The 72089-nt window shown below is 38.9% G+C and overlaps 1 protein-coding gene across 1 annotated transcript; it reads left to right on the plus strand.

The window, feature by feature from the left end:
- Positions 1-40553: 40553 nt before the first annotated feature.
- LOC142544214 (guanosine deaminase-like) lies at positions 40554-43904 on the plus strand. The gene is made up of 5 exons (XM_075651274.1): positions 40554-40694; positions 41596-41655; positions 42508-42698; positions 43376-43480; positions 43565-43904. Exons 1-5 carry the CDS (start codon positions 40679-40681, stop codon positions 43751-43753), a joined length of 561 nt encoding a protein of 186 aa, XP_075507389.1. The 5' UTR covers positions 40554-40678; the 3' UTR covers positions 43754-43904.
- The last annotated feature ends 28185 nt before the right edge of the window (positions 43905-72089 follow it).

The following is a 72089-nucleotide window of genomic DNA, read 5'->3' on the forward strand; positions in this document are numbered from 1 at the left end:
AGACCAGGTATGGTCATTACGAATTTCTTGTTATGTCGTTTGGTCTGACCAATGCTTCTTCAGTCTTTATGGATCTTATGAACCGAGTGTTCAAGCCGTATTTGGATAGCTTTGTCATTGTTTTCATTGATGATATATTGATTTATTCCAAAACCAGAGAGTTTCACACAGAGCACCTCAGAGTTGTTCTTCAATTGTTGAGAGAGAAGAGGTTGTATGCTAAGTTGAAGAAATGTGAGTTCTGGTTGGAGCAGATTTCTTTCTTAGGCCATGTTGTTTCGAAGGATGGTATAGCTGTTGATCCAATAAAAATAGAGGCGATACAGAAGTGGCCTATCCCTACCACTGTATCAGAGGTATGCAGTTTTCTTGGTTTGGCGGGTTATTATCGTCATTTTATTTCAGATTTTTCCAAGATTGCCCTGCCGTTAACCAATCTGACGAGGAAGACTGTGAAGTTTGAGTGGTCCAATGAATGCCAAATTGGATTCCAAGAGTTGAAAGATAGATTGACGACAGCTTCGGTACTTGCTCAGTGGTTCAGAGGACTTTGTTGTTTTTACCGATGCATCGAAGAAGGGCCTCGGTGAAGTGCTGATGCAACGTGGAAAGGTTATAGTCTACGCTTCTCGTCAGTTGAAGGACTACGAGAAAAATTATCCTACGCAAGATCTGGAGCTGGCAGCTGTGGTTTTTGCCCTGAAAATCTGGAGACACTATTTATATGGCGAGAAGTGTGAAATTTTCACGGACCACAAGAGTTTAAAGTATTTGTTTTCTCAGAAAGAACTCAATATGCGACAGAGACAGTGGTTAGAGCTTGTCAAAGATTATGATGTGACGATTAGTTACCACCCTGGAAAGGCGAATGTTGTAGCGGATGCATTGAGCCATAACTCGAGTTCATCTTTGAGTTAAATGATCCAGAAACCGTTGTTGTTAGATTTGCAACGAGAAGAGATAGCTTTGGTGGTTCCGGGAACCATTGCTGGTATTTCAGCGTTGATCATTCGGGCTACATTGACGGATAGAATCCGTAGAGAGCAGGCCAATGATACTCAGTTGACAGAGATGAGAGCCATAGCAGAGGAAAGAGGTAATTCAGAGTTTGGGATGAATAAAGATGGTTTGATGATATTCAGAGGCCGTATTTGTATTCCTACTGGTGATGATATTCGGCGAGACGTCTTGACAGAGGCACATACCGCGCCATATTCGATACATCCAGGTAGTACCAAGATGTATCAGGATCTTCGTAGACTCTATTGGTGGCCGGGTATGAAGAAGGATATTGCCATGTTTATTTCTCAGTGCCTAACTTGTCAGCAGGTGAAAATCGAACACCACAAATCTGCTGGGACATTGCAGTCATTGCCGATTCCTCAATGGAAATGGGAGCACATTACGATGGACTTCGTGGTTGGTCTTCCCAAAACGCAGAAAGGCTATAACTCTATTTGGGTTATTATTGATCGATTGACCAAGTCAGCGCATTTTCTTCCAGTCAAGACAATGTATTCCATGAACCAGTATGCTGAAGAGTACATAGTAGAGACTGTTAGACTTCATGGTGTTCCTGTGTCGATCGTGTCTGATCGTGACCCTAGATTTACTTCAGAGTTTTGGAAGAGTTTGCATAAAGCCTTGGGTACACGGTTAGCCTTCTGTACAACTTATCACCCTCAGAGCGACGGTCAATCAGAGAGAGTTATTCAGATTTTAGAGGATATGCTCTGAGCTTGTACTATCGACTATCCTGGTAGCTGGGATTTCAAATTGCCTCTTGTTGAGTTCACGTACAATAATAGCTACCAAGCGACGATTGGCATGGCACCGTATGAAGCACTTTATCGTAGAAAATGTAGATCCCCCTTATATTGGGACGAGATTGGTGAGAGAAAAATGTTGGGTCTAGAGTTGGTCCAACAGACAGCTGATGTTGTTGCTGTTATTTGAGAGAGGATGAAGACAGCACAGTCGAGACAGAAGAGTTATGCTGATGTGAGACGTAGGCCGTTGCAGTTTGAGGTTGGTGATCACGTGTTCTTGAAGATTGCACCTCTTAAGGGTGTGATGCGGTTTGGCAAAAAGGGAAGGTTGAGTCCGAGATTTATAGGCCCATTTAAGATATTGGATAGAGTTGGTGATCGAGCTTACAGATTAGCCTTACCACCAGATCTTGATATAGTTCACAATGTTTTTCATGTCTCCATGCTCAGGAAGTATATTGCGAATCTTTCCCATGTTCTTCGTCACGAGCCATTGGATTTAACGCCGAATTTAACGTACCTAGAGATTCCAGTCCAGATTCTGGATCGCTAAGTTAAAGTATTGAGAAACAAAGAAATCGGCATTGTTAAAGTCCTTTGGACGAATCAATTGATTGAAAAAGCCACGTGGGAACCAGAGGATGAGATGAGAGAAAAGTATCCTGAGTTGTTTGCGTAGTGACATCAATTTCGGGGACGAAATTCCTTTAAGGAGGGGAGATTTTAATATCCAATCTTGGTGAACGGTACGGTTTAAGATTTCGTATGTTTATGGACTACTTGGTTAAGTTTAAGTATAGTTTTGATGTTAAGAGTTGTGATCTATGATTTATAGTATTGTTGATATAGATGATGTGTGGTTATAGTGTAGCGTCGTTGCGATTAAATTCATGGTAATTTGTATGTTGTGCCAATTGGTATGAGACCAATCGGAGTTGTTAGATTAGACTTAGAGGTGCAACTTTCTTGTTGAGAGTGTTGCCGAATTATGAGGAGAAGCGACGTTGCGATTCGATTTAGTTGCAAAGAGTATATTGTTGGCTACAGAGGAGAGTGCACCCGCGGTGTTTGGACAGAGGCGACACCGCACCCGCGGTCCAAGAGGCAGCGCACCCACGGTTGCTTGTTTCAGATTTTTGCCTGTACTCCAGTAGGCTTAGCGCACCCGCGGTGTATATTAGAGCGCACCAACGGTGCGTGAACAGTATAAGCGTGTTTTGAGATTTTAAGTTATATAATAGAAGTGTTGGCTCTTATTTCTCTCATTTCTCTCCTCACTTCTCGATTCTTCAGCTCAAAGGAGGCTAGGGTTCTCAATTTCTTCCATTTGTGCCTTTGATTCAAGCTTATTGTTGGATTATTGAAGTGAGAACAAGGTTCTTTTGGGGTTCAAGGAGCTAAGGTAAGCTTTTGGTTTAGTTATTCTTTGTATTTTGGTGTTGGGCAGAAATCTTGGATTTGTTGATTGTGTTGGTTTTATGGGTTTTATGGTATGAGTTTGTGATTATCAAGTTATTGATGGTTCAATACATGGTTTGTTGTTGTAGGTTTTGTACCAAGAGATTAGATTCAAGCTTTCTATTGGTTGTAAGTGGAATTCATTCCTTGTGCTCACATGAAGTATATATATTGTATTTCAATGGTTTTAACATGCTATTCCCTTCCACTTGATTCATGTTATGTATTGATACACTTTGTTGTATATTAGAGACATTTGTATGTCTCAATTATGTCAAAGGTAATGCAAAAGAGAAGAGTCTTCAAAGTGTTTGTTTTAATGCCAAAGAGAGAGTTCAAATGATTTATTGGATTGATAAAGAGATAGTCAGAGATTGCATGCAATTAGTTGATCAACGACCAAAGGCTTATATCCCAACAGAGTATCGATTTATATCGATGGGATATAGGTACAGAGACAGAGATATTATTTAAATATCAATCAATCAGAGAAAAGAGTAATACCATCGTTATGTTCATGGTCTACTATATTATTCATGTTTCAAGAGTTGGATGGTATTTAATGATTTCAAAGTCATGTTTTACAGAGTATGATTTGTATCCATTGTTATGTAAGAGTTCCACTTGCTGAGTTTTATACTCATTTCAGTTATTCATGTGATGCAGAGAAGAGAGACGAGCCAGGACGTTGATTGGAGCCGGGGTCATATGCATACAAAAGATGGAAGGAAGAAGATATTTTGCAAGCATTTTGACATGATAAAAAATGATATTTTTTATTTTGATGCAACACTTGATTGATCATGTATCTACTTTTGATTGTAAATGTGTTTATATCAAGAAAATTTTAAATCCTTCTTCCCTCTAAGTAAATTTTTAATTTTTCGCTGTATTATTTTATAAAATCGGTCAGAGGTGTTACATCTTCAGTCAAAGCAAATACTCTAGCCTGCTGTCTAGGAGGCTGGCTAACAGTCTGGCTTCCTCCTGGCATCTGTTGCGACTGAGTAGTAGTCGGTGGTGGCTGGAAGGAATGAACAGCAGATGATCGTCTATCAGTCTGTGCCACTGATCCAGATGATTCTGCTTCCTGGGACTTTGGGAACCTCTCTGTGGACATACTCTCCCAAAATGTCCCTGCTATCTACAGATGTTGCAACTACCAGATACTCCTTGGCATTGCTCTGTGTGATGTCTTCCACCACATGTTCTGCAATAAGTCCCTGTATAACTCTAGCTCTGTCGTGAACTACTGGAGCAATATGAACTACTACATGGCCTCTTGAACTGTCTTCCTCTGGCTTTCAAATGATCTTTCTTTCCACTGCTGCTACTGCTGCTATCAAATCTGGGAGGGGGTTGCTGAAATTGAGTAGAAGGTGGTTGCTGTCTCGGTGCTGGAGGAACATATGAAGCTCCTTTCTGCCTAATCAGGCCAGTTTCAGCTCCTTTTGCTCTGTTTAGGGCGTCAGCAAAATTATTCGATCTCCCGGTATTCACCAGTGTAAAAATCTCAGGATTCAGCCCATTGAAGAACTGATCAGTAACAGCTTCATCATTCTCAGTAACATGTGGAGCAAATCGCAGCAAGGTAGAGAACTTGGTCACATACTCTTCAATGCTCAACTGACCCTGTCTCAGATTAGCAAACTCTGCACCCTTGTCTTTCCTGTACGATACTGGGAAAAATCTTTGATAAAACTCACTCTTAAAGATTTTCCAAATAATAACTGTACCTCGATGCTCCAAAGCCCTCTTCGTCGTGAGCCACCAATTCTTTGCAACATCATGCAACTGGTGCCCAATCAATCTAACTCTGCGCTCATCTGTTGTGAAGGGCCTAAAACTCCTTTCTTGAAAATTTGCGGAAAATTAAAAATTTTCTTTTTAAAAGAACTTAAATGGCCTCATTCATAAAATCACTGGTGAATCAAGTTCAATATTTCAAAATATTGCAGCGGAAGAAAATTAAAGTTTTGCCAACAACAACGATTTAAAAATATCCAACGACTGATAAAATTGTTTGCGGAATAAAATAACAACTGCTGCACTGAGGTCCTCGGGTGCCACTACTGCCGACCCTAAGCTGGCTCACTGGTCCCCGCCCTCGGCCCTGGCCTCATCAGTACCTACAACAATCAAGTCTAGTGAGCCTAAAGACTCAGCATGCATATATCACAGGTAACGAGTAAAAATCTGAATTAAAATATGCATGAGTTAACATATCCTGTCCTGAGGCATACTGAAAATAATCTGTACTGAGCAATTATAATACGTGCATAACTGAACTGGAAATCACTGTAAAAATATTTGCTCCTTGGAGCCTGTACTGAAATATCTGGTAAAATTTTCTGTTGAGATTATGTTTTACGCCTGTGGCCACTGCACTAAGCTGAACTGATCGGTAACTGGCTACCGGGGAGGCTGAAACTGAACTGAGCTGGCCGGTCACTGGCGACCGGGTGGTACCATACTGAACTGATCGGTCACTGGCGACCGTATAAAATAACACTCCCACATAGTGAATGAACCACAAGCCATATCGCATAAATCTCAAAAATAATCATTTTCTATTTAATGCACGTAAAATAATTAACTGGCATAATGAAAATGTCCCGTAATTTTACCAACTGGATTGGATTGGATCGTTCCCAGGCTCGCTGCGACCTAACTGGGCTATGAAAAATATGCAATAGCTTAAACTTGACCAACTATGCAATTTACGTTCAAAAGATGCGACTATGATGCCTAATGACTTCGCATTTAATCATGACTCCGAGCCAACCTGAACCGACACTGAACCGACGTATAGTCATGATTAAAATACGCTGAAAAATCATAAAATAATGTTCCTAAAATGATAGGGTCGAAATCTAGGTGGAATGGAGGCCAAAACACGAAACGCTCTTTCGAGAGTCAACTTGGCACATTGCACCGTAAATTCTCGTACGACCTCAAAAATGATCCAAATGACGAACGGTCAAAAACATGACCTTCCTAACTCAATGAGGCACTGTCCAGTCCAAGGCCATGGGCTAAAAGCCAACCAAGAACTCAAACGAGCCTTCTAAACGACACAGCAACATGCTGTAATTTCCAGCAGCTGCGCAACTACAAGACTTGCGTTGGTTTCAAGACTATCGGCCATTAGGGGCGTGAACCACCGACCAGAGACTCTTACCAACATCCCAAGGAATGATTTGAACCATGGCTAAGGGCCCTAGGCCAGCCACAATCCGCATCATACCAAAACTCAACCGAAGGGTCCAACCGAGAGCAACGTGCATGCGTGTGTAGTGTTTATGCTATGATCGATGTCTCGTGTCATTCCAATGGCCATTTGATTGACCATGGCACGATCTAGACATCTAGGAGCATGATATGAACCGTGGCTAAGGGCCATAGGCCAACCAAGATCCATACCAAGCAACAAAAGAAACGAAACCATATGCTGAAAAATGGAAGGGGCCGAATGGGGAAAGGGGCTGTTCTTGTTGATTATTTAAAAACCGATGAGCCATGGACCAAGCCACCAAAAGGGCAACTTAGTCACGTCTTAGACATGCTAGGGAAGTGATCCAACCATGGCTATAGGCCCTTGGGGCAGCCAAGATCAGATCCTTCCTCCATGACAAGAAACTGAATTTTTCGAACAACATTTCTGCACCTATGGGGACTTGCTGTCATTCTGAATTTCCAGCAAGCATGGGGCTGGTTTGAATGGACCAACATGGTCCTAATGCATCCTACTACATGTATATAAGCCGCCTTGGGAGCCTGGAGTCGATCCAATACCTGAAACTCACAAAACAAAAGAAACCGTGAAGCTTGCCAAGGAAATCGAAAATTCTGCATGTGTGGTTTCAAAATGTTTTGACATGGATCTCGATTTTTACTTGAATAAACATGATCATGTACTGAAAAATAAATGATAATATGACTTGATTGAGGTTTGAAAGAAATCTAGACATGCCTGGTTTCGTTTCGAAAGAAAACGAACGAAACAACGACGACGCGGCACGGAGGAGGTGGAGCGCTTCTCTTTTCTACCTTACCTTGCTCTCGATTTTTCTCTCTTCTTTTTGGCTAGGTACCTCACGATTTTTCTACTGAAAATGAGTGTGAATTCACTCTGAATTTTCGAAAAGGAGAGGGGGGGGGGGGGGGAAATGGTTATGAGGGGTGAGGAGAAGGGTGCACAATATAAGGAAGAATCAAGACCAAGTCCACTCCCCTTTGAATTTTAAATTTTGAATTGATATCAAATGAGTTGGTGGATGCTTCTAGGAGGTAGTGGCCGAAATTTCTCTTGTTCTAGACTAGGATATGTCCATTTATTTAATTAAATTGTGCTCCCAAAAATCCTAGAATTATCCTACTAATTACATGCAAAGAATTGGTCAAAGTTGATGAGTTGGAAAATGAATCTTCTAGCACTAAGGGTGGCCAAAAAATGCATAATAAAATAAAAGGGAATGTTGATTATCTAGTCAACTAATAATCCTTGAAAGCCTTACTAATCCTTTAAATAATTTAGTGAGCTAACCCCTTAATTAAATAACTTAAATGAGTTCATTTCTTAATCACCTCAAATAATTAAATTAAATCCTCAAACCTCCCTTACTAACTTAAATGAACTTACTTGCTAGCTAAATTAACTTCTGGAAATATTTCTCGAATCTTAAATTCTATCTCAAAACTCCAACTCCGGTCCGGCCTCACTGAAAATACTGAAATGCTAAAAATCAATCTACTGAACTGAAATAATAAATAATTAACTTCAAATAAATGCATCATGCAATGAAGTCAATTAAATTTAAGAAAACCTAGAATTATGCATGGCTTATACGTCTACTGATTTACGGGTTCTACAATCCTCCCCCCCTTAAATAAATTTCGTCCTCGAAATTAGAACTCACCGAATAACTCAGGGTATCGACTTCTCATCTCCGGCTCAGACTCCCACGTAGCTTCCTCCTCTGAATGGTTGAGCCATTTGACTTTGACTCGCTTAACCAACTTGTTCCGAAGTTTCTTCTCCTGTCTGTCTAGGATCTGCACGGGTCTCTCCTCATAAGATAAGTTCGGAGTAAGCTGCAACGGCTCGAAATTCAGCACATGCGAAGGATTTGCCATATACTTCCTCAGCATGGAGACGTGAAAGACATTGTGTACTCCGGCCAGATTTGGCGGAAGAGCCACACGATAAGCAAGCGTCCCAACTCTGTCAAGGATCTCAAACGGTCCAATGAATCTCGGACTGAGCTTCCCTTTCTTGCCAAATCTCATGACACCCTTCATAGGTGCCACTTTCACGAAGACATGATCGCCCACTGCAAACTCTAACTCTCTCCTCCGCTGATCGGCATAACTCTTCTGTCGACTCTGAGCAGTCCTCATCCTATCACGGATCTTGACTACTACATCTGCTGCCTGCTGAAAAATCTCTGGACCCAACTCTGCTCTCTCTCCTACTTCATCCCAATGAACAGGAGATCTACACTTGCGGCCATACAGCGCCTCATACGGAGCCATACCTATAGACGACTGGAAACTGTTGTTATAGGTGAACTCTACCAATGGTAAGTTCGACTCCCAACTCCCAGAGAAATCAATGACGCAAGCACGGAGAAGATCCTCTAAGATCTGAATAACTCGCTCCGACTGTCCATCTGTCTGCGGATGGAAAGCTGTGCTAAACAGCAACTTCGTACCCATAGTCGAATGCAAACTCTTCCAAAACGAGGAAGTGAATCTGGGATCTCTGTCGGATACGATAGAAACTGGAATACCATGGAGTCGGACTATCTCTCGGATATACAGCTCTGCATACTGAACCATGGTGAAAGTCGTCTTAATAGGCAAGAAGTGCGCTGATTTGGTAAGACGATCTACAATCACCCAGATAGCATTCGATCCTCTGGCTGACCTCGGCAATCCGGTCACAAAGTCCATGGTAATGTTCTCCCACTTCCACTCGGGAATAGGAAGAGGCTTGAGCAAACCTGCTGGTCTCTGATGCTCGGCCTTCACTAACTGGCAAGTCAGGCACTCGGATACAAAACGCCTGATGTCCTTCTTCATTCCTGGCCACCAATACAATAGCCGCAGATCTTTGTACATCTTCGTACTCCCAGGGTGAATGGAGTACGGGGACGTATGGGCCTCTGATAAGATGTCTGCTTGGTTAGAATCACTGCTGGGAACCCATATCCTATCTCGGTATCTCACAATACCGTCGCTGACTGAATACAAAACACTGCCCTTGGCTTCATCTCTCTTCTTCCACTGTGCCAACTGCTCATCTGCGGTCTGACCACTGCGAATACGGTCAAAAAGAGAGGACTGGATGGTCAAGGTAGATAGACGAGGAACTCTACCTCGAGGGTAAGTCTCAAGATCGAACTTCTGCATCTCAATCTGAAGAGGTTTCTGAATCGTCAAGTGAGCCATCACTGCGACTTTCCTGCTCAAAGCATCCGCAACTACGTTAGCTTTACCCGGGTGGTAGCTAATGTCACAATCCTAGTCTTTCACAAGCTCCAACCAACGCCTCTGACGCATGTTCAGCTCCTTCTGCGTAAAGAAATACTTGAGGCTCTTATGGTCGGTAAAGATCTGGCACTTCTCTCCATACAGATAGTGCCTCCAAATCTTCAAAGCAAAAACTACGGCCGCTAACTCCAGATCATGGGTAGGGTAATTCTTCTCGTGGATTTTCAGCTGTCGAGAAGCATACGCTATCACTCTCCCATGCTGCATCAAAACTGCACCTAAACCAAGCTTTGAAGCATCGGTATAAAGGACAAACTCGCCGGGCCCTGATGGCATGGCCAAAACTGGTGCTGAAATAAGAGCTTGCTTCAAAGTATCGAAGCTCTTCTGACACTCCTCGCTCCACACAAACTTCACATTTTTCTTTGTCAGTGCTGTGAGTGGAACGGCGATAGAGGAAAATCCTTGGATGAATTTTCTGTAATATCCTGCTAGCCCAAGGAAACTGCGGATCTCGGATGCATTCTGAGGCACAACCCAATCTCTGACTGCTGCAACTTTCGCCGGGTCTACCTCAATGCCACTGCTAGAAACAATGTGTCCCAAGAACGCCACCTTCTCTAACCAGAATTCGCACTTACTGAACTTTGCGAATAGTTTATGTTTCTGCAATGTCTGCAACACTGTGGTCAGATGTCGGCTGTGCTCCTCCCGATTCTTGGAGTAGACGAGAATGTCATCTATGAACACTATCACAAACTGGTCGAGGTACGGCTGAAATACGCGATTCATGAGATCCATGAAGATCGCTGGCGCATTCGTCAGACCGAACGGCATCACAAGGAACTCGTAGTGACCATAACGAGTCCTGAAAGCTGTCTTCGAAACATCAGCACCTCTCACCCTCAACTGGTGATAACCAGAACGCAGATCTATCTTGGAGAAAATCGAAGCTCCCTGCAACTGGTCAAACAGATCCTCAATCCTCGGCAGTGGGTATTTATTCTTCACTGTAACCCTGTTCAACTCCCGGTAGTCAATGCAAAGCCTCATCGAGCCATCCTTCTTTTTCACGAATAAGACTGGCGCGCCCCATGGAGAAAAGCTCGGGCGAATGAACTCCTTGTCGAGAAGTTCCTGGATCTGCTTCTTAAGCTCTGCCATCTCTGTCGGTGCTAGTCGGTACGGCGCTTTGGATATCGGAGCCGTACCTGGCATAAGCTCAATGGAAAACTCCACCTCTCTCTCTGGTGGCATACCAGAGACGTCTTCGGGAAAAACGTCTAAGAAATCTCTGACAACCGGAACATCTGAAGCTGACTGGCTGGGTTCCTCGGGGACAGATAAAAAGGTTGCTAGAAATGCCCGACACCCTCTATGCATGAGCTTCCTAGCCTGAACATAAGGAATAATGCGCGGTAAAGGAAAGTACCTGTCCGGCTCAAATAAGAACTGCTCCATTCCAGGCGGTCGGACAAGAACAGATCTCCGCTGGAAGTCTATCAACACTCTGTTCCTCAATAGCCAGTCCATCCCTAGGATGATGTCAAATTCCGGCATCGGTAGCACAATCAGATCCGCATAAACAAGATTACCGTGCAACTCAAGGTCTATATCTCGGATAACATTGGTGGCTGCCATCTCCTCGCCTGACGGCAACACTACTGAAAAGGCTGTATCTAGCCCAATGGTCTGGATCTTGAGAAAGTTTGCAAAGACCTCCGAAATAAATGAGTGAGTGGCCCCTGAATCTATCAAGGCCTTGGTAGCGGAACCAGATATAAAAATTCTCCCTGAAAGAGCGGAGCTCTAAGTTGAATCCCACTACAAGATCTAAACTTATAGACATGCAAAGGTCAAGGTTCCTCTAGCTTAATTCCTCTGAAATAAATCTGAGTAGAGCATGCAATCCTATAACAGTTCTAAGTTCAAAATCTAAATCCCGATTCCCAAAATGCTGAAATTCAAATAATAGCTTAAAGTTTAAAGGTACCTGTCAACAACATAGTCTCCGGGTTGGTTTCCGCGGCATGGAGAGCAAAAACTCTGCCTTGGGTAGGCAGATTCCTCTGAGGGCACTGCAGCAATATGTGGTCTGGACTGCCACACTTAAAACACTTTCCTGAGCCAGCCATACATGCTCCAGGATGGCGACGTGAGCACCTGGGACAAACTGGGTGCTCCTGAGTCCTCGGGGCTGTGCGTCCCCGCTGCTGCTGCTGCTGCTGCTGGCCTCGGTTCCTGGGCGGTCCATGAAAAGGCCTCTTATTCTGCTGCTGATGCTGATGAGGAGGAGGGCGGTGCGGTGCCTGGACTGGGCGCTTGCCCTGGCGATCCCTCTCGATATCCCGCAGATCCTGCTCTGCGGCTAAGGCCTTGGAGACGGCAATCTCATAAGTAGCAGGGTCAGATACCCTAACATCCCGGCGCAAGATCGGCCATAAGCCCACCAGGAAGTGCATCAGCTTGGCTCTGGCATCATTCGCGATCAGGGGCACAAAGTGACAGCCCCTCTCGAACTTACGGATAAACTCCGTAACCGTCATATCCCCCTGCCTCAGGCTCATGAACTCGGTGGTCAGCCTGGTGCGAACCTCCTCAGCAAAATACTTGGAGTAGAAAACCTCCGTAAAGCGGGTCCAAGAAAGTGTAGCCAATGTCAGGGCTACCGAAGCTCCTTCCCACCATAAGCGGGCGTCTCCAGTGAACAGGTAGGTGGCACATCGGACTCGGTCTGCGTCCCCCAGCTCCATAAAATCGAAGATAACCTCGAGGGATTTGATCCATCCCTCGGCAACCATGGGGTCAGATGCCCCAGAGAATTCCTTCGGGCGCATCTTCATGAATCGCTCATACACAGCCTCGGGCCCTGTCGGCCTGGTTGCGGCTGTGGCTACGGCTGCGGCATTGCCCCCCGCAAACTGTGCGAAGAACTGTGCCAACCCAGCTAACATCTGGGCACTCATGTCCGGTGGGGGCGGTGGAGGAGGTGGTAGGTCTCCCTCCTGGTCTACGTTCCTCCCTGTCCTCTCGGCGAGGCTCCTCCTCTCTGTTGCGCTCTAAAATGCGTCTAGGGGGCATACTGTTCCAACATAACCCATACGTAACTAACATGCATAATTCCATAATTTATTTTAAATGAACACTGAAGTACTGAAAAATCTGGAAGCATGCTGACAAACTAATTCATGCTTTAACTAAAATGCTGAACAAAATGCTGAACTGAAAAACTTACAGACCGAAGACGTGGCTTCGTGAGCTTCTCGCGGTCAGTAGTAGTGAAACCCTATACAGAACCACCGCTCTGATACCAACTGTGAAGGGGCCTAAAACTCCTTTCTTGAAAATTTGCGGAAAATTAAAAATTTTCTTTTTAAAAGAACTTAAATGGCCTCATTCATAAAATCACTGGTGAATCAAGTTCAATATTTCAAAATATTGCAGCGGAAGAAAATTAAAGTTTTGCCAACAACAACGATTTAAAAATATCCAACAACTGATAAAAATTGTTTGCGGAATAACATAACAACTGCTGCACTGAGGTCCTCGGGTGCCACTACTGCCGACCTAAGCTGGCTCACTGGTCCCCGCCCTCGGCCCTGGCCTCATCAGTACCTACAACAATCAAGTCTAGTGAGCCTAAAGACTCAGCATGCATATATCACAGGTAACGAGTAAAAATCTGAATTAAAATATGCATGAGTTAACATATCCTGTCCTGAGGCATACTGAAAATAATCTGTACTGAGCAATTATAATACGTGCATAACTGAACTGGAAATCACTGTAAAAATATTTGCTCCTTGGAGCCTGTACTGAAATATCTGGTAAAATTTTCTGTTGAGATTATGTTTTACGCCTGTGGCCACTGCACTAAGCTGAACTGATCGGTAACTGGCTACCGGGGAGGCTGAAACTGAACTGAGCTGGCCGGTCACTGGCGACCGGGTGGTACCATACTGAACTGATCGGTCACTGGCGACCGTATAAAATAACACTCCCACATAGTGAATGAACCACAAGCCATATCGCATAAATCTCAAAAATAATCATTTTCTATTTAATGCACGTAAAATAATTAACTGGCATAATGAAAATGTCCCGTAATTTTACCAACTGGATTGGATTGGATCGTTCCCAGGCTCGGTGCGACCTAACTGGGCTATGAAAAATATGCAATAGCTTAAACTTGACCAACTATGCAATTTACGTTCAAAAGATGCGACTATGATGCCTAATGACTTCGCATTTAATCATGACTCCGAGCCAACCTGAACCGACACTGAACCGACGTATAGTCATGATTAAAATACGCTGAAAAATCATAAAATAATGTTCCTAAAATGATAGGGTCGAAATCTAGGTGGAATGGAGGCCAAAACACGAAACGCTCTTTCGAGAGTCAACTTGGCACATTGCACCGTAAATTCTCGTACGACCTCAAAAATGATCCAAATGACGAACGGTCAAAAACATGACCTTCCCAACTCAATGAGGCACTGTCCAGTCCAAGGCCATGGGCTAAAAGCCAACCAAGAACTCAAACGAGCCTTCTAAACGACACAGCAACATGCTGTAATTTCCAGCAGCTGCGCAACTACAAGACTTGCGTTGGTTTCAAGACTATCGGCCATTAGGGGCGTGAACCACCGACCAGAGACTCTTACCAACATCCCAAGGAATGATTTGAACCATGGCTAAGGGCCCTAGGCCAGCCACAATCCGCATCATACCAAAACTCAACCGAAGGGTCCAACCGAGAGCAACGTGCATGCGTGTGTAGTGTTTATGCTATGATCGATGTCTCGTGTCATTCCAATGGCCATTTGATTGACCATGGCACGATCTAGACATCTAGGAGCATGATATGAACCGTGGCTAAGGGCCATAGGCCAACCAAGATCCATACCAAGCAACAAAAGAAACGAAACCATATGCTGAAAAATGGAAGGGGCCGAATGGGGAAAGGGGCTGTTCTTGTTGATTATTTAAAAACCGATGAGCCATGGACCAAGCCACCAAAAGGGCAACTTAGTCACGTCTTAGACATGCTAGGGAAGTGATCCAACCATGGCTATAGGCCCTTGGGGCAGCCAAGATCAGATCCTTCCTCCATGACAAGAAACTGAATTTTTCGAACAACATTTCTGCACCTATGGGGACTTGCTGTCATTCTGAATTTCCAGCAAGCATGGGGCTGGTTTGAATGGACCAACATGGTCCTAATGCATCCTACTACATGTATATAAGCCGCCTTGGGAGCCTGGAGTCGATCCAATACCTGAAACTCACAAAACAAAAGAAACCGTGAAGCTTGCCAAGGAAATCGAAAATTCTGCATGTGTGGTTTCAAAATGTTTTGACATGGATCTCGATTTTTACTTGAATAAACATGATCATGTACTGAAAAATAAATGATAATATGACTTGATTGAGGTTTGAAAGAAATCTAGACATGCCTGGTTTCGTTTCGAAAGAAAACGAACGAAACAACGACGACGCGGCACGGAGGAGGTGGAGCGCTTCTCTTTTCTACCTTACCTTGCTCTCGATTTTTCTCTCTTCTTTTTGGCTAGGTACCTCACGATTTTTCTACTGAAAATGAGTGTGAATTCACTCTGAATTTTCGAAAAGGAGAGGGGGGGGGGGGGGGGAAATGGTTATGAGGGGTGAGGAGAAGGGTGCACAATATAAGGAAGAATCAAGACCAAGTCCACTCCCCTTTGAATTTTAAATTTTGAATTGATATCAAATGAGTTGGTGGATGCTTCTAGGAGGTAGTGGCCGAAATTTCTCTTGTTCTAGACTAGGATATGTCCATTTATTTAATTAAATTGTGCTCCCAAAAATCCTAGAATTATCCTACTAATTACATGCAAAGAATTGGTCAAAGTTGATGAGTTGGAAAATGAATCTTCTAGCACTAAGGGTGGCCAAAAAATGCATAATAAAATAAAGGGAATGTTGATTATCTAGTCAACTAATAATCCTTGAAAGCCTTACTAATCCTTTAAATAATTTAGTGAGCTAACCCCTTAATTAAATAACTTAAATGAGTTCATTTCTTAATCACCTCAAATAATTAAATTAAATCCTCAAACCTCCCTTACTAACTTAAATGAACTTACTTGCTAGCTAAATTAACTTCTGGAAATATTTCTCGAATCTTAAATTCTATCTCAAAACTCCAACTCCGGTCCGGCCTCACTGAAAATACTGAAATGCTAAAAATCAATCTACTGAACTGAAATAATAAATAATTAACTTCAAATAAATGCATCATGCAATGAAGTCAATTAAATTTAAGAAAACCTAGAATTATGCATGGCTTATACGTCTACTGATTTACGGGTTCTACAATCCTCCCCCCCTTAAATAAATTTCGTCCTCGAAATTAGAACTCACCGAATAACTCAGGGTATCGACTTCTCATCTCCGGCTCAGACTCCCACGTAGCTTCCTCCTCTGAATGGTTGAGCCATTTGACTTTGACTCGCTTAACCAACTTGTTCCGAAGTTTCTTCTCCTGTCTGTCTAGGATCTGCACGGGTCTCTCCTCATAAGATAAGTTCGGAGTAAGCTGCAACGGCTCGAAATTCAGCACATGCGAAGGATTTGCCATATACTTCCTCAGCATGGAGACGTGAAAGACATTGTGTACTCCGGCCAGATTTGGCGGAAGAGCCACACGATAAGCAAGCGTCCCAACTCTGTCAAGGATCTCAAACGGTCCAATGAATCTCGGACTGAGCTTCCCTTTCTTGCCAAATCTCATGACACCCTTCATAGGTGCCACTTTCACGAAGACATGATCGCCCACTGCAAACTCTAACTCTCTCCTCCGCTGATCGGCATAACTCTTCTGTCGACTCTGAGCAGTCCTCATCCTATCACGGATCTTGACTACTACATCTGCTGCCTGCTGAAAAATCTCTGGACCCAACTCTGCTCTCTCTCCTACTTCATCCCAATGAACAGGAGATCTACACTTGCGGCCATACAGCGCCTCATACGGAGCCATACCTATAGACGACTGGAAACTGTTGTTATAGGTGAACTCTACCAATGGTAAGTTCGACTCCCAACTCCCAGAGAAATCAATGACGCAAGCACGGAGAAGATCCTCTAAGATCTGAATAACTCGCTCCGACTGTCCATCTGTCTGCGGATGGAAAGCTGTGCTAAACAGCAACTTCGTACCCATAGTCGAATGCAAACTCTTCCAAAACGAGGAAGTGAATCTGGGATCTCTGTCGGATACGATAGAAACTGGAATACCATGGAGTCGGACTATCTCTCGGATATACAGCTCTGCATACTGAACCATGGTGAAAGTCGTCTTAATAGGCAAGAAGTGCGCTGATTTGGTAAGACGATCTACAATCACCCAGATAGCATTCGATCCTCTGGCTGACCTCGGCAATCCGGTCACAAAGTCCATGGTAATGTTCTCCCACTTCCACTCGGGAATAGGAAGAGGCTTGAGCAAACCTGCTGGTCTCTGATGCTCGGCCTTCACTAACTGGCAAGTCAGGCACTCGGATACAAAACGCCTGATGTCCTTCTTCATTCCTGGCCACCAATACAATAGCCGCAGATCTTTGTACATCTTCGTACTCCCAGGGTGAATGGAGTACGGGGACGTATGGGCCTCTGATAAGATGTCTGCTTGGTTAGAATCACTGCTGGGAACCCATATCCTATCTCGGTATCTCACAATACCGTCGCTGACTGAATACAAAACACTGCCCTTGGCTTCATCTCTCTTCTTCCACTGTGCCAACTGCTCATCTGCGGTCTGACCACTGCGAATACGGTCAAAAAGAGAGGACTGGATGGTCAAGGTAGATAGACGAGGAACTCTACCTCGAGGGTAAGTCTCAAGATCGAACTTCTGCATCTCAATCTGAAGAGGTTTCTGAATCGTCAAGTGAGCCATCACTGCGACTTTCCTGCTCAAAGCATCCGCAACTACGTTAGCTTTACCCGGGTGGTAGCTAATGTCACAATCCTAGTCTTTCACAAGCTCCAACCAACGCCTCTGACGCATGTTCAGCTCCTTCTGCGTAAAGAAATACTTGAGGCTCTTATGGTCGGTAAAGATCTGGCACTTCTCTCCATACAGATAGTGCCTCCAAATCTTCAAAGCAAAAACTACGGCCGCTAACTCCAGATCATGGGTAGGGTAATTCTTCTCGTGGATTTTCAGCTGTCGAGAAGCATACGCTATCACTCTCCCATGCTGCATCAAAACTGCACCTAAACCAAGCTTTGAAGCATCGGTATAAAGGACAAACTCGCCGGGCCCTGATGGCATGGCCAAAACTGGTGCTGAAATAAGAGCTTGCTTCAAAGTATCGAAGCTCTTCTGACACTCCTCGCTCCACACAAACTTCACATTTTTCTTTGTCAGTGCTGTGAGTGGAACGGCGATAGAGGAAATCCTTGGATGAATTTTCTGTAATATCCTGCTAGCCCAAGGAAACTGCGGATCTCGGATGCATTCTGAGGCACAACCCAATCTCTGACTGCTGCAACTTTCGCCGGGTCTACCTCAATGCCACTGCTAGAAACAATGTGTCCCAAGAACGCCACCTTCTCTAACCAGAATTCGCACTTACTGAACTTTGCGAATAGTTTATGTTTCTGCAATGTCTGCAACACTGTGGTCAGATGTCGGCTGTGCTCCTCCCGATTCTTGGAGTAGACGAGAATGTCATCTATGAACACTATCACAAACTGGTCGAGGTACGGCTGAAATACGCGATTCATGAGATCCATGAAGATCGCTGGCGCATTCGTCAGACCGAACGGCATCACAAGGAACTCGTAGTGACCATAACGAGTCCTGAAAGCTGTCTTCGAAACATCAGCACCTCTCACCCTCAACTGGTGATAACCAGAACGCAGATCTATCTTGGAGAAAATCGAAGCTCCCTGCAACTGGTCAAACAGATCCTCAATCCTCGGCAGTGGGTATTTATTCTTCACTGTAACCCTGTTCAACTCCCGGTAGTCAATGCAAAGCCTCATCGAGCCATCCTTCTTTTTCACGAATAAGACTGGCGCGCCCCATGGAGAAAAGCTCGGGCGAATGAACTCCTTGTCGAGAAGTTCCTGGATCTGCTTCTTAAGCTCTGCCATCTCTGTCGGTGCTAGTCGGTACGGCGCTTTGGATATCGGAGCCGTACCTGGCATAAGCTCAATGGAAAACTCCACCTCTCTCTCTGGTGGCATACCAGAGACGTCTTCGGGAAAAACGTCTAAGAAATCTCTGACAACCGGAACATCTGAAGCTGACTGGCTGGGTTCCTCGGGGACAGATAAAAAGGTTGCTAGAAATGCCCGACACCCTCTATGCATGAGCTTCCTAGCCTGAACATAAGGAATAATGCGCGGTAAAGGAAAGTACCTGTCCGGCTCAAATAAGAACTGCTCCATTCCAGGCGGTCGGACAAGAACAGATCTCCGCTGGAAGTCTATCAACACTCTGTTCCTCAATAGCCAGTCCATCCCTAGGATGATGTCAAATTCCGGCATCGGTAGCACAATCAGATCCGCATAAACAAGATTACCGTGCAACTCAAGGTCTATATCTCGGATAACATTGGTGGCTGCCATCTCCTCGCCTGACGGCAACACTACTGAAAAGGCTGTATCTAGCCCAATGGTCTGGATCTTGAGAAAGTTTGCAAAGACCTCCGAAATAAATGAGTGAGTGGCCCCTGAATCTATCAAGGCCTTGGTAGCGGAACCAGATATAAAAATTCTCCCTGAAAGAGCGGAGCTCTAAGTTGAATCCCACTACAAGATCTAAACTTATAGACATGCAAAGGTCAAGGTTCCTCTAGCTTAATTCCTCTGAAATAAATCTGAGTAGAGCATGCAATCCTATAACAGTTCTAAGTTCAAAATCTAAATCCCGATTCCCAAAATGCTGAAATTCAAATAATAGCTTAAAGTTTAAAGGTACCTGTCAACAACATAGTCTCCGGGTTGGTTTCCGCGGCATGGAGAGCAAAAACTCTGCCTTGGGTAGGCAGATTCCTCTGAGGGCACTGCAGCAATATGTGGTCTGGACTGCCACACTTAAAACACTTTCCTGAGCCAGCCATACATGCTCCAGGATGGCGACGTGAGCACCTGGGACAAACTGGGTGCTCCTGAGTCCTCGGGGCTGGGCGTCCCCGCTGCTGCTGCTGCTGCTGCTGGCCTCGGTTCCTGGGCGGTCCATGAAAAGGCCTCTTATTCTGCTGCTGATGCTGATGAGGAGGAGGGCGGTGCGGTGCCTGGACTGGGCGCTTGCCCTGGCGATCCCTCTCGATATCCCGCAGATCCTGCTCTGCGGCTAAGGCCTTGGAGACGGCAATCTCATAAGTAGCAGGGTCAGATACCCTAACATCCCGGCGCAAGATCGGCCATAAGCCCACCAGGAAGTGCATCAGCTTGGCTCTGGCATCATTCGCTATCAGGGGCACAAAGTGACAGCCCCTCTCGAACTTACGGATAAACTCCGTAACCGTCATATCCCCCTGCCTCAGGCTCATGAACTCGGTGGTCAGCCTGGTGCGAACCTCCTCAGCAAAATACTTGGAGTAGAAAACCTCCGTAAAGCGGGTCCAAGAAAGTGTAGCCAATGTCAGGGCTACCGAAGCTCCTTCCCACCATAAGCGGGCGTCTCCAGTGAACAAGTAGGTGGCACATCGGACTCGGTCTGCGTCCCCCAGCTCCATAAAATCGAAGATAACCTCGAGGGATTTGATCCATCCCTCGGCAACCATGGGGTCAGATGCCCCAGAGAATTCCTTCGGGCGCATCTTCATGAATCGCTCATACACAGCCTCGGGCCCTGTCGGCCTGGCTGCGGCTGCGGCTACGGCTGCGGCATTGCCCACCGCAAACTGTGCGAAGAACTGTGCCATCCCAGCTAACATCTGGGCACTCATGTCCGGTGGTGGCGGTGGAGGAGGTGGTAGGTCTCCCTCTGGTCTACGCTCCTCCCTGTCTTCTCGGCGAGGCTCCTCCTCTCTGTTGCACTCTAAAATGCGTCTAGGGGGCATACTGTTCCAACATAACCCATACGTAACTAACATGCATAATTCCATAATTTATTTTAAATGAACTCTGAAATACTGAAAATCTGGAAGCATGCTGACAAACTAATTCATGCTTTAACTAAAATGCTGAACAAAATGCTGAACTGAAAAACTTACAGACCAAAGGCGTGGCTTCGTGAGCTTCTCGCGGTCAGTAGTAGTGAAACCCTATACAGAACCACCGCTCTGATACCAACTGTGAAGGGGCCTAAAACTCCTTTCTTGAAAATTTGCGGAAAATTAAAAATTTTCTTTTTAAAAGAACTTAAATGGCCTCATTCATAAAATCACTGGTGAATCAAGTTCAATATTTCAAAATATTGCAGCGGAAGAAAATTAAAGTTTTGCCAACAACAACGATTTAAAAATATCCAACGACTGATAAAATTGTTTGCGGAATAACATAACAACTGCTGCACTGAGGTCCTCGGGTGCCACTACTGCCGACCTAAGCTGGCTCACTGGTCCCCGCCCTCGGCCCTGGCCTCATCAGTACCTACAACAATCAAGTCTAGTGAGCCTAAAGACTCAGCATGCATATATCACAGGTAACGAGTAAAAATCTGAATTAAAATATGCATGAGTTAACATATCCTGTCCTGAGGCATACTGAAAATAATCTGTACTGAGCAATTATAATACGTGCATAACTGAACTGGAAATCACTGTAAAAATATTTGCTCCTTGGAGCCTGTACTGAATATCTGGTAAAATTTTCTGTTGAGATTATGTTTTACGCCTGTGGCCACTGCACTAAGCTGAACTGATCGGTAACTGGCTACCGGGGAGGCTGAAACTGAACTGAGCTGGCCGGTCACTGGCGACCGGGTGGTACCATACTGAACTGATCGGTCACTGGCGACCGTATAAAATAACACTCCCACATAGTGAATGAACCACAAGCCATATCGCATAAATCTCAAAAATAATCATTTTCTATTTAATGCACGTAAAATAATTAACTGGCATAATGAAAATGTCCCGTAATTTTACCAACTGGATTGGATTGGATCGTTCCCAGGCTCGCTGCGAACCTAACTGGGCCATGAAAAATATGCAATAGCTTAAACTTGACCAACTATGCAATTTACGTTCAAAAGATGCGACTATGACGCCTAATGACTTCGCATTTAATCATGACTCCGAGCCAACCTGAACCGACACTAAACCGACGTATAGTCATGATTAAAATACGCTGAAAAATCATAAAATAATGTTCCTAAAATGATAGGGTCGAAATCTAGGTGGAATGGAGGCCAAAACACGAAACGCTCTTTCGAGAGTCAATTTGGCACATTGCACCGTAAATTCTCGTACGACCTCAAAAATGATCCAAATGACGAACAGTCAAAAACATGACCTTCCTAACTCAATGTGGCACTGTCCAGTCCAAGGCCATGGGCTAAAAGCCAACCAAGAACTCGAACGAGCCTCTGAACCGACACAGAAACTTGCTGTAATTTCCAGCAGCTGCGCAACTACAAGACTTGCGTTGGTTTCGAGACTATCGGCCATTAGGGGAGTGAACCACCGACCAGAGACTCTTACCAACATCCCAAGGAATGATTTGAACCATGGCTAAGGGCCCTAGGCCAGCCACAATCCGCATCATACCAAAACTCAACCGAAGGGTCCAACCGAGAGCAACGTGCATGCGTGTGTAGTGTTTATGCTATGATCGATGTCTCGTGTCATTCCAATGGCCATTTGATTGACCATGGCACGATCTAGACATCTAGGAGCATGATATGAACCGTGGCTAAGGGCCATAGGCCAACCAAGATCCATACCAAGCAACAAAAGAAACGAAACCATATGCTGAAAAATGGAAGGGGCCGAATGGGGAAAGGGGCTGTTCTTGTTGATTATTTAAAAACCGATGAGCCATGGACCAAGCCACCAAAAGGGCAACTTAGTCACGTATTAGACATGCTAGGGAAGTGATCCAACCATGGCTATAGGCCCTTGGGCAGCCAAGATCAGATCCTTCCTCCATGACAAGAAACTGAATTTTTCGAACAACATTTCTGCACCTATGGGGACTTGCTGTCATTCTGAATTTCCAGCAAGCATGGGGCTTGTTTGAATGGACCAACATGGTCCTAATGCATCCTAATACATGTATATAAGCCGCCTTGGGATCCTGGAGTCGATCCAATACCTGAAACTCACAAAACAAAAGAAACCGTGAAGCTTGCCAAGGAAATCGAAAATTCTGCATGTGTGGTTTCAAAATGTTTTGACATGGATCTCGATTTTTACTTGAATAAACATGATCATGTACTGAAAAATAAATGATAATATGACTTGATTGAGGTTTGAAAGAAATCTAGACATGCCTGGTTTCGTTTCGAAAGAAAACGAACGAAACGACGACGACGCGGCACGGAGGAGGTGGAGCGCTTCTCTTTTCTACCTTACCTTGCTCTCGATTTTTCTCTCTTCTTTTTGGCTAGGTACCTCACGATTTTTCTACTAAAAATGAGTGTGAATTCACTCTGAATTTTCGAAAAGGAGAGGGGGGAAAAATGGTTATGAGGGGTGAGGAGAAGGGTGCACAATATAAGGAAGAATCAAGACCAAGTCCACTCCCCTTTGAATTTTAAATTTTGAATTGATATCAAATGAGTTGATGGATGCTTCTAGGAGGTAGTGGCCGAAATTTTGCTTATTTTCTAGTATAGGATATGTCCATTTATTTAATTAAATTGTTCTCCCAAAAATCCTAAAATTATCCTACTAATTACATGCAAAGAATTGGTCAAAGTTGATGAGTTGGAAAATGAATCTTCTAGCACTAAGGGTGGCCGAAAAATGCATGATAAAATAAAGGGGAATGTTAATTATCTAGTCAACTAATAATTCTTGAAAGCCTTACTAATCCTTTAAATAATTTAGTGAGCTAACCCCTTAATTTAATAACTTAAATGAGTTCATTTCTTAATCACCTCAAATAATTAAATTAAATCCTCAAACCTCCCTTTCTAACTTAAATGAACTTGGTTGCTAGCTAAATTAACTTCTGGAAATATTTCTTGAATCTTAAATTCTATCTCAAAACTCCAACTCCGGTCCGGCCTCACTGAAATAACTGAAATGCTAAAGATCAAACTACTGAACTGAAATAATAAAATAATTAACTTCAAACAAATGCATTTAAAATAATCATGCAATGAAGTCAATTAAATTTAAAAATCTAGAATTATGCATGGCTTATACGTCTACTGATATACGGGTTCTACATGTGAGGCCCGGGGCCGAAGAGGGCGGGGGGTGATCGCCGGTGCCATCAGTTGCACGGACAATGAGCGGCTCTTGGCAGGCTTCTAGGTGAAGGGAACATGAATGAACCGAACCCACACGGGAATGAGAGGGATTCCGAGACTGTTCAATGTAATGGACTATACAGTTGAAGAGGTCTTAAAAGATTTGATTTGTACTACTCATATCACGAAGGTGCATCTTCTTTTCGGTAGCTCATCACATAAGAACTCCAAAGTTAAGCGTGCTTGACTTGGGGCAATTTTGGGATGGGTGACCTCCTGGGAAGTTTCCCAGGGTGCGTGTGAGTGAGGACATAAGCACGCTGGAAAGACTCGTCTTGATACAGTGAGGACAGTCGTCGAATCTGGGGCGTTACATCTGTATAATCCAAGTAATCAAACAGCATCTCAATGTCATCGAGCCAACTCTCTCACTCAACAGAATTCTCTGTGCCCTTCAAAGTCGGCGGTTTAAACAACTGAAACCTCTTCAGGAGTGTTTCCATCGGAGTTGCTGTTACATCCATCGGATTAGTCGAAGTACTACCCTATTCTGGGATTCTTCGAGGAGGCATATCTGATTATCAAAAAGATTAGTAACCAAATACAACAATTCTGTTTCAGTTCTCCTCTGATCATCTTACTGCTGATCAAGAATCGGTTCTGATTCATTCTCCACAAACATGTTTTCAATCAAATCAGATATTCAGGTAAACATGTATTAAAGCAGTAAAACATGCAGTAGTGCTAGCATGTAAAAGCAAGAAAGAAAACTCAATCTATCCCGCTCACTAGCTTCTATCTCAGTCTAAGGAACCTACTGCTCTGATACCACTTGCTGTGGGGACCCGAACCTAATTCGTCTTCTTAATCAACATTATGATCAATTAATTAATCTGGGTCTAAATTTTTTTTAAAAAAATACATGAGTGCGGAACATATGAAATAATTCTTATTTCATTTACAAGATCAACATCCAGATTTAAAGTACAAGTCTTGTACAAAAGTAAATCATAACAAACTATTGTTCATTCACTACATATCAGGTGATGAAACAAATCTAATTCTAAGCCCGGATCTCCACGCTAATCTTGATCTCTCATCCTATTCTTGACCCTGATCATGTCCCACCTGTTGTCATGCACGCATACAAACACAACAACAGCCGGATAACTCCGGTGAGAAATACATTCCCATTATAAACAACGTATACATGCAATCATATAAACAAATATAAAAGTATGAAACAGTTATCAAAAACATGTATCAAAATCTGAAAGACATGAATCGATATAAAACTGTAAATCAACTCTGGACTCATAATCTCTGACTCGACTCTTCTCTAATCTAGAGATCCCGGTCTAACTCAGACTTTGGTATTCTGTATCGAATCTCCGCAATAGAAGTCGATCTACTCCTTAGCAACATCGATACACCAATAGTCTAGTGTCTTGGCGGTTCTGCCGAAGACTTGGCGGCTCTGCTAATGAATAGGAATATCTGCCTAAGACTCTAACTCATGCTTTGCCATAAATCAATAGACTAAGCATATCAATATCATGAATTGCAAATATCAATACAATAAATAAAGTATGTGGTTTTGGGAAACTCAAGTCAAATCAAACTCGAGTCGTATCTTCCCGGTTCGACATTGATTTATACCTTTATTTTCTCGGTCTGACGAAGTCGAAATCTCGAATTTGAATCTGTCAATACTCAATCTGGCAATGACAATATTGAGGAGTACAATATCAATATACACCCCAAATCAATATTGGATATAATCAGAACTCAATCTAATTCTGTTTCTGTGGCATAACGACACAATCTCAATATACCCAACAATACAAATATCAACAAATACCAATCTCAACTCATAATCGATAACAAACTCAATCTGATATCAAATATGTATAATCTCCTTCAAATTCAATCTGAAAATGATAACAATTTCATACGGTATTCGTTTTTCAATCCGGTTTTGATTATACAATGACAACAATCTCAGGAAAATGATAACAATTTCATACGGTATCCGTTCTCTTCCTACCTCGCGCATATGCACGAGGGATTCAGTCCTCGCACATAATTCACGTCTTATTTTGTCTTTCTGGCCTGATCCTTTCCGTCTATAATCACATCAATTATCAATAAATCATTTCAGATTACAATAACAAAATTCTCGGGCATTACACCACCAGACAGAGAAGTGGACTTTTCGATCGAGCTGATGTCGGGTACAATGCCAATTTCTAAGGCACCCTATCGTCTAGAACCTGCAGAAATGAAGGAGCTGAAGGATAAGATACATGACTTACTAGACAAGGGTTTCATTCGCCCGAGCTTCTCCCCATGGGGCGCACCGTTACTGTTTGTTAAAAAGAAGGATGGCAGCATGCGGCTCTGCATTGATTACAGGGAGCTGAACCGGGTCACAGTCAATAATATGATCCTCTGCCTAGAATTGAATATCTATTTGGTCAGCTTCGGGGAGCATTAGTGTTTTTAAAGATAGATCTTCAATCAAGATACCACCAGCTGAAGTTGAGAGAGGCTGATGTGCACAAAACGGCTTTCAGGACGCGTTATGGGAACTATGAGTTTATGGTGATGCCCTTCGGATTGACGAACGGGCTAGCGATCTTCATGGATCTCATGAATCGCGTGTTTCAGCGTATTTGGATCAGTTTGTCATAATATTCATAGGCGACATCTTGATATATTCAAAGATCAGAGAGGAGAACAGTTAGCATTTGAGGACAATAATACAAATTTTTTAAGACCGTCGACTATATGCCAAGTTGAGTAAGTGTGAGTTCTGGCAAAGACATAGTGACATTCTTAAGCCACATCATATCCCGAGATGGAGTGGAGGTTGGTCCCAATAAGGTCAAGGCAGTCAGAGATTGGCCAGTGCCTAAGAGTGTGACCTAGATCCATAGCTTCTTGGGATTGGCTGGGTACTACAAGAAGTTTATCCAGGGCTCTTCTTCTATTGTGGTGACCATGACCTCCTTAACGAATAAAAATGCCAAATTCATTTGGTGATCAAAGTGCCAGGAGAGTTTTGACAAGCTAAAGCAAGCACTGACTTCATCGCCAGTTCTAGCTATTCCATCAAGACAAGGAGAGTTTGTGCGTTTCACGGACGCTTCAAAGCTCAGTTTAGGCATAGCTCTAATGCAAGATGATAGAGTTATAGCCTATGCATCCAGAATATTGAAGGTCTGTGAGAAGAATTATCTGACCCATGACCCGAGTTAGCCGCAGTATTATTCGCCCTGAAAATTTGGAGGCACTATCTGTATGGGGAGAAATGCAAGATTTTCACCGATCACAAGAGTCTGAATTATTTCTTCACATAGAAGGAGCTAAATATGAGATAGTGGAGATGGGTGGAGCTAGTGAAGGATTATGATTGCGACATTAGCTACCATTTGGGTAAGGCTAATGTGGTTGCGGATGTCCTGAGCAGGAAGGATGCAGTGGTCTCTTAGTTGTCCGTACAGAGACCGTTGCAGTCAAAGATTCAGAGATTTGAGCTTGCAGTTTATGCCAGGGGCGATGCTCCTAGTCTTTCTACCCTGACAGTCGACACTGAGGGATAGGATTCGAGCATGGCATACTTCTGACGAGCTTTTACAGAAGCGAAGACAGAGGGATGAGTCTAAGGGCTGAGGTTGTATACATTTGAGGATGACATAGTCAGATATCGTGACCGACTGTGGGTTTCTAGCGGTGATTCCCTGAGAAAGGATATTATGAGAGAGGCCCACAACACCCCGTACTCCATTTATCCAGTTAGTACGAAGATGTATAATGATATACAGTCTCTATATTGGTGGTCGGGAATGCATGGGAGAGGCCCACAGAATGCATGGGATTCCAGTGTCAATCGTGTCAGACAAGGCTCCGAGTTTCACGTCTGCTTTCTAGAAAAGTCTGCACAAGGCATTGGGTACCAAGTTGCTATTCAGTAAAGCCTTTCATCAGCAGACCGACGGTAGTCTGAGAGTGTGATTCAGATTTTGGAGGACCTACTCAGAGCATGCATGATCGAATTCTAGGGAAGCTGGGAGCCGAAGTTACCTCTCGTGGAGTTCACGTAAAACAACAGCTATCAGGCATCTATTGGTATGGCTTCATATGAGGCACTTTATTGGAGGAAGGGTAGGTCATCGGTTTATTGGGATGTGGTAAGAGAAAGAGCAGAATTGGGACCAGATATTGTCAATCCCACTAAAGAGTTAGTGGTCAAGACCCGAGACAGGATGAAGACCGCTCAGAGGCGACAGAGGAGTTATGCAGATCACCGGCGCATGGATCTAGAGTTTGTTGTGGGCGATCATGTGTTCTTGAATATCGCACCGATGAAGGGTGTGATGAGATTTGGAAAGAAGGGCAAACTTAGTCCTAGATTCATAGAAACATTCGAGATCCTAGAGAGAGTGGGAATACTAGCTTACAGAGTTGCATTACCGCTGAATTTTGCGGGAGTTCTTAACGTACTCCACGTCTTGATGCTGCAGAAGTAAATGTCGAATAACTCAAATGTGCTGAATTCTAAGCCATTGGAGCTGAATCCGAACCTGTTTTACGAGGAGAGATCCACCCAGATATTGGACAGACAGAAGAGGAGGCTCCGGAACAAGGTGATCCAATTGGTCAAGGTCAAGTCGCTGAATCATTCCAAGGAGGAGGCTACTTGGGAGATTGAGACTAAAACCGAGATGACGAGTCGATTGTCGGAGTTATTTGGTACGTTTTAAATTTTGAGGACAAAATTCTATATAAGGGGCGAGGAATTGTAAGGTCTAGAAAATTCGAACTATGTAACCTGACTTCATGCAATCTAGGGTTTTTCTGAAATATGTGATTAAATATTTTTAATGCATTAAATTCATGATTATTGCATGGATAGGTGTTTTATTTCATGGTTTGTTAATGTTTCATGTCTTAGGGCTTTTAGCAGTATTTCGCACTCGAACGAGGAACGGAGACATGGAAAAATTAAGGAAAAATATTTTTTTATTAAATATTTATTTTTAATTATTTATTATATGATGATTATATGTGAGATTTTCGTAAATGGGCCTATTTTAAAATATTTTGAGCCTAAACTCCTACTCCTTCTAATTATTTTAATTAAGGGTCCATTAGCACTTAATATTTTGATTAAAACTACCCAAAAAACCCTATTCCCACCCTCACCTCTCTCGGCCGCCCCTCCCCATTTTCCTAGTAGCCTCCACGAGTTCCAACAGCAGGCGTGATAGGATTCCTCAAGAATTTTCTTAAGAAACGTTGCCCCATCCCTCCGGGGTCCGTCTCTCGCCTCACTTTCATTGTTTTTCGAGAGTTTAATCGCACAGGCACGCCCGATACCTACATTTTCTCGTCTTTCACACCATAATACACGTTTTTTATTGATTGTGCATGTTTTATTGTCGTTCTAATGTTTTATGTAAGTTTCGAATGCATGTTCATAGAGGAAACCGATTTTTATGAATTGATTCTCACGTTCTTGTCTCTTGGTTGAAGATGATACCTGGATGGGGAGGTAGGGGACTCAAACACGTCTAAATTATGGTGTTTAGATGTTAGGATCAGATCGTGAGTCGATTTGGTGATGGTACGAATGGGTTCCTTGATTTAGGGCTTGCAATGGCTAGATTGTGCGAAGGGTTGAGGGCAACGTGCATGGGACTAGGGACCACGGCTAGGTCGATCCAATAGGGTCTTAAGGTGGGCTAGGAAGTGTTGGTTCAAGCCTGGTCCAGGCAAGTTGAACTTGGTTTTAGCGCTTATGTCTCGTTTTGGTTGTTGATATGTCGATATGACTGAGGTTATTGACAATTAAATTAGGTCATACGGATTTTAATTAGGAGTCTTCGAACTATGGTTTAAGTTAGATTGAGTTCAGGTAGAACCGTATTTTTGGTCCAAATTTTAAAACGAATTATAGAAAATAAGTCATGGGCTTGAGCTTACGTCTAGGGAAAGGGTTATAAATGTGTTTTGAGGTGTTTTAATAAGTTTGGTTGGCTTCGGGTCGAAATTTTGAGGTCCAGGGGTAAAACGGTCACTTAGGGTTTCCAGGGGCAGGATGATCATTTTGCAGCCGGGTCAAGTTAACAGTCCTGTCAGTGTCCTGAACACTAAAGTTGCATATTTAAAAATGTATATGTCATTACGAACATAAATTTTTATGAAAATATGTTGCATGCTTGATTTTAAGGAAATTTACGTACGTGCATGAAAGTTATGAATACAATGACAAGTTTTTGAAGGATGAGATTTGGTTGTGACTAACATGAACATGAACATGTAAGGCCAAGGCTCAGTGGATGGGTAATACTGTCGATGATGTCCTGCTGCCGGATACCGCGGTTATACGTAGATTGATCCATCGACTAGAGCTGATACGAAAGTTACAACTAATGATCAAATGCTGATATGACGAGATATATTATGGATGTGTCATGTTTTGACATGCTTTGTTTAAGTTCATGCTTTTAAAATCATGAAATATATGTTAATTACAGTACTTTTTATTGTTGCATGTTATGTATATGTACTTGTTTTAATGATTCAGATGTGCTAAGTCTTTAGACTTACTAGGTGTGAATGATGCAGACACTAGTACAATTTTTTATTTTTACATCGCCACTGGTTACTTCGGCGATTATTAATTATAAATTAGTATATACCAATCAACTTCGGTAATAACACCGACGAAGTAAAACATTATTTTTTACTTCACAATTTAAAAAACACGGGCTTCACTTCGAATTTTTTGTAAAATTTTACTTCAACGGCGTAGTTTGGATGAAATAAAAAGTTTAAAAAATTTTGAAATTTATATTTAGTGAAGTAAAAAATGAACCATAATTTTAATTTATTTCCCTTAAATTATTTCTTAATTTAATGATGAAGTAATAACTCGTCATATTAATTACTTCACTACAATACAAAAAAATGAAGTCTTTTAAATCTATTACTAAATGGAATGATGAAGTAATAAAATACAAAATAACTCGTTAAATTAAAATTGTGTCGAAATTAAATAAAGAATTTATTTCACCGCAACTCAATAGTCATTCTCTATTAATTACTTCACTACAATATAAAAAAATGAAGTCTTTTAAATCTATTACTTCGTCATTAAATGTAAATAGTGAAGAAAAGATCAAATATTTCAACAAACAAAAAACAAATCTGTTAGCGACGGTTTTTAACAAATCGTCCCAAATATTTGCTATAGTTCACACCAAAACCGTCGCCATTTAGCTACCTAGCGCCGGTTTTCCAAAAATCCATCGCTAATTAGCGAAGGTTTTTCAATCAAACGTCGCTAATTAGCGACAGTTTCAAAAAATCGGCGACAGTTTAAAAAAACACAGTCGCTGATTAGCGACGGTTCAATTAAACCGTCGCTAATTAGCGACTGTTTTAACAACACCGTTGCTAATTAGCGACGGTTTTAAATCGCAATTTTCCTATAAATATCCGCCTCTTCACTCATGTTGCTCCGCACATCTTCGGTCCATTTTTCTCTCTTGAGCGATTCTAATTTCGTTTTAGGGTAAAATTTTTTGCTTTAATCTTTAATTTATGATTATAAATTTAATTTTTTCTTCACTTATTTCATGTTAAATCGTTTTATACATTATTTACAAATTTAAAATTATTATATTTAGTCAGTTGAGGAGATTATTTAAATATGTACAAATAATTATAAAACTAAATATTTTTTACTAAATTATAAAATAATTTTTTTTAAAAAAAATAATATAAATAGCGATGGTTTTAGAAATAACCGTCGCTACTTAGCGATGAGTTTGGCTTAAAAACCGTCGCTACTTAGCGACGTTGTTATTCATTAACCGTCGTTAATTGTGCTCCGTCGCTAATTTAGTTCCCTTACACCGAAGTCGTTCACATCAATTACTACACAAAAATACAAAACATGTAAAGTTATACAACACATTTACTTCGTCATTCAATGTAAACTATGCATTTATATATAAGATATTACTTGTGCACTTTACGAAATTGATGACGTAGAAGACATTGTTTTACTTCGGCATCGGTCTAATTCCAGACCGGTTTTCTCCCATTGAACCAGCCAAAGACTTCGCTAATTTCTTGGATATGACTTCAGTGATAATGCGAAGTAAAATGGTACCATATTACTTCACGTGCGTCTACTTCGGCAATTATCTACCTATGAATTCATTGAATATGCGAAGTAAATCAAGGAAATTCTACTAGTGAGATGAGCCTGATGAGTTTGAGACTGGAGGCTCCGAAGACTGAGTAGGCGGAGCTGGGAGTGTGCACGATGACCCGAGGACCTTGCTTATTTCCACACTTTATGTTTATGAGTCAGGGATGATACATTATGTTTTTGCGTTTCGCATCTTTTTACATGTTGAGGATTTGACAAGATTCTGTTTATTGCATTGAAGTTCTTTTAAATCAAGAGTCTAGGGATTTTGGTGATATTTAGATTTTTATTTAACTGCAGTATTTTTGTTCAATGATTGAATAACTTTTAATACGCATGGTGGTCTATTTTCATTCGCATGCATGTGTGTGAGCATTTTCGAAATAAGATTGCAAAAAAAAAAATAAAAAATTCTAGTAGTATTTTAGTAGTTGAAGTTTCATTTGTAATTGTGTTCATCGATTGACATTCTGATCTACTCAGAGACTCGAGAGCTACATCAAGAACATTTAAGGCTAGTGTTGTTGCAGTTGAGGGAGAATCAGTTGTTTACTAAATTAAAGAATTGTGAGTTTTGATTGGATTAAACAAGCCAACTGATAAAGAACCAGCTAAAAAGAAGTCGAAGAACTAATTTGTGCCCTAAGTCAGTTGTTAGTCTGGAAGCTATTTTTTATCTTGAAATGTTTGTACGAATCTATACTTACCTCTTTCAAAATTTATAAAATTGTTATTGCGGAATATGTACGAATCTGTACGTTATTTTATCTACAATCTATTTTATTCTCTATAATCAGTTCACGAAATCTAAGTTTTGTCAAACACCGAAAAGGGGGAAATTGTTGGAATATTATAAGTTTCGGAGTTTGACAAATTAATCGAGAAGAGAACTGAAGAATCTAATTGATCGAACAGTCGTGTAATCGTAACTGAAAACCTCGTTCTAGCTGAAATAGAAAAACTTTATCAACTGAAGTATTTGTAGCTGATAGGACATCAGTTACAACTGATAATGCCCAGTTGAACTGATCGACTGATCAGTTGACTTCTAATCAGTTGTCCATGTCACCCGTTAAAGTATAAGTAGACATATTGACAGGTCGTACCAAAGCAGAATAGTTAAATCAGAACAGAACAGTCTGAATACCTCGTACTACTATCAGAAAGAGTAACTACACGACGATTCAATGGATATTTGTCATTAAATGTTCATTAAATGCATTCAATACGACCGTTGAAATCGAAAACTATATATAGCTGACCGAATATGTTAAAGAAGGCTAGTGACTACGAGTGGACACACAAAGCAATCAAACTTCAACATTTAATTAGTTAGGATACCTTCCACGAGTATTTTATCAAATTACAGATCGCACACTCAAGCTCTACATTCATTATATTTATCAGTAGCATTCAGGCTACCAATTTAGAGAGTTTACGTTAATAATTGTATAAGAATTTTTAGATTTAGAGTTTCAGTTTGACAGTGTGTAAGATCAACTGAAGAGGAATAATATAATATTTTGTAATATATCAAAGTCTTTTAGTTAAATCATATCTTTGTGATAGAAGGGGGGTCATAGGAGCATTTGAAGTCTCCGAACTTCCATAAAAACTATTGTGTTCATTTCAGTTACCATTTCAGTTTACACTAAGTAATCAATCTATATTTCAGTCTATTCCGCACTACAATCAGTTGACTGATCTATATCGATAAATAAGATTTTAGGATCAGTTCCTCAAAAAACTGATTCACATAGCATAAAAGAATACAAAAATCCGAAGTGTTTATTCAACCCCTCCTTCTAAATACTTTAACTACCTTAATCGTTCCTATCACATACATATTAGAACAGTCTCACAACTGATGAAGTGCTAACTTCAAACGACGCTCAGACAATACTCAATCAAATCAAAGAGATCCTCGATTTTATAAATCCACAACTCATCTTTTTCGGCTTTTTCAGTGCCAATATAATGAGGTGAATGCATAATATGAAAATGGGCAACTAACTCTTCCATCTTAAGTTGCCCTAATTGTCCAGCAGCTTTGTCAATCTCAGTATCGTCAACAAAAGTACGAGGTTTACTACATTCATCGACCTCCAACAACAGGTATTTCACCATCTCCTTCCATTCTATAAAATACAAAAAATTATAGATGGAATAAAAGTAGACAAATTGTATAAACACATAAACATGCTGGCAAATAGCATACACAAGTGCAACAAAAAATTTAGTTCCAAGACTCGAATGTCCTGAACTCTAGTTCGAGCATATCGCAATTTACGCTGGCAATGCTCTAAAACAACAGAAACTAAGTCCAAACAAACAATAGCAAATCTAGTTAATCATACAGATACACGAAGCATCTCTCCGGGAAATAAAATTTGACATAAACTAACAAAAGATTCAAAATAATACATATCTATAGCTGGGAGACTCAAACTAATAGAAATAGAGCACAACAACCTTAATCACGAACTCCACTTGTGGACCCTACATCTGGTGCTGCAAAACTACTCAAGTAACATACCATGGTGTCCAAAATCAACCACAACAACCCCTCGATATAAAATACATGATAGGATTCTAGTATAAAACATTTTAAAAAAAACAACAATACTTATAAATTATGCACAAACATAAGTATAATGAGACATGAAATGCATGAACAACCCTCAATAACAACAGGGTAAATGGTGTTAATAAATGACATGATAATAACAAAAATATTGTTTGAGTTCTACATCGTCATGCTACTAAACCGTCCTATAACAATGTCGTGATGGTAACACAAACATCCGCCACATTACCTACACATCAAGATCCTAACACAAACATCCACGACTTGACCTTTAAACATCTGATAACGATAGAAAAAAAGACACAATAATGAAAACAACATATGATGTCAAGTGCATATCACACAAAAACTGCATCAAGAAATATACATCATAATTTTGGTTTGAGGGATAACTCGACTCGAAAGCCGCAAGCTGATTCCGAAATAATAACCTCGTGTGCCAGGAATACAATACAATAAGAGAAACGGGTAACAAGAACGATATGAATCAACATATATGTCATAATATCATGTTATATACTAAATATCATAAATATGTCACAAAAATAAACATATAAGTCAACGAGAATTAATCACGATTAACACATAAATAAACTTAAAAAGTAATTTATGAGTTACATTTAATTTGTATTTTACCAAACTGTCATATACTTATACCAACAAACAACGATCGATAAACAATCTTTAATATTTTTTGCCTAAAAATAATAACAATAAGCTGAATAATTACATAATTCACCATTAAAACTAAAATAATCCAAAGAATTCCTAAAATTAACAAAGTTGAATTTATTTTACTAAAATCCAACTTAACGAATTAATTTTCAAAAATTTATTTTAATATTCTAAAAAATCTCAAAGTCATAATATAATTTCCAATAACTTACCAAAACCCCCAAAATATTCAATAAATTATTTAAGTTCCAAATTTTCAGATCAACTAATTAATTGGCTATTTCTCACTTCAAAATAATTTCACTGACTTTAATTATTAATTTATTAACGATAAATAACAAGTTATTCTAAAATTTCCAACTATTTAACTTCCGATTATTTTCTTAGCTAAATAATCGTTACTTTAATTCCCTTAACATCGAACAATCATGACTTCTCCAAATATGGCATCAAATAAATTCGATATAAATATATTTTTCATTGATTTATATCTTGATGGCTTCCAATGGTCGAACCCACAATATCAATCCAAATAAATATCAATATCAAAGCGATCAATGTGATGAAAACTAGTTAAATCGAAGCCGTAAGATCTCGTACTCGGGAAGCTTGCTCGAGACCAAGAATAAAGCTGGAAACGAACTTAAACCTGCTAAAGCTTGGGCAAAACAAGCTGGAATCACAACAACGGCTTTCCGCAGCGGTGGTGCGGTGGCAGCTCGCCGGAGAAGCTCAAAACACACTGGTATGCCCTAAATACGTCGGGCTTGGCTCAGGTAAGAATCTTAACTTCGAATCCTAGCTAAAAGACCATGAACTGTTCGAAAACAGAGGAAAACACCGAATGAAAAGATGAATAAGGGCATGCAGATTCCGACCAGAAACATGGCGCGACAGCTTGAGCTTTTGATCGAATTTCCTCATATTTTGGTATTAAATTGAAGCTAAGGACAAGCTCTAACCTTTTCTAGCTTTAATCGGCAATTTTCCGGTGAATAGGGGCGAATTAGCGACCTCAATGGACGGTTAGGGCATGTAGAAAAAGGAGATTTCATGTATGGGTTTTGCGGAGAAGAGATAATAAGACTAATTATGTGTGTATGTATGTGTATATATGTGTGTTGGGATATCGTATTCTCGCACACAAGACACAATGAAAATTTAAAATTTTTCCGTCTTGACATTCAAGACGTTTCTTGGGTGTCGTGTGTCTAACAAACCATTCATAGGGTGTTGAGCGGTTACATGCACATATTAAACGATAGACTCCAAACTATTCCAGTTTTTATGCGGAGTTAGTTCTTCTTGTAAATTTGTAACCCCCAAAAATCAACTTATGTGAACCACATGCATGCAAATGAATTAAATTACATAATTATTTTTTTAATTGATTTTAAATGATCACTTGATGCATATTATACGATTAAGGATATGATTACATGATTTAATGATTATATGACATGACATCATGAAATTTTAGATTTTATTCAAATATTCAATAATAGGCTGAAGAAAAGAGACTGGAGACGACGATGATAAAAATAAATATTTTCACGGCTTATTAATATGATTAAAAGTGGTTAAAATTTTCTAAAAATGTTAGAGTTCGAATTATTTTATGAGACGAGCTTGGTTTTACCCGAGAAGCCGTTTTTGGGAAAACGAGAGACTTTTAAAATATCAAATGTATTATTTTTGAAAATTAATTTTTTTATAAACCTTTATTTATCAATTAAATAGAGTTATTAGGCCTAATTTAACCAATTTGAATAGGCCCAATTGCTCCTATACTTGAAAGCCCAAAACTCTAACACATTATCATGCAAAATAAAATCTAAAAAATGTAAACATAGGACTTTTTGCAAACACATCAGTCGTCCACTTCACACACTTGCACACACAAAGATTTGAAAATTTCAAGGGAGAAAAAGCTTGGGTTCTTCATCGCCCGTTCGATCTTCTTCGTGTCCCTCGCCAACGATTGAATATCAGAGCGTTCGTTTGCACTCGTTTTTATTTCAAATAATAGTCAAGCATTTTACAAGTGTATAAGAGATTGTTAATTATTCAAGAAAAAGTTTATTTTCGCTAATTTGAAGTATGTTTAAAAGTACGGTACGTTACATAAATATTTAAAGATGACATGTCAAATTGTGCTCATGGCTCTACCAAGACTAAAACTCGACCCGAGTGCAAAATGACCATTTTGCCCCTGGTAACCCTAAATGACCATTTTACCCCTGAACCTAAAAACTTCAACCCGAAGCCAACTGAACCTCTTAAAACACCTAAAAACATAATAATAAGCGTTCCTTAGACGTAAAGTCGAGCTCGTTACAAAACTTATACGATTCGTTTTTAAACTTGGGTCGGAGTCCCGATTTTAATCCTAATAAACCCGAAACTTTACCAAACTTTTCCCAACTTAAAATATGACTTAAACCTACTCGTCCAGCCTCTAAACCACCCGTTCCAGACCACTCATGACTCACGAAACAAGTACCAAAGGTTGTTGGAATTTTCTGCACAATGCATCTTCAAACCCTAGCACACTAAACTTACAAGTTATCTACCATACGTCCTACCGACTCGGACCAGCCTTGGACCAACCCCTCCTAGCCCACCTTAGAACCCTCTTGGACCGACCTATCCTGAGTTTACTGTCCCATGCTTACAAGACATACACACTCGCTAGTCACCGAAAGAACACACCCGCGGTTACCCTAGCGTCCACGCGCACGATCAGCTTCCTAACCAAATCCAGCGGTGTTCGAGCCATCTTAGACCGTGTCTCAGACCCACCAAGGTCTGGTTCATGGTTAGGGACAGTCCTCGCACAGCCGATTAGCACACATCCCCCGATCTCACCAAAACAAGCCCTACTCGAACCATTCAAGCCTAGCTACCCTTCCACTCGGCCAAGCCGTGACTCCAGCTCCTAAATCATTTAACCCTTGACATGATCAGCACCCTAGCACGTAGACCAGCATCCATTTTACACAACAAATCAAGAAAAGCACGAGTTGAATGCATCAACATGTATTTTATGAACAAACCGAAAGCATGAATGAGAAACCGTTCAAGGCCGATCATTATACATATGTAGCATACATATCAGCATATAAATACCACGTGAATGATGGAAAATAAGTTACATGGCGTGCCTTAGCGTTTTATGATAAAAAGCTCGAAGATCTCAGCGCGGGACATGAATCGGAGAGGCGGGGAAGAAGCTTTCTTTGAAAACTTGAAGGGGCCGAAGGTTAGCTGCTGTTTGCGGGTGAAGACTCGAGTAGAGGCTGCTGATGAAGGTGAAGGACGGTTTCTAGGGTATTATTAGGGTTAGTGTTAGAGTAGGGTAGTGTTTAAATAAAAATGCTAAGCACTAATGGACCCTAATATGAATTTTTAAAAGGATTAAAAGGGTTTTGAACCCATTAAACATTAATGCAAACTCAATAAGTCCAATAACACTCCCAAAAATTATTTTGTATTGATACGTTTTGGAAAATATTGTCCGAACTCTCAAAAGTCTTTCGAATCGTTAAAATTTACGTACTGGTAAAAATATAACTCGGTGGGTAAAAATACCCAACCAATGCCTATTTTCAAAAATCTTACTTAAAAACACCTCATATTAAATAATAATAATTAACAATCAAAATATTTTTCCTGAACATCCCCGGTCTCCGTTCCTCGTTCGAGCGAGAAATGCATCTAAACACCCGAATGCGTGAAACTTAACAAAAATCATGAAATAAACTCTAACCTAACTATGTATGAAATGCATAAAAATCATTACACGCATATTTTAAATAAAACCCTAGATTGGATGCAGTCAGGTTACGTAGTTCAAATTTTTTGGACCTTACACACCTACTCTAACAGTATGCTTTTTTAAAAAAAATTAATTTTGAGGGTAAACTTGACAGCACTCTATAAGTTTCAACTCTCCCATCTTATTTTAACTTTAATAAGTATTTTATATCACAAAAATCTGATATTTTAAAAATATATATTTTTAATATAGATCTCAAATTTATGTTACATAAATAACTATTTTAATTTAATATTTCAAAAAATTTTCTAATTGTGTTAAATTATCATATAATTAACTTCTTAATTTGGAGATCTAATATATTTGTAATTACCATGCGACTCATGAAAATATTTTATAATGATGATGGTGATAATGATGGTGGTGGTGGTGATGATGATGATATTTTAATATAAACTTAATCTTTTAAAATATCATATCAGATTCTGAGCATGATAGATATCATAAATGGTTAAAACTCAAGATAGAAGTAATCAATTTTTTCTTTTTGAATTTTTTGAAATTTATTTCGGTATTCAATTTGTATTTCTCAAATATTTATGTTCCACAAATATGTGATGTGATATATTTTTGTACCCGTGAAAGAAGTGAACAAATCAATTTAAAAAATTATATTTATTTTATGGAATGGGGAGGGACGGGAACAAGTAGTTTGTGGTAGGTATTTTTTTTTTTGCCAACAACCACCTAAAAACAAAAGGTCGATGTGTTTTTGTCCATGGTTTATTGCTTGCTCAACTATCTTTTCTCTTTTTGTATGGTAATTTGTTTATTTATAATGAATTCACAGAAACATAATCCCAACTTATGATGATACTTAAAATTGAAGATTTCATATTATCATCTTGTTAACGAATTTTGGAAGATAGATTTCTGAATTGATTCAAATCATTAAAAACATTACTTTTTAGTTTTCATTGTAAAAGTATAATTATTTGTAAGTTATATTTTGACAAAATATCAAGTAATATATTCGACAAAATTTTAAATTTCTATATTTAAAATATTAATTTTTTTACTGTAAAAATATAATTTATTAGTTATGTTATATATAAATATTATATGGTATATATTTATTTAGTTATGTTTACATTTTTTTTAATAAACAGAAGAATTAAAAATTCAAAAAGAAAACACAACAAAATCCTAGTACGCTAACTATAAATCAAATAACACACGCTTGTTCGTTCTTTGTTCACATATTCCCTGTTATCGTCGGATCCACAATTTTCCTAATTTCCTTCATTTGTTACCCTAAAATCACCCGATGGAAGAAAATACCGGTCAGCCCATGTTTTGTTATTTCTCTCTAATTGGTTTTGTTAATTGCTTGCTATTTTTTTATGATCTTTTTGTGTTTCGGTTGAAATGTCATTATGAATTTGTCTTGTTGGCAATCGGCATGCTTTCAATTTTTGTCCCTTGGGTTGGATTGATGGAGATTTGTGAATGATGGTGTCGTCGGACTTTTTTTAAAGTCGATTCGGTTCATTTAAGTCATTGTTTGCTGGATTGATAAGGTAGAATCTAACTTTGATTGCTATTAATCCCTGTTGATTCGATAATTTCCTGCATTTTAGTATGAAACAATTTAATTGCTGCATATGTCTTATATATTCCATTCTCATGATATCGTTTTCGATCTTGTACCTGCTCAAACTAGTTGTACACAGATATGGTGACTCTCTTGGGATTAGTTAGAGGGTGGTCAGGATAAATTGGGCCAAAGTTGTATGAGACCACAAAATATGGCTCCACCGATTCGTGCTTTATTCTGATTTAGTAGGGTTGTGCTGGTAGTTTGCAGTCGCTGAGGTGTATCTAAATTGGTGGTCAAGAAATATGCTGTAATAATCTCAACAATTGGTATCGTGAAACTTGAAGAGTTATTTAATATTTAGCACGATGAGCTATCTGAATACAGATCAAAGCTGCATAGATCTTACTGCGGGGGTATAACATTTTTTAGCATATTATATCCATTTTGTATTGACATGGTTTAGTGCAAGTTTTATATGTTCCTATCTGTAGGGCTATCTGACGCTTGTCCTGTATGGGCATTAGCCCATGTGCAGGAAGAGTAGAAAACAATGATTGCTGTTGGCTTACTTGTGCCATCCTATTTGATATTTACTTCTATTTGGTTGTTGAGTGCCTTTTTCTGACTCTCCATCTGTTTGTTAGTTGTTGAAGCTAAGGATGGGGCTGTTTCAGTTGCTTCTGCATTTGCTGGACATCAGGAAGGTATTATTGAAACCTCAAGTCTTCCCCATTAATGCTCTAGGCCAGATTGTGTTTTGTTTGTTATTGATATGGGAGACTGTTCGACTGCTTCTTATTTGGTAAAGTGTAAATATTTGGTTCTAAATAATATGCATGTGCTATCTGGGCTAAGATCTAGTTGAAGGAAATATTATTCTATCCAAGTCAGTATGTGAAAGATTACCCCAAATTATCCAAAAGGATCCTGGCTGAGGAGTGGAGCAAATTATTAAAAGTCTCAGGCTAAAAGGTTTGAGTAAGATAGATAACTTGCTGCTGTACAAACCGTTTTGTGCTTTGTCTTGGGATTTTCTTGATTTAAGTTTACCCAATTAGTTATATCTCTGCCTTGTAATTTAAATTTCTTTTTTCTTTTGCTTCTTTATGCCTCTGTTTTATCACAGCCATAAACAGCATGCATTGCTGTGTGGGCCCACAATCTGTGCGCTCGTGCCTAAGAAATATTATTTAAGAAATTTTATTTGTGATATGAATTGATGTGGCTTCAAATACTTGGGGAAAAGAAATTTGGATGCAATATCGGGAGAACCAATTTTACAGGGCATGTAAAATGTAGCTGGACATTTTGTCCATAATGGCTGACGCATTTATGCAGATTATTTATGTTGACCAGTGATCACCTATTCCTATTGTGATCGTTCTTTTGGTTTATAGTTGAATAATTTGCGGTGTAAATCTTTACCTTGATCAGTTATTTTGCCCTTTCTTGCATTTGTGGGTAATTATTCCTTTGGTATCATTGAATAAGGTGCTTAATTTTTCAAGATCATCAGATGCCAAAATTAGTGTGTTATAACTTTTTAATTGCTACAGCTGTTCAGGATAGAGATCATAAATTCTTGACAATAGCCGTTGAAGAAGCTTACAGAGGTGTAGAATGTGGAGATGGAGGTCCTTTTGGTGCAGTTGTTGTTTGCGATGATGAAGTAGTTGTAAGCTGCCACAATCTGGTTCTCAGGCATACAGACCCTACTGCTCATGCAGAGGTTACAGCAATCAGAGAGGTTAGAATTGTAGCCACACACTGACATGTATCAGTAACTTTGCCTCGTTGCTCGAGTGTTCTCATGGATGTTCTGGTACAACAAAATATTGGTTGACATTGACAAGAAGTTATTAGTAGGGACAAGCTAGTATGCTTAAATTTAAGTTGCTTGCAGCTGTTGCTTGGCTGATGTTATAGATCGCAAATGAACATATCTAATTATCTGTCCCATGACCAGCTATGATTTGCGAAGAGCTATTTTTTTATCTTTTTTATTTTGATTTATTAAGAACTTGGATTTTTAATCTTTATGCTGGAAGTTCAATAAGTGATACGGTTGTTGAGTTGAGTAGTCTTGGACTCCTATATTACCTGTGGCACAAAAAAATGAATTATTTTTTATTCTAGTAGTTATTTTCTATGGATTGTAATATTGCATGTGATAACATAATTATGGGCACTCGTTGGGTAAGTGGGCTGCTAGAAATGGTGTATTTTCTGAATGGGAGGTTGTCACAGTCATACTGCTTTGTGCAGATACATCATTCAACTTCTGAAAATTTCTTCTAGCTTTCTGTTTCATCTTGATCCTTTTAACCAATTTTGTTACATCCTCGGGGTTCTCTATCTATGTTTTGAAAATTATTATACTTCTATTTTTGATTGAGGTCTCTCAATCTTACCATTCATTTTCAGGCGTGTAAGAAACTCAACAGAATTGAGCTCGCAGACTGTGAGATCTATGCTTCTTGCGAGCCATGCCCTATGTGCTTTGGTGCTATCCATCTTTCAAGAATCAAGGTTTATATGTTCTTCAGTTTCACTTTCACTTGCTCTTTCTACCTCTCCAGTTTTTAATTTCTGAGCTTTTTTCTTCTTCGTCAGAGGTTAGTATATGGAGCCAAAGCTGAAGCTGCTATTGCCATCGGGTTTGATGACTTCATTGCTGATGCATTAAGAGGCACTGGATTTTACCAAAAGTCCCAGTTGGAAATCAAAAGAGCCGATGGAAATGAGGCTATCATTGCGGAACAGGTGTTCGAGAAAACAAAAGCCAAGTTTCAGCTGTACTGAGGAATATCACCTCATCTCACTGATGTTTCCTGGTTGTATTTTTAACATCTTTTCCCCTATTAACTGGAACTAAATAATTCAACCCTAATTGATTAGACATTGAATTTTTTGGGATGATGAAATTTATTAATCATGAATCATTTTACTTGGATTGGACTTTGTGCTGCTATTGAGATAGTAACCAAGACGCAGTTCTCTCTTATGCTTTGACCGTGGTACGAGGTTCGACCGGTAAATGGGGGTGCTAACTGCTAAGTTCATTTGTGTTTCAGAGTCTTGGCATTTCGCTCTGTGAGGGTGTGATCATGCATGAGTCCAAGTCCTGTCAAGTGTGAAGAATCCGAATATAGTTAAATGCGTTAAAGTTAATAAAAAATTTAATATAATTTTTTTCCATAAACAATAAATATATATATGATTGTGTGACCAATTTATTAGTATAATAACGTCATTTGATCTATTAAAAATCGATTAGGAAATAGCACATATTGATATTTTAAAAAATTACAATAACGAATATTTGATAGTTTTTGGGTGAAAATTGATAGCAAACAGGTAAATTAATTACAATAAATGTCATAAAATTTATATAGAAGAGAGAAAAAAGTGAGCTCATATGATGACCCTAAAATGTTTTATTAATAACTGAGATAGGATACCATAATACGATTTAAAAAAAAAATGATATTTTGATCACAAATCTTTAAAATCTTGTTAAAGTATTGTTAGTAAAATCCAATAGGAAAAAATTTGGGCGAAGAAAAAAAAATAGTACAACAATATATATTTCATCTTTGATGTCTTCTTGACGATGAATTTGTCCCGTTAAACCCTTAAAAACCCAATGAGACATGAATATGGTGAAGCGAAAGAGTACGACACTTGTCACTATTTGTTAACGACCTTATTAAAAATCTTGTTGAAAAAATCATAGACAAGGAAAAAAATATTGCTTTAAATACTCTCATATCACAAGCATCACTTGAAATTATTGAATCTTTTGACGGGACCGTGCCAATGTCTTCGGGTATTTTAGGACCAAAGACCTTTAAAATTGTGATATGCACATATTTAATAATACTATAAAATTCACAAAACATAACGTGGGACCGAGTGGTTATCGTTTTACCAAAAGCTATAGCTAGTAGTAATGGTGCAACTCAAATCTTTTAAACCGCACAGCAGTTCAAGAAACACGGTTCGATCACTCTACCAAGCAGGGACAATTATTACACCCAACAATCTCTCTCCCAATAATTGCACTCCTTACAATCAATGTGAATCGAACTCGTGACCTTGACTTTGATTTCAATTGTAGGACCGAGTGCTTACCGTTTTACCAAAAGCTATAGCCAGTAGTAATGGTACAAATCAAATCTTTTAAACCGTACAACAGCTCAAACACCACGGTTCGATCGCTCTACCAAACATTGACAATTATTGCACCCAACACATAAACACATACAACCATTACACTCGAATTGATATTTTAACAAAAGTCACGGTTTTCTTTTTCTTAGATTCTCAGTAACTCTTTTAACCCAAAATAAATCAAATTGATATTTCCAGGAATGCTGATTAACATTATATCATCCTTTTTGAAAAACATTGATCAACAAATATATGTTCCTAATCTAAATCAAATCAGCATTATTCATATATATTGGTAAACATAAGATTGTGAAGCTTCTTCGAGAATATTAACAACACGAGTAGTCTCCTATAAAACGATCTCATGAATCTATATCCGTAAGATAGGTCGACACAGTCCATACTTAGAGTAATATTTTTGGCATAAAAATAATACTTTTTCATAATTCGGATTTGGTAGGAGATTAATATAACAAAATTGACTTGTGAGACGATTTTATATGAGTTTTTATATAACAATAGATATATTTTTATACTTTATACCGAGTTAACATTCTAAAAGAATATTGTCAGATATTAAATTACATATTAATATTAAATGTTAGATCAATAATTTTTTAAAAATATTGATAACTTGAATGCATATTCTTCAATTATATCAACAAATCTTAAGATAATTATTAATGAGGAATACCAAGAAATCTTATTCGTGAGCATTTAGTTTAGACTTTTATTAACTCAATAGAAGTCTAGGATATCCAAAACAAACTTTTGTAGAGTTTTAAACAGTTAGGCACTATTCAATCTTAAATTTTAAAGATTATAAAATTCTGGAGGTAAATGCAAATTAGTTAATTTTCTTTGGATGATTCGAGCAAAAAATTTTTATAAATTACTAATTTTTAACTTTTTATAATTTGAAATCAAAACAAAGGTCACAGATTTCACATTAACAAAAATTCATAGATTTGTTGTTTAATTGAATTTTGGAAAAAGTGAACACAAATTCAGAGATTTGAAATCAAAACCAAGGTCTCGTTTCCTTCATTGCTTCATCGATTTGTTGTTTAATTGAATTTTGTAACATGATGATTGTAATGTCCGAGATTTTGATTACTGTAATCCGATATGATTTGTTGATAATTGTGATGTGATTATAGACGGAACGGATCAGATCGAGATAGCCGAAAAGAAGATCGAATTATGTGCGAGGACAGAACACCTCGCGCATATGCGCGACCGGACAGGACGCATATGTGCGAGGCAGGCAGAGAACCTCGCGCATATGCGCGACATGGATCCGCGCATGTGCGCGAGGGTACCCGAGAGTTGTGAAGGACCTCGCGCATATGCGCCGAGTAAGTGCGCGCATATGCGCGAGCTGCCGATAAGATCATTGCCGAGACCAGTAGGTCTCGCGTATATGCGCCGGTTGAGGTCGCGCATATGCGTGAGACGTGTTGGGCAAAGAAGGAGCCACTTGCCCTTCTACATGCAAGATATATTTATACAAATTGTATTCTCTTCAACGATTCAGAAAGAAAAACGAGAGAATTTCTGGAAGAAGGCTTCAGAGAATTGTGAAAAATCCTTATGCCTTTATATTTCGAATTGTCCGTTAGATTTTCAATCCGACTTCAGTACAGTGTTTCTATTGACGAGAGCTTCAACTGGACGTAAGTTTTGTTACGTTTTGTTATCATTTGAAATTATGATACTGCCAGAATCGGATATGATTCATATATGGTGTTTCTGATATGTTAGACATCGTATAATCGAAACCGGATAGAAGAACGGATACCGTATATAATTGTTATGATTTTACGGGTTGATTTGATTGAGAATTGATATCAGATTTGTATTGTATCGATTATGAGATGTTGGAATCGATATCTGTTGATTGGTATTGCTGGGTATATTGAGATTGTACAGTTATGCTGTTGAAACAGAATTTGATTCAGTTCTGATTATATCCAGTATTGATCTGAGTTGTATATTGATATGATACTTTCGATATTGTCATTGCCAGATTGAGTATTGACAGGCATTGAATCCGAGACTTTGACAGAGTCAAATTACAGAAAGAAAGGTATAAATCAATGTTGATTCGGGATTGCACAACTCGAGTTAGATTTAACTTGAGTTTCCCAAAATCACATACCGAATGATTATTGCATTGATATTTGCAATTCTTGAGATTAGTATGCTTAGTCTATTGAGTTATAGCAGAGCATGTATTGAGTTGTGGGCTGATGTGCCTAGTCATTGGCTGATGTGCCAAGTCTTCGGCTGATTCGCCAAGACACTTGATATTTGATTTATATCGATGTCGCTTAGGAGTTGGTTCATTCCTATCGCTGAAATTCGATATACGATACAATTTCCAGAACCGGGATCCCTAGATTAGAGATGAGTCGAGTCTGAGATGACGAGTCCAGAGTTTTATTTACAGCTTTATATCGATACATGTCTTCTGATTTGATACATGATATGGATATGTGTTTCATGCTTTTATATATGCTTTTATATGACTGCATGTTTACATTGTTTATACTGGGATGTATTTCTCACCGGAGTTATCCGGCTGTTGTCTTGTTTGTATGTGTGCATGACAACAGGTGGGACAGGATCAGGGTCACGATGAGAATGGGAGATTCAAGATTAGCGTGGAGATCTGGACTTAGAGTAGATTGATTTTCAGTACTTGATGTAGTGGCTGAACTCTAGTTGCGATAAACATATGTTGTACATGATTTGTACTTTATGTTAATATTTATATCAGAATGATTACTTTACGTTTCCGCATTTGTATTTAAAAAAAAAATTTAGACCCAGATTAATTAAATGATCCTAATAATGATTAAGAAGATGGATTAGGTTCGGGTCCCCACAATGATACTGTATTGGTTGGACAAAATTCTGTCCAAAGTTGCTGCCCTATAAGATCGAAGTGTTAATAAGTTTTCCTAGTTTTCAAATTCAGCACTTCAGCATTCTTCACTTCGATCAGATCGAAGTTCAATCAAATCAAAGTGTTTTAATAATTTTTCATAATTGTTTTTCTAATTCAGCTTTGAATTCTTTGAACTTTTCAAAAGCTTCAGATTTATATTTATTAAATACACATACTCATACCTCGAAGTCATCAATAAATATAACGAAGTATGATTGACCATATTTCATGCTAACATTTATCGGAAGAAATACATTTGTATGGATCAAATCTAATAGATCATGTACATGTTCCATTTTCTCTAGGAAAGAGATTTTGGTCATCTTTCCATTCAGATAGAACTTACACGTTTCAAGAAAGTTTATCTTTGAGGACCCACTTGTTTCTACACTCTTTGAAAAATATTTCGTAGCCTAACGTGCCACAAGTGTGCTTGATTTAGACTATCTTGTTTTCTTTTGTTTGTCGTTGATATAATGTTTGCTTAGACATAGTTAGTTGGAATATCTTTTATTTTTAAATTATAGATATTGTTTTGTAATTCTTCTGTTCCATCTAAACATTCATTATTGTAAATATTGCAAACACCTTTGGCAAATAAACAAGAAAATCTATATTTATCAAGCATAAAAATAGAAAAAGTATTTTAACCAAGTCAAGAACATAAAAAACATCTCTTAAAAGTAACTTAAAATTATTGTTTAATGCTAAGTAAATATTTTCTACAACCTTCGCAACAACTCTTGATACATTTATCATCCATAGGAAGGTTTCACCATTCCTTAATCTTCTGCTTCTTGTCACCACTTGCGAACCATTGCATAAATGATATCCACATCCGATATCAAATATTCAAGAAGTTGAATTAATTGAGATATTTACTTCATTATAAAACGTACCCTTTCCAGAACTTTTTTGCGCTAGATATTACTTGTAGTTATGCTTTCAATGTCCATGTTTCTTGTAGTTGAAGCAAACATCTTCCATCTTATCGAAATTTGTGGGCCCTTTAGAAGTACTTGTCTGGAGCTTGCTTCTTACATGGTTTTTTATAAGAGCAGAACATTTTTTTTCCTTCTATTTTGGGCCTTTCTTCATCCCAGACGAATAGCCCACTAGGAAAACATGTTTTTTCTTTCGATGGTGGCTTCATAGCTAGTAAGCATGTTGACCAGATCTTTAAGGCTGTCCTCCATCTTCTTTATATTGAAGTTGACATAAAACCCATTAAACGACAACGGTTGTGACAACAGTACAATGTTTGCTGACAATTCATTTTGAATAATAAGGTCCAGACCCACTAATTTCTCAATGAGCCCAATCATCCTCACACCATGCCCATGGAGTGAGGCCCTTTCTCCTGGACTGACGTCATGAGCTCCTTGACAGTAACATGCCTCAGTGGAAGTTTTGGTTCACCATACAACTCTTGCAGGTGACCGTAAATGTCAGCAACTTTTACAATTTTTTCAAAAACCGTCCTTGTAACTCGTTTGACATAGAAGCAAGCATACAACTCTTAGTTTACAAATCATGGTGAAACGTCTGCTTATTCGTTTGCTTAAAATGTGCTCGAAAATTTTATTTTTTCCTCTTAAATATATATAAATAATTTGAAAATACCTAGTACCATTTTAAAAATAAACAATCAACTAATATTTCAAAATCAAAGGAAAAAATTTTAAATCGTCAAACGTTTTACCAAACCTAAAAAGCAATAAATATGAAAAGTGTAGCACATATTAAACCTCTCAAAAATCTCTCAAAAGCATCAATAAATAGTCGTAAAATCTTTAATGTAATTCATAAACTTAAATGCGAAAAGTAGAAGCGCTGGTCTTCGGGTTGTATTCACCTTCAGTCCAGTCAGGTCAACCATCAAGACCTCCCATATCATAATTATTAATATCACCTGCATCAATCACACTTAGTGAGTCTAAAGACTCAACACATCATATTCTTGATAACAAATAATACGTAATAAAGATCACATACAACATTGAAAAATACTTGTACTTAAATAACATTTTCATGATAATGTATAACTTTAAACATAAACATTTTTGTAAACATTTTTGTATCAACATATTCATATTCATATTCATATTTGTGTTTGTTGAATTCATATCGTGATTGTGACTCGTATTCTTAATCGTATTGGACAATGGATCCATCTAGAGAAAACCACTGTACTGGGCGGCGGGGACACTAGTGACACTCTCACCGGTCAACTAAGCCTTGGCCAACGTGTTAATATATTCGTTTTTATATTCGTATCTGTATCCAAGGAAACACGAGCGTTAGGCTCCCACTAGGACCATAACACTCACGATATTTCAAACATATCATCGTATTTAGTCACAATCCCTTCACGTCCTTCAGCATTTCGTATTTCCATCACTTAATAAAAACATGCATATAATATCATATTTCTTTTAAACCAAGCATGCAACATATCTTTTAAATATCCAAATTAAACCATAAAATTGATGAACATTTAAAAATAACATTTTAACAGATAAAAATCCTAAAAGTCATAAACGTTTTAAAATAAACATTTTAACATCATAAATATTTAAAATAAACATTTAAGTCATAAACATTTAAAATAAATGTTTTAGCATATTAAATCATAAAACATTAAACATATTAACATCTTAAAAATCCATAACCATTTAAAATTGACATACTTACATATAAAAATTCATAAACATCCATAATCATTGAAAATAATCATATTAGCATATAAAACAACATTCAGGATACTGCCATGACATTTACTAATTTTAAGTTGTAAAATGACCGTTTTACCCTTGGACGTAAAATTTCACGTTTTCGACATCTTCTTAATTCCTTTGACTCTAATAGGTCCCAAATAATTATTTAAACTTACATGAATTTTTCATATTTTTATTTAGCTTAAATCGATGACTTTTAACTTAATCTTTAAATATAACATATTACTGCGTTTAAATCCCGAATTAAACCAACCCTTGATATAAAACTCTCAAATTAAAAACTTAGACTCTTAATAATTATTTGAGCTTAAATATGATTTTTCATAATTTTATACGTCTTAAACTAGGAGTTTCCATTAATTCTTTGATTAGCGTTTCGTGCGACGATAAAATCTCGGATAAATCCAAAACTCGTTATTTTGATCCCAAATTTTATACATAGAATTTTTATTATTTATTCTACCCTTCCAAGTCATGAGCCACACCCGTGCACCCATGAATTCAATGTTAGTCTTTTAATTTTCGTTTTTGACACCTATTCGAACACACCGTGACAACTCCCAAAATACTCGAGCCACGCCCAAGCCACCTTGAGCCCAACCCAAGCCAACCAACCTAGGGACCCTATTGACCAAGCCTAGCCCACAAAACAGCCCTGGCCCGCTCAAAAACCTTCTGGAAACTCACCCAAACATGCGTACATGGATGAACTCTTGCATATAAACTCCTAGTGACTCTAGGACTCTTCCGGCCCTTAACCACCGAGCCCCACCTGACCCTACCATCCATGGACCATGCCCAGACCCAGCCAAGACCATCCTAGACCAAAGTACCCACGCATGAAGCACTTAACCAGATGACAGTGGCCTGCGCGCTTGATAGCTTTCCCTCACGGTTCCCTCTTTCTCCTCGAGCCAGCAGCGACCCAGCAGCACCAGCCCCTAGCCAAGACCTTACCCAACTCCCTTGGACCCTAAAGGACCCACCTAGCTTGGCCTTATGCCAGCCATGAGCCCCTTTTATCACCAACTCCCGAAACCTGCTCGCGCGAGGAAGCTGCGCGCTCGGGGTTCTAGCCATGCTAGGACCCTTCCTGTCTCTGACCCACGTCCAGCACGTGCCCCCCTTGAGACCTGGCCGAACCCCAAGCCCCCATGCATAGTGATCGAGTCCCTTGGCTTTGAACAACCCAAAAAACTCACGGTTCCTTCATAATTAATGCCTACGTTTTTTCCAGCTTTTGTTATTCACGTTTGCAGCTTATTTGGTGTGTTTCTAGGACCCTAAAATTTTTTTAAAAACCCTTAATCCATACCCTAACCATGGCAGCCCCTTGATACAAATTAAACTTGATTTTTGAACCAAATCACAAGAGTTTACCACACACATAGGCATAGTTACGAAAATATCAAGTTGTGCAATTTGTTTTCATTCAAAACATGTTCAAATAAATATTATGGTGTGATAAATGAGTGAAGGAGAGAATATAACGTGCTAAATACGCACGAAAAACTATTGGCGATTGAAGAACGGCGACGAAGATCCTTGGATAGAAATTTCCTTGAAGCTTTTCGAATTTTCCTCCCAATTCTAACTTGTGTGTGCCGTGTAACTTTGGTTGGAGAGAAGAGTTTGAACGTGAAGGGAAAGTGGGCGTGTGTATTTGTAGAGCCCAAATTCAGTACACGTAAAGCCCATGCATTTATTTAATTGTAAATCATTTATTTAAACTTAAAATGATTTTTAGTGATGCATGCTTTATTTAAATTGAATTATTTTAATGTTTATGTGATGCACGTTAAAATGTTTTCTCGAGTTTCATGTTTCAGGCGATTATTCAATGCGGGATCGAGGAAAAGAGACCGGTGATGATTTTGGCAATTTTAAAACGCGGTATTTTATTTTAAGTTAAGGATGAGGCATTTTAAATAATTTATTAAGTTTCAGCATTTTAAAGCCTAAATTATTTATTTAGGAATTTTAGAATTTTAAAACTTTTAAAGTTTAGCAAGTGTACATTTTATTTTAAGTTAGAGGATTTTAGTAAAATGGGTAGTAGTTTACCATTTTGACTAGCTTGTTAATTGGTTGAACATTTTATATAGCTTGATTAATTATCTAATTAAACAATTTTCCCCTAATTACTCACTCACACACACGTTACACACACCCACACACACTTCTACACACACTAGAAACGTTCAACACACACACACACACATTTCAATTCAGATTTTATTATTTTTGGAGAGGAGAAAACTAGGGTTCTTAGTAGAGAGAGCAGCCGTGTGGGGACCCGGACGCTAATTCATTCCTTAATCGTCTTTAGGAATAATTCAAACAATTATAATAAACAGGGTCTAATTTTTTTTTAAAATACAAAGCGGAAACGTAATGTAATTCAATTCAGATTACATACTAAATATAAACATATAAATCTTGTATTATCTACAAGAATTCAACTAGGTTCAACTATATATCAGTGCTGAATCCTAAGTTGCTTCGAAGCCTGGATCTCCACGCTATCTAGTCCAGCCTCGTTCTCTTCTTGACCCTGATCCTATCCCACCTGTTGTCATGCTCAAATACAAACAAGACAACAGCCGGATAACTCCGGTGAGAATTACATTCTCAGTATAAATCATGTATACATGCAAAAATAATCTAAAAGCATATAACAGATATGTCTAACATGTATTCAAATCAGAATATAAATCCATATCAAGAATAAATCCTATTCTAAACATGTACCATAATCAGGAACATAATTCATCATGTACCATATTCAGGAACATAATCAACATAACTCAATATAAACTGTCAATTAGACTCATGACTCCACATTTAAGACTAGACTCAATCCTAGTCTAGGGATCCCGGTTTCCAGATGTGGGTATTCCCATATCGACCAACAGTAATAGAAAAGACTCCAGTTCTATCCACGTCGATAGGGTATCGATCACCAGTAATAGAAGAAGCTCGGATTCTATCCACATCGGTATAGTATCGATCACCAGTAATAGAAGAAACTCCGATTCTATCCACATCGATATAATATCGATCATCAGTAATAGAAGAAGTTAGAATTCTATCCACATCGATACGGTACCGATCACCAGTAATAGAAGAAGCTACAATTCTATCCACATCGATAGCCAAACATCCGGTGACAGACTTTGGCACTATCGCCAATACACTATCTTGTGACATTGTGCAATGTGCCCGTGACGATCCCACCACTATCAGACACTTCTGTCACAAGATTACTCGTCTAATACCTGTCGTCTATAAATCAAGAGAACAAGTACATCAATCAAATCAATACAATAAGGTAAAGTATGTGATTTAGGGAAACTCGAGCCAAACCTCACTCGAGTTGTGCAATCCCAACTCAACATTAATTTATACCTTTATCTTCTCGGTCCGACGAAGACGACGTCCCGAATTCAACTCTGTCCATACCCAATCTGATAATGACAATTGAACAGATACAATATCAGTATGTAACTCAGTTCAAAACCTGTTCTGATTAATACTCAAATCAAAACATAATCTGATCAATGCCAATCGACATATGATACCACAATACCATCTCAACCAATACCGAGTCTCATCAATATCAATTTACGGATGTTTCGACAGTATAACAATACAGTCTCGATAACCCCGTCAATTCCAACACCACAGATATAATACCAGAACTCATAATCAATATCGGTGCAACTCATAATTTCAATAACAATACAAATCTGATATCGAATCTCAATTAATCAATTTCAAAAATCATAACAATTACATAACCAGCCTGTTCTTTAATCTGACTTCGATTATACGATGTCCACTGTCTCAGAAACACCATATATGATTCATATTCAATTCTAACAACATCATAATTTCAAATCGTATCTAAACGTAACAAAACTTACGTCTAGTTGTAGCCTGCGTTGATAGGAACACAGTACTGAAGTCGGATGATAATTCAGACGGACGGATTGCTCGTAACTTAAATTTCACCCGAAGTTTCCCTCGGTTCCTTCCTCTTTCACTTCTGAGGAACAAATTGCTTGTACCTATATATATATATATATACACGTTCACGCATGCAACGCAAGTGGCTTGTTGCATGTTCTGCACGTCGCGCGTATATGCGCGCACAAGGCCACGCATATGCGCCGGAAGCCTTATCCGAACTCCCGGACTGCTCGCGCATATGCGCGCACATAAGTCGCGCATATGCGCGAGACCTACTGTCTCGTGCCTTCACCATTTGCGCATATGCGCGCCTTCTGCTGCGCATGTGCGCCGAACTCTCTGGACGTTCCGCGCATGTGCGCGTATTGAGGTCGCGCATGTGCGCCCAACTCTCTGGACCTCTCGCGCATATGCGCGAATCTAAGTCGCGCATGTGCGCGCATGGTTCTGTCTTCCTCGCACATGTGCGCCCATACATGTCGCGCATGTGCGCGGGGACTCTTCTTGCACATCATGTCAAATCTTCTTTCGGCTCTCCTGGTCTGATATTTTCTGTCTATAATCATATCAATTAATCAATAAATCATTTCAGATTAATCTCGGATTACAGTAATTAAAATCTCGGGCCTTACAAGCCGCCCCCTCCCTCTATACTTTCCAGCAACTTTTCGTGGTTTTTATTGCAAGAATTAGCGCCACGTTCGTCCCGGATCAACCTCGCATCTTTCCCCGCTTCGGTGTCGTCGTTCGGCAACGTTAAAGATTTAAAGGCATGTATATGGGATATGATGTTGGGATGAGTTTTGATGCTTCGTTTCGTGTCGATAGTCGTTGGTTGCATTAGAAATCGTAGGAAACAATTGGTGTCAAACTTGAGTTTATGGGTTTTATTGCGTTGAGTGTGGTGCGTCGTTTCTTTGGGAACGTTTGGGCCGTTTTTATAGAGTCGGGTCAGTGTCATAATGTCCTTTGATGAGCCTCGATGGATTGGTTCACGAATCGTATTATTTAGTTAGGAGTATTAAGATGCAAATTGCGGAGTCCAGTACACTCGGCGCCCGAGCGGTAGTTTCTTACCGCCCGAGCGCCACTCCTTCTATCCGAGTATTTTTCCCAGAAGACCAGGCGCTCGAGCGGTAAAGTTTTACCGCCCGAGCGCGGCCCCATCTGTGAGAGTGTTTGGGTTCTTTCTTCTTTTCAAGTCCTATAGTGAGTTCATGTCTTTTATTTTTGGGAAATGTTCACACATCATTTTAGAGCTTGTTTCGGGGTTTGATGTCATGGTTAGTATGATTAAACGAAGTCAAGTCCCGAATGTTCTAGAACGTCATAAGCCACTTATTTACTTCAGGGTTGAGTACGAGTAGTACGTCTAAGTTTGAAAGCTAAGCACTTGATAATGTGTTAGTATGTGCAACAGTGGCCCCAAGCGAGATCCAACGTATCCCTCAACACCAAGTAGGTATGTTCGACGTGAAAAGAAAATACTTTTAAGTTTTTGAGGTATGCTAAATGTCTTGTGACCAATTTATGTATGAGATTGGAAAGCGGTAAAGTATGACCAGAGACCAATCCACCCCGTTAAATTATGAATGGGTTTAGATCAGGATTGGAAAGCGGTAAAATATGACTAGGGACCAATCCACCCGTTAAATTATGAATGGGGATCTCATGTATGTGGCAGTGGATCTTCTCTGTCAGCCCAGTACTGTGGTTTAGTCTGATCAGGCGTATTTATGCATGGGTCACTTGCTTTGAAACACGCCTCTACGCAAAATGATGAAGTTTATGTATGTTCAAGTATGTACGAAGTAAGCATGTTTAAGAAAAGTTTTATGTTGATGGCACGTCTATGTATGTATGTATGTATGCTCGATCTTATTTATGCAAGTTCAAGTTCCAGTATGTACGTTCTATTTTAAAGCTGCAAGTGATTTTATTACGTAGTACTCGTTACTTCCAGTTTATGCATGTTGAGTCTTTAGACTCACTAGACTTGATCGATGCAGGTGAGGATGAGTTTGAAGAGACGAGAGGTGGGGATCAATGATCTGGCTTGGACTGAGCGGGAGGCTAAACCCGAGGACCGCCATATTTTAAGTTTTATGAAATGTTCAAATACTGTGATTATACGTTTTGGTTTATGATCATTAAACAAGCATTTTTCTTTAGCAATTTCTATTTGGGATGAACTATTGTTTTATGGACGAAAATTCAAAGTTTATTTTATAATTAAGAAAATTTCTATTTTTCCGCAAATTTTAAAGTAGTTAAAAGTACAGTACGTTAAAGTTATGTAGGTTAATGAATAAACTTTGTATATTAAATACTTAATTAAGCCACTAATATGGCTTTGGCCTATTAAGTAAGTAATTAGGCCCATTAATGTTTAATTAAAATATTAAAAATAATTTTGAATAGAAAAGTTTGTGAATTTATTAGCCGGGTTGCCCACAAGTTCAAATTTTTGTTGAAAAATCAACACTAATAAAAATTACGTACCGGCGTATAAAGTAACCTCAAAACTCTTTATTTTCAAAAATAAGAAAAGCCATCAACCATATTTTAAATAATTAAAAACATTTTCTATTATTCAGCCCTCAGTCTCCGTTCCTCGATCGCAACTCGAATAACCTTTAAAAATACATTTTAATGCAACCATGTAGAAAATATATTTTAAACATGTAAATATGCACAACATAATTAATTCATGCAATTAAAAAATTTAATCAAAATACAAGAGAATTTAATAACTTGCGTGCACGTGGTTCGTATGAACTTTTAAATTTTCGGGGCGTTACACATGGTCCCATCATTTCTCAAGCTTAAACAATTCCTCAGCAAGGGCATCGACAAAAGCTATTTTAGGAGGCGCTTTTGTGAGCACATATGCTATTTTTTCATAATTTAAAAGAATTTTTTAATTCCTCAGCCAATGTAGTAAGTTGGTCTGGTTAGCTTGTTTTGATCGAGTTTAACAGATAGAAGATTTGCGACAACATCATAAATATACTGAAATGGAAATAGAATAAACATCATTTACTATTTTAAAATATTTTGTAAAACACAAAATATGGAACTTCGTTTTTATGAATTTCCTCCCACTATTTTCACATTTTCACCACCCTATGATGTAAAATGGGGAAATCCAATTTCTTTACTGAGTATTTAAGATCCAATTACTAAATTATGATCCTAATTATCTTGGAAAATCATTATTTCCAAAAAGTATAACTCAATTGTAACACTTACGTAGTTTTGCCTCACGTTTGATACGGACCCACTAATGTGGCACCGTTTATCTTTACGTGTCGATCTCGACCCATCAATGTTAAATCTTAGTGGACAGTCCAATGAGATACTCAATTATCTAGGCCAAAGTCATGGGAGTTCCACGTAATTCACATCAAGCAATTCAATGGAAGTCACAACTTTCCTACGTCCAAACCTCTCCAATTATTTAGGCCAAAGTTTGAGCACAGGTAGTGTTCATCATCCAACCACCGTTGATAGAAGATAAGGAAACATTAAATTTTCTTTTATTTTTGTAAATTCTAGAAATTTAAACGACGTAATGTGACTGCATGCAAATCTAGGGTTTTATTAAAATGTTTATTTAATTATTTTATATTCATGTTTATGACATGAATATGTGTTTTATTTCATGAATTACTAGATTTGCATTTATTTAGACTTTTAGCAGTATTTCACGCTCGAACGAGGAATGGAGACTGGGGACAGTTAAGGAAAAATAATTTATTAAATAATTATTTTCAATTATTTAATATATGATGTAATTGATATGTAAATTTCGAAAATGGGCCTTTGCAATATTTGTACATGTTGAGCCATATTTTAAACCGCTAGGAAATTTTTGACAAAGCGGAGGACATTTTGAGGGTTCGGGTAATATATTTGAAAACGAAATATTTTACGTGTGTATTATTGGGCTTGTTGGAACTATTTTATTATAGTTTGGGCCTAGACACCTGCACATTTTCATTTTTAAATTAAAGCCCAAAACCCTATTAACATTATTGCATGCCTCTCGTGAATTCCAGCAGCATCCTTGCTCGACCTTCTCAAGGAATTTTCATAGAAACTCATCCCCGTCCCTCCAGTGTTTGTCCCTCGCTCCGTTGGTCGCCTTTTTTTGTACAAAACTTCACTAAGGCACGCCCTATATCCTTTTTTTCTCATCAATCACACCGCGATATGTATGTTGAATGTTTTTGCATGATATTTCATAGATCTTTCATTATCCACCAAGTTTACATGGCTTTTACACGAAAATCATGAGATTTATTCACTTGCTCCTCACGTTTTTGGCTATAGTTGAAGGGGCTGCCTGGATCGAGTTGTAGGGGTCTCAAAACACGTCTGAATGATGGCGTCTAGATGTTGATATCGGATTTTGAAGGGGTTTTTGAGGGACCAGACGCGATAGATTGTGGGTTGGAGAGTGTATGCCTCGGCCGGACTTTGGCTGAGAGGGTAGGCTACGTGGGACTGTCCAAGCAAGGGGCTAGGCTCTGAGAGGCCTGAGTCATGAACCATAGTGGTCTGCTCGTGGTCTGGTCGAGTGCAGGAGGGTATGCGCATGGCTAGAGTTTGATCTAGCCATGCCACACTCGTGATTGGTGTTTCCGTAGATACCCTAGTTGATAGGATCGGTTGGTAGGTGAAAGAGTGTTTAGAAAGGGGAGGTGGTTGAATAAAGACTTGACATTTTTTTCACTTTTTCAAATAATGAGTCAATTTAGTGATAAATTGAACTCGAGAATCTTTTTATGTCAATGTCAATCAGTTAACTAATGAAAGTGCGGAAATAAACTGACTGACAGATAGAATAAAACTGAAATTATGAGACACAAGATTTATGGATGTTCGGAGATTTCAAACACTCTTATGTCACCCCTTCTATCTAGAAGATAAGATATTCACTAAAAGACTTTGATCAATACAAGACTTGTACAGACATCCATCAGTTTTGGACTTAACAATGCCAAACTGAAACTCTTAGTTTCAATACAGTTTATCAATTCTCAACTAATCTGAAACTACTTAACACAACTGATCTCTATAAGATCGAATATTACAATGATAAGAGTTTGTGCTTGTAAGATCAATGTATAGCCTTGAATGCTATGAATGTATATACTAAGTGTGAGCTTTTTGAGATCTTTTGAATATGAACAGAAAGTTTGTGAGGAGATTTTAGCAGAATAACAACTTGGTAGTTTGGTTCGTTATGTCTTATCAGCTGCTCTTCTCGGCGCATATAACAATAACAATGAATGCGTTTGAGTCTTTCTATCTGTTTTTTGCCACGTCAATATCCTTCTGATAATCGTACACTGTAGCTTTGCTAAATACGGCGTTTCCACTACATGTTGCAGTCTGATTTTGTACAATTTTCTATTGATAGCTACATTCCTTAACTGATGACATGTCAAACTGTTTTATCAGTTTGAACAGCCGATAGAATTAGCTGATAGCTCTCAATTGATTGTAGTAAAACTTCTCAGTTCCAACTTATCCTTCAGTCGACTACATAGTTCAGTTAGCTTAGTTCAGTTGCCTTATCTGCGCACTAATCTTCAGTTAGGCAACCAATAGTTTGTGTATTTTTAGATCAGTTCTTTTCAGTCTTCTTAATCAGTTTGTTCAGTCTTTATACGCTCGGTTTGTCAAACTTCCAAAATTAATTTTCCAACACTAGTGTATTTCTTGATGGGTTGGTCCAGGGAGAGTCCTAAGGATTCAGTCTTGGTCCTAGGTTGACTGGCTAGGGTCTAGTCCTGGTGGCTTGGGGCTAGGGACTAGGGTTAACTCCTAAGGGTCAAATAGGGTTCGGGTTCTTGCGCGAAAAAATTTCAGCGGCTTGCAAGGGGTTTTCGAGTGCCTTGTATGGTCTGGAGTTGGTTGTTTGAGGCTTAGTTAGGTGTTATTAAGTCATGATTTAAGTTCGAGAAATTTTGGTTGAGTTTCGGGTTAATTCAGATTAAAACCGGGACCCTGGTCTAAGTTTTAAAACGAATTATAGAATTTAAGGCATGGATTCTAGTTTACATCTAGGAAATGGTTATAAGTATGTTTTGAGGTGTTTTAATAAGTTTGGTTGGCTTCGGGTCGAAATTTTAGGTGCCCCCGTATAATGTCAATTAGGGTTTCCAGGGACAAAATAATAATTTTACACCCAGGTCGAGTTAGGAGTCCTGACAGCGCCCTGATAACTTAAAATGCATATTTAAAATGTATATGTTAATTATGAAAATGAATTTTTATGAAAATGCTGGAAAATACGTTGCATGCTTGGTTTTAAAAAATGAATGTATATATATGAATTTTACAAGTGATGAATACGATGAGACGTTTTTGAAAGATGTGAGTTGGTTGTGACGAACACTAACACGAACACAAACATGTAAGGCCAAGGCTCAATGGATGGGTAAAACTGACGCTGATGCCCCGCCGTCGGGTACCGCGGATCTGAATTCAATAAGGAAAAATGAACAAGTATATGATGATATAATATTTCACGATTTGATATGACTTGACATGTTTACGTTCATGTGTATTTTTATGGATCATGATTTTTTTTTAATTACAGTACTTTTCACTGCTGCATGATATGTGTACGTATTTGTTATAACAGTTCAGGTGGTGAGATTGTTGCAGGTTAGCATATGTCGATGAGGAGACTGGAGGTGCTGAGGACCGAGTGGATGGGGACTGGTGGTGCACTAGATAACCCGAGGACCTTGCATTTTTTCCGCATATTATGATCATGAGTCATGGGTGTAAACAATATTTTAAATGTTTTTTCATATTTTAATACATTGATGATATTGACAGATGTTGAGTTATTTTAAAACAGTAGACTAGGAGATTTGGTTGCATTTTTAAGTTTTGATATCTTAAGTTGTTTTATTGAGTTGCTAGATGGAAGTTTATAATGCTTGTTTCAAAATTTTCATGGTCGTATGCGTATGGGTGGTTTCGGTCATAGCTTCACTTTAAAAATTTTTTCTAGTAGTATGGGTTTCTTGACTGCTGGTTCACGGTGGCTCGAAGAAGAAAAAAAAAAAAGAAGGGTCGAGATCTAGGGCATGTGTGCATGGGTGCGTGTGGCTTGGTTGAGGGCTGGGGGGCTCGATGCTGGTCCAAGAGTGTTCAGTAGGATTCCTAGGTGGTCTGGTCAGGGTATGGTTCACGGTGGCTCGGCCATGGCTCGATGAATTTGGCCCGTGGCTCGAGATGGTAGGGTAGGGTTCGATTTATGGTTTAGGAAGAGAGTTGATTTGAACCATGGTCCACGGGGGTCGGTTCATGGTTCACGAGGGTCTTTTAGGTATAAAAGTTTGTGTGTAATGTTTGGGAAGAAAATACTTAAATTTGAATTAATTCGTGAATTAAACGCTTCATGAATTAGTTATCAAGGAATTAAATAGAAATCCTTGAATTTACGTAAATAAAAATATTAAAATTCAAATTTAAGCTTAAATAATTACTTAGGATAGTCTCAAGTCCATAAAAGTGAGAAAAAGTCAAAATCGAGAATTTTATGGTCCAAGTGCAAAATGATCATTTTACACCGTGGTAGTATAAAAACCGGTTAGCAGTGTCCCGAGGGATCATAACGCGTGCGAAATGATATTTTAAAACATTTATGATGAAAATATGAGATTTTATGATTTATGGTGAAGCTGTGCAATTTTTACTGTTAAAAATGTTATATTTCAAATATGAAAATGATACGATATTTTATGATTAAAAAGAGAAGAATAATATTTTGAAGGATGTGAATTGACAATGACAAAGAGGATATGCTATATGATTTTTGAGAATATCGTGAGGGAGAAGGCCCCAGAGGGAGCTGTTTACAGGAAAAGGCCCCAGAGGGAGCTCAACGATCGTATTTCCATTTTACGTCGGTGCCTAGTGCCCGTCTCCATGCGCAATGGTGAGCTAAAACTGATCAATCGATCAGAGGATAAAAGCTAGTCACTTTCAAGGATCAAACTTCACCCAAATGATAAATGATTGACAAATTTACGATTTGACGATTTATGATTTATTTATGCTTACAAGTTTATTTTAAATAAATGATCCAAAAATCATTACAAATGTTTTTGCTCAAACTTTTCACAACATACATGGATTTTTACGCATAATAAATATCACAACATATAATATAACGAGATTGATGCAGAACAATAGATTATACATGCCTTTGATCTTTAAAAATTCTGAAATGACGATACCAAAGAGGGGGAGGTGCGAGGGTTGATCCAGAACGATTTGTGGCTCGATTTCTTGCAACAAAATCAACATGACTTGCTGGAAAAATTTGAAGGGAGAGGGGCGGCTGCTTCAAGTTCTTAGAACCCTAGGTTTTTCTTAAATAAAATGAATTGAGGAGGCAAAGAAATGTGAGTGTGTGTGTTAACGTGTGTGGTGTGTGTAAATGTGTGTGTGCATGTTTGGGTAAGATTATGAGGTAATTAGTGAGTTAATTGACTAATTAAAATACTAATAACAAATAAACCCACTACAACTAATATTAATACCTCACTAAAATACTAGCATCACTAAATTTAAAATAAAACACACAAGTTTTCAACTTTAAAAGTTTAAAAATCCTAAAAATCACCTAATAATTAAATTAGGTTATTAAAATGTTAATGTAATGCCCGAGATTTTGTTCTGTTTAATCCGAGATTATTTATTTATAAATGGATGTGATTATAGAAGGACCACTTCGAGGCATGATTTGAGATAGCATGTGATATTGTGTTGTGCGAGGACAGAAGGTTTTGCGCATATGCGCGAAACGAGCCGCGCATATGCTCGAGCGAGGCAGAAGACCTCGCGCATATGCACGAGAATAGGCGCGCATATGCGCGATATGTGAAATGAAGAAGTGCCGAGACAGTAGGTCTCGCGCATATGCGCGGGGAAAGGGTGCGCATATGCGCGAGCTGATGAATCCAGAATTGCCGAGACAGAGAGTCTCGCGCATATGCGCCGGTGATGGTCGTGCATATGCGCGAGACGTGCAGAATGTATATTGAGCCACATGTCTTTGCCATGCATAAAATGAGATTAATTCTTCAATTCCCCTTCAGAATGTTCAGAGAAGAACCGAGAGAGCTTCAAGGTTTTCTTAGATTTTAAATTTGATTTGTGCAAGATTCATCCGTCAGAATTTCGATCTGAGTTGAGTACTGTGTTTCTCTTGTCAAAGACTTCAACGGGACATAAGTTTTACTAATTTATTTTATGATCTGAAAATATGATATTGAAAGAATCATGATATGATTGTTATTATGTGTTCCTGAGTTTGTGGTAATCGTATAATCGAAACCAGATCGAAGAACGGATACCGTATGAAATTGTTATCATTTTCCAGATTTGAATTGATTGAGAATATACAGATTTGGTATTGCAATTGTGTTTATCGATTGATTATGAGTTGTTGAGATTGGTATCTATTGATATTGTATTGTTGGTATATCGAGATTGTGCCGTTATGCCGTCGAAAGTTGATTTGATAAAGAATTCTTCTGTTGGATTGTATATTGATATTGTACTCCTCAATAATGTCATTCCAGAATTGGTATTGAAAGCTTCGAAGACTGAGCAGAGCCAGATTGATCTACGAAAAGAAAGATATAAATCAATGTTAAACCGGGAAGATACGAATCGAGTCAGAGATAGCTTGAGTTTCCCAAAACCACATAATTTATTGTAATTGCTTTAATGTTTGCAATTCATGAGATTGATATGCTTAGTCTATTGATTTATAGCAAAGCATGCATAGAGTCTTTGGCAGATGTGCCATGTCGTTGACAGAGGTGCCAAGTCACTGGACATTTGGTTTATATCGATATTGCTTAGGAGTAGATCGACTCCTATTGTAGAGATTCGATATATAAGGCCAAAGTCTGAGAATAAGTACGTACAACCATCTAGCTGGGAAGAGCAGGTGGGAGACTGTTGCGTTTTTTTTTCGAACCGGGATCCCTAGATAAGAGTCGAGTCAAGATTAAGAGTCAAAGAGTTTTATTTATAGTTTTATATCGATTCATGTTTCTCAGATTATGATACATGCTATTGATAACTGTTTTATGCTTTTATATATGTTTATATGACTGCATGTATACGTTGTTTATACTGGGAATACATTTCTCACCGGAGTTATCCGGCTGTTGTTGTGTTTGTATGTGTGCATGACAACAGGTGGGACAGGATCAGGGTCGAGAAGATGATGATAGATTGAGTTTAGATTGGAGATTCGGACCCAGAAGTAGAGTTGGTTTTCATCACTTGATATGTAGTGGATGAACAGTAGTTTGTTATGATTTTCTTTTGTACAAGACTTGTACTTGGATCTTGTGGTAGATATTCAACTTGATCTTATATTTTAATGAGATGAGACCTAACTTGTTGTAGAACTTTGTATACTTGTTTATAAGGTATTCAACTTTTTTTTTAAAAAAATAAAATTTATGACCCTGTTTATTTAATTGTTCCCAATTAATTCTAATAATGATTAAGAAGATGAGTTAGTGTCCGGGTCCCCACAACAGGTGGTATCAGAGCTTTAGCTGTACTTTCCTTAGACTGGGATAGAAGCGAGTGAGCGGGGTAGATTGAGTTTTCTTTCCTGCTTTTATGATGCTAGCATGACATTATGTTTTATTGCTTTTGAAAATACATGTTTACCTGATTATCTGATATGATTGGAAACGTGTATTATTGAGAAATGAATCAGAACCGATTCTTGATCAGAGGTATGATGATCAGAGGAGGACTGAGACAGACTTGTTATATGTGGTTACTAACCATTTTGATAATCAGATATGCCTCCTCGAAGAATCCCAGAACAGAGTAGTACCTCGACTAATCCGATGGATGTTACAGCTACACCCATGGAAACACTGCTGAAGAGATTTCAGTTGTTCAAACCGCCGACTTTGAAGGGCACAGAGAATTCTGTTGACTGTGAGATTTGGCTAGATGACATTGAGATGCTGTTTGATTTCCTGGACTACACAGATGAACGAAGAGTTAGATTGATTAGGCATCAATTGCATGATGTTGCAAAGAATTGGTGGCTCACAACCAAGAGAGCGTTGGAGCATAGAGGTACGGTTATTACTTGAAAGATCTTTAAAACAGAATTCCATCAACGATTCTTTCCAGTATCGTACAGAAAATACAAGGGTGCAGAGTTTGCTAATCTGAGACAGGGTCAAATAAACATAGAAGAATATGTGGCCAAGTTCTCTACCTTGTTACGATTTGCTCCACATATTGCTAAGAATGATGAAGAAGTGGCTGATCAGTTCATCAATGGACTGAATCCTGAGATCTTTACACTGGTAAATGCAGGGCGACCGAATAACTTTGCTGATGCCTTGAATAGAGCAAAAAGAGCATATGCGGGCCTGATCAGACAGAAAGGAGATTCGTATGTTGCTTCCGCACCGAAACAGCAACAACCCCCAGCTCAGTTCCACCAACCCCCTCCTAGATTCGATAGTGGCAGTAGTAGCAGTGGGAAGAAGGATCAGTTGAAAGCCCGAGGCAAACAATTTAAGAAATCTGGTAGTAGTTCATCTAGCTCCAGTGGTTCACGACAGAGCCAGAGTTATACAGGGGTCTATTGCAGAATTTGTGGAGGAAGACATCCCACAGAGCAATGCCAAGGAGTGTTTGGTAGTTGCAACATTTGTCGACAGCAGGGACACTTTGCCAGAGTCTGTCCACAGCGAGATTCTCAACGATCCCAGGGAGCAGAATCATCTGGATCAGTGGCTCAGTCTGATAGACGATCATCTGCCGTTCACTCCTTCCAGCAACCTACTACTCAGTCACAGCCGAGGCCAGGAGGAAGCCAGACTGTTAGCCAGCCTCCGAGACAGCAGACCAGAGTGTTTGCACTGATTGAAGAGCAGGCACAAGAAGCACCTGATGATGTTGTTGCTGGTAACTGTTCTCTTTGTGGTTACTCTGTTTATGTATTGATTGATACCGGTGCATCCCATACTTTTATAACTGAACGATTTGCATTGATACATGATTTGCCTGTTGAGTCATTATCTGCTGTAGTATCTGTCTCTTCACCGTTGGGGAGAGGTCTTATATCAGTGAAATCTGTTAAACGTTGTATACTGCAGTATGATGGGTATGAGATTGAGTTAGATTGTATTGTACTCGGTTGTCTGATTTTGATTGCATTATCGATATTGATATGCTGACCAAGTACATAGCTACCGTAGATTGTTTCCAGAAAATTGTGAGATTCAGACTTGAGATGGCTGATGAATGGAAATTTTACGGTAAGTGTTCTAGAGCTCGAATTCCTTTGATATCTGTAACGACCTGAAAATTTAAAGGTCCACGCGAACCACATGCATGCAATTATTAAATTCTTTGTGTATTTTAATTAAATGTTTTAATTGCATTAATTAATTATGTTGTGAATATTTGCATGTTTAAAATATATATTTCTACATGGTTGCATTAAAATTGTATTTTTAAAGAATATTCAAGTTGCGATCGAAGAACGGAGACCGAGGGCTGAAAAATGTAAAATGATTTTATTAAATAATTATTTTTAATTATTTAAAATATGGTCGATGGTTTTTTCATATTTTTGAAATAAGGGGTTTTGAGGTGATTTTATACCCCGGGACGTAAATCTTATCGGTATTGGGTTTTCAACTAAAATACGAGCTTTGTGGCAACCCGGCTAATAAAGTCACAATTTTATTAAACAAAAACTTTGGTAATATTTATTAAAACCTAATTAAGACTAATTTGATTAATTTAGAGGCTTAATAGGCCTAAGACTAGTTAGTAATTAAATTAGTGTATTTAATATATATAAAACACCTAAAACCCTACTCTCTTGCAAGGGAATTCACGGCCACACTTTTGTAATTTAGAAAACTCTCCCCAACTCTCTCACACCCCACGGCACTCACACACTCACAATTTTAGAAGAAAATTCGAAGGATTCAAGGAGAAGATAGCCAAGGTTTCACTCCGTTCTTCGTCGTCAACGTTATTTCGTGCGTATAAACACAAAGGCACGCCATACATATCCTTTTCTCATCCATCATTTCATATTATTGTATTAATTATTGTATGCATGAAGAACATGATTTATTTTTCAGTATTTTGGATTATTGCATGCACACTTGAGGAAACATGACATTTTGATGCAAATTCTTAAAGTTTTATGAAAAAGGGGGCTGCCATGAACTTGGGTTGGAATCAGTGGTGCCTATACATGAATTAAGGCCCTAAATTACTCACCATAATCACCAAAGTCGAATCAAGAACAAGCAGAACAAGCAACTCACCAAGGAGCCGATTCTGCGTGTCAATAGCTTGGGGTGATCGGGTTCCTTGGTGTGTGGGCAAGGGAGCCACGGCTTGGGGCCACAGCTCGGTCAGGGTTTGGTTCAGTCGAGGGGAGGGTCCTAGACAGGCCAGGACTCGAGTTGGAGGGCTGGGGAAAGAGTCCTGGCCATGCTAGGACTCCACCCGAGAAACAGTCCAAAGCTGGTGCAGGGTTCGCGCAGCTTCAGGGGTTTGGGGCCCAATGTGTGGGCACGGGCTGGACTAGGGTGTCTCACTAGGGTCCTAAGAAGGTATACACGTGATGGTTCAAGGGCTGGGGCGTCGGTTTAGGTCCTAGACACACATCATAGAGTCCTACCACAATAGGGATTCTCGGCTGGCAGCATGTGGCGACTTCCATCTTACGTTTTTGTTGTTTGGGATGGGTTCTTAGTGGTCTAAGGGTCCAATAGGGTACTATAGGATGTTGGTCAGGTTTTGGATCAACCATGGTTCGGGGGTGACTCGTGAAAATTGAAAGTTGGCTCGGGGTCGAAGTTTAGGTGTCAAATTAGGGTTTTTAACTAACAAAAAGTTGAAAAACGCCTCACTTGAGTCGAGTCATGGTTCATAAGGGCTAAAATAATATAAAAAGACTAAAATTTGAATTTAGGAATTTATATTAAAGTTTGGGATTCTTTTGGATTAAAACACCGTCAAAACAGTTAATTAAAGATAAATGAAAAGTCTTATATTTGAGCTAAATAAAATATGGAAAAATTTCATGTAAGCTTAATAATTATTTGGGACATGTTAGAGTCAAGAAATCAAGAAAAAAGTCAAAAAACGTTAAAATGTCAAGTTCAGGGGTAAAACGGTCTTTTTACACCAAATTAGTAACGTCATGGCAGTGCCCTAAATGCTCTGTTTTTATGATATTATGATTATTTTTAAATGTTTATGAAATTTTCATGATTAAATTATGATTTTTAAATGGCTATGGGATTTTTATGAATTAAGAAAGAATTTAAAGATATGTTGCATGCTTGGTTTCAAAAACAAAATTATATGTAATGCATGATTTTTATAAAGTGATGAGAATAAGAAACGTTGAAGGAAGTGAAGTAATTGTGACTATTACGTGGTTTACATTGGAGATATCGTGAGGGTTATGGTCCCAGTGGGAGCCCGACGATCGTACTTCTATTGTTACCATTGAGGATATGATGATATGAGGTTTGAGGTAAGAATGGGAATATCGTGAGGGGAGAAGGCCCTAAAGGGAGCCCGCTTATGGGAGAAGGCCCCAGAGGAGCCCCGAAGATCGTATTTCTATTCGAAAGAGGATAGGCCAAGGCTCAGTTGACGGGTGAGAGTGTCGCTGATGTCCCCGTCCGCCCAGTACTGTGGTTACATGTAGATGGAATCCATCGACTTTGAGGGTTGAGGAAAGTCACAATTAACGATCTGAATTCAACAAAAGAAAAAGAAAAAGAAAAGTAAAAATATTTATGATCATGAAAAATGTTTTATGTTCTGTCATGTGAGGAAAATAACGCACAATGTTAAGGTTTATATTATGCATGTCATGAAATGTTTATGCTTAAAGTTGATGCATCATTATGAAAATGTTCTATTTAAGTTCATGCATCATACTAAAAGGTTTACGAAAATGTCATGTTTAAAGTTTATGCTCTTCATGAAAACGCTATTTTAAGTCAAGTATTTTTCACTGTTATGTTGACTGTATACGTATACTTGTTACCCAAGATTATGGTGTGTTGAGTCTTTAGACTCACTAGGTGTGATGGACGCAAGTGAGTTTGAGGGTGGTCTTGAAGGACTAATTTAACAGGACTGAAGGCGCACACAACCGAGGACCAGCGCTTCTTACTTTTCCGTATTACGTTTTATGAATTCAGGATTTATGTTAAAGATTTAAGACTATTTATTTATGCTTTTGAGAGATTTTGAGAGGTTAGTATGAGCTATACTTTTCAAATTATTACTTTTAGGTTGGTAACATTGCGACGATTTTATTTTATGACTATTGCACTTGATTTTTAATTGCTAGTTGGCTAGTGTTTATTTTAAAGGGTGTATGATGCGAATCCTCGTACGAATGAGAAAAAAACACGATTATCAAAATCGCACCCTCAACTCAATAACAACAAGGATCGATTATTGTTGTCCCGATCTTTTGAAACAAGTAATGATTTGTGATATTCACCTCTAAGCGATTAAACTTAGCAACAACATATCACGATAAAACAATTGAATTGTCAAACGAACCTTCAAAGATCTTGTTTTGACAATTCGACGCGAAAACACTCGACAAACGCCACAAAGATGCATCTTGATAAGTTTGATTTGTTTTTAAGACCAAAGTTTTTTTTGCCTGTAAAGTGAGAGAATTCTCAAGAACTTTGATATATCATTCAATTATTTCGTTCAACCTGGATACAATGCATATAAATACACTAAAATAACAAGAACAAGTAGTGTAAAAAGTCATAAAGAAAGTTGTGAACAAATTCTACACGAAAGGTCGCGCGGTAGCGCGTGATCTCGCGCCATGGCGCACACAATTCTGACTTGTTCCAGCCCGGAGCGCGCGGTAGCGCGTGTTTACGCGCAGGGGCGCGCGGCTGCGCCCATTCATGCGCTGGGGCAGGCGCTAGGCGCGCGGTTGCGCCACTTCGGGTGCGGCTGCGCGCGCGGTTTTGCAAATGCGCGCGGCTGCGCGTCTTCTTGCCTATCATGTATTTCCTCTTCTTCACTCCGCCTATACCTCTCACGTAGAGGCTTAAACTCCTTCTCCCATATTTTATCCAACCCTTCTAACATTGTTTGAAATTGACGATCGTCAACCATTATACCTGCAAGAAAATGTTAGTATAAAACAATAAAAGATAAGTTTCCTCACCACGAATCCTCACTGATCACTCCAATGGAAATTCACTCGTCTTTTTTTTTTTTTTTCACTACAAAATACTCACCAGTCACTCCAAAGAATAACGCTCGCACTCAAGTGTTTTCACTCAAATTTGATAGTTCTCTCTAAGATGTGCTCAATCTTTATATTTTTTTTATTAAACTAACAAGATTTAACTTGTGAACACTTCCAACTGTCTCACTTGGATTGCACAAAGCCAAGAACACTAGAATAACACAGATTTGAAAACATAACAAGGATAACACAGATCTGAAAACAGAAACGAAGGAATAACACAGATCTGATAACAGAACGAAATTTATGTTTTTCTTTTCTTATATATTTTTTTATATAGAAAGATTTGACAATAGAAACGAAAGGATAACACAGATCTGAGAACAGAACGGATTTTAAACAGATCTGAAAATAGAAACAAAAGGATAACACAGATATGATAACAGAACGGATATATATTTTTTATTTTTAGACAGATCTGAAAATAACAACAACAACTTACTTGAATTCAACGAGCCAAAGCTCTGATACCAATGATGCGAATCCTCGTACGAATGAGAAGTAAACACGATTATCGAAATCGCACCCTCAACTCAATAAAACAAGGATCGATTATGTTGTCCCGATCTTTTGAAACAAGTAATGATTTGTGATATTCACCTCTAAGCGATTAAAACTTAGCAACAAATTTCAACGATAAACAATTGAATTTCAAACGAACCTTCAAAGATCTTGTTTTGACAATCCGAGCGAAAAACAATCGACAAACGCCACAAAGATGCAATCTTTGATAAGTTTGTTTGATTTTTAAGACAAAGTTTTTTTTTGCCTTGTAAAGTTGAGAGAATTCTCAAGAACTTTAATATATCATTCAATTATTTCGTTCAACCTTGATACAATGCATATAAATACAATAAAATAACAAGAAAAAGTAGTGTAAAAAGCATAAAGAAAGTTGTGAACAAATTCTACACGGAAGGCGCAGGAGCGCGT

The sequence above is a fragment of the Primulina tabacum genome, chromosome 1 (genome assembly GCF_025594145.1).
Source record: "Primulina tabacum isolate GXHZ01 chromosome 1, ASM2559414v2, whole genome shotgun sequence".
Taxonomy (NCBI): Eukaryota; Viridiplantae; Streptophyta; class Magnoliopsida; order Lamiales; family Gesneriaceae; genus Primulina; species Primulina tabacum.

Bases quoted from the DNA above. Each gene is read 5' to 3' on its own strand.
- LOC142544214 (XM_075651274.1), top strand. The intron at 42,699-43,375 runs GTTAGAATTGTA...ATTCATTTTCAG, and splicing joins AGGTTACAGCAATCAGAGAG to GCGTGTAAGAAACTCAACAG. The intron at 43,481-43,564 runs GTTTATATGTTC...CTTCTTCGTCAG, and splicing joins TCCATCTTTCAAGAATCAAG to AGGTTAGTATATGGAGCCAA.